This window comes from Nematolebias whitei, chromosome 9 (genome assembly GCF_014905685.2).
Source record: "Nematolebias whitei isolate Nwh7 chromosome 9, NemWhi1, whole genome shotgun sequence".
Classification (NCBI taxonomy): Eukaryota; Metazoa; Chordata; class Actinopteri; order Cyprinodontiformes; family Rivulidae; genus Nematolebias; species Nematolebias whitei.
The window spans coordinates 13,070,591-13,129,593 of NC_056506.1; the positions used below are offsets into that span (position 1 = coordinate 13,070,591).

General features: G+C 42.6%; 2 protein-coding genes across 2 annotated transcripts; both read right to left on the reverse strand.

Annotated features, from left to right (window-relative positions):
• Positions 1 to 24,193: 24,193 nt before the first annotated feature.
• Positions 24,194 to 32,960, reverse strand: LOC119414880 (ubiquinone biosynthesis protein COQ9, mitochondrial-like; the record flags this gene model as incomplete). The annotated part of the gene is made up of 3 exons (XM_037682000.1): positions 24,194 to 24,333; positions 32,168 to 32,270; positions 32,373 to 32,960. Coding segments are annotated over 3 exons (831 nt in total), but the record flags the coding sequence as incomplete, so codon positions are not given.
• A 7,976-nt stretch (positions 32,961 to 40,936) lies between these two features.
• mcm6 (minichromosome maintenance complex component 6) lies at positions 40,937 to 49,564 on the reverse strand. Its single transcript, XM_037681471.1, has 18 exons — positions 49,385 to 49,564; positions 49,150 to 49,296; positions 48,660 to 48,770; positions 48,485 to 48,572; positions 48,242 to 48,403; positions 48,003 to 48,168; positions 47,777 to 47,925; positions 47,552 to 47,702; positions 47,330 to 47,471; positions 45,973 to 46,114; positions 45,791 to 45,898; positions 45,523 to 45,678; positions 45,305 to 45,433; positions 44,446 to 44,610; positions 41,822 to 41,942; positions 41,549 to 41,734; positions 41,332 to 41,471; positions 40,937 to 41,258 (listed from the first exon to the last, which is right to left on the reverse strand). The coding sequence occupies exons 1-18, from the start codon at positions 49,480 to 49,482 to the stop codon at positions 41,148 to 41,150; spliced, it is 2,472 nt and encodes an 823-aa protein (XP_037537399.1). The 5' UTR covers positions 49,483 to 49,564; the 3' UTR covers positions 40,937 to 41,147.
• Positions 49,565 to 59,003: the final 9,439 nt, after the last annotated feature.

The window sequence follows — 59,003 nt, forward strand, 5'->3', positions numbered from 1 at the left end:
AAAAAAACGAAGTCCAGATGACATGATTCAACCTTTTTTGTTGTTATATACCTGGATGACTGAGAAAACAAACTTTGTGTTTTTGAAAATAAACTAATGTCACTCTACAGGCACATTTAGAGAGAGGACAGTTCACAGAGACACAGTGAGGACGTGTGAGACTGAAGGAGGTTCAACCAGTTGTTCATGGACCAGAACCAGATGAGAAGAACAGCAGAACTTCCACTGACCAGTGATCTGACCAGTGATCTGACCAGTGATCTGACCAGTGACCTGACCAGTGATCTGACCAGTGACCTGACCAGTGATCTGACCAGTGATCTGACCAGTGACCTGACCAGTGATCTGACCAGTGACCTGACCAGTGATCTGACCAGTGATCTGACCAGTGATCACACATGTTGTTCTAAATTAAACTTTGGTACGAACAGTGTTAAATAAGACATGTCATATTTTTTATTGAACAATAATCTTCATTCTAACAGTGCCGGTGTAATTTCAGAGACTGAGGAAGAAACAGAAATGAGGCGAGTGAGATGAGGGACAGATGAAAATGTGTCCTCAGAGGACGGGGACATGTCAGGATCTGATGATCCAGGATCAACAGGACCAGGAGGATGGATCAACAGGCAGTCAGGGAACAGAGATGAAAAACCTGAGGAACAAATACATAAGCAGGACAGAAGAAACTCACAGACAAGAAAATTAACTCAGTCCCGCGAAGAAAAATGTTAATGGAAAATAAATTGACATATTTTTACAAAAGATCAGATGAAGACAACTGGCATGAAGAAGAACTTCCAGCTCCATCTCAATGTACCTGTGATAGTTTAATAAGTGTTTTTGTTACTGTTCTACAGTTTATTGATGCTGATTTATTCTTGTAATAATTCTTATTTCTTGTTCTGTCTTGAAAGAGTCTCATCTCAACTTGACCCATGATTACCAAACACTAAACTAATAATATAAAACTAATGTAAATGAACAGTCCTGCAGTAAATACCAACTTTGTGAAGGTTATGGTGTTAAAGTAATTTTATTCAAACATCTTGATTCAGCTGTTATTGATTAATAGAAGACAGAAAATGAGATCTTGTACCTTTGTGATACTTTGAATGCAACATTCAGTTCATGAAGTCATTCTCCTCTGGTTTACCTGGAAAACATGAAAAAATTGACTCATCTCCACAATCACATTTTTCTTTAATGATAATGTCACAATTTATGCTGCAGTCTTTGACAAATGATCTATAACTTGAACTAAATTATGTCAATCTTGTTGTCATGTTATCATCATTCTTTATTAAATCAGGTCTCTCTTGTTCAGTAACTGGATTTACCATAAATTAAAAAAAAGACCACCTTTCAAAATTTAAGCAGTAATAGATATTTTAAAACGTTGAATTAGAAATAGACCCGTTTAAACCGTCATGTTGCAGAGCAGCTGCAGTTAAAACACAACTAGCAATTTAACATGTTTCATTAACTAAAACTGGTGACATGAAATATTAATGTTGATAAATTGTGGTACAGAACAGTCAGATAACGCTTCACAATGGCAAAAAAGTGTCGCATTTGCATCAACTTACCGGAAAAACACAGAATGAACTACGTTCACGCTGCTGTTTGGAACTTTTTGCCGCTGCATGACCCTCGTGACTTCCGCATTCCATTCTTTCTATGGGAGTGTCGCAACTCTCTCTTTATAAGGCTCTGGTTTTGGTTGTCAGCAGCAAACTGGTTGATCCACTGTAAGAAGGTGCTATTTATAAGACTGAGCTGAATACAGCACCTCAGACTGAGGAAGTCTTTCAGATGAAAGACAAAACGTTTCTACAATTTTTTTTATTTTTTTTTTTGAATGTCCAGAGGACCAGATTTAACTTTTTTAGGTTAGTTCTCTTTCTTCGTGACTGATTAATAGGAGAATACTCAAGCCACTAAAACTCCACTTCAGGTTTTCCTGGTTACCGCCAACTCTTGAGTCTCCTGCCTCGGTAGAAAACAGGTGGAGGAGATGGAGACTATGTTGCTCGCTTGCCAGTTTAGCGAGCTTAGTGCGGGCAATTGTTGACCGGGGGTGTTGATCATATTCATGTTAGGAGGATGCTTGAGAGAAGTGGAGTGCTACGTCTGCAGCATCTTAGCTTAGCAGTAACTGTGTCGCTGTAAGACGCTGCAGGTGTAAGAGACGCTGTGTGTTCAGGTGCATTAAAGTTTAAATGTTTTTAAAACCCCCACACCTTATTGTCCTCAAGCTTCATGAGAAACATCATTTAGATGAGTAGTGTTGAACACAAGTAAAAATGTCTAGTGGTGATGTTTATTTCTCTATAAACACAAATAGTGCTGATCGGATGCTCTGTATTAAGTGTATTAAAATTAAAATGTCTTTAAAACCCACAGCTGAATTTACACAAACTTGATGAGAAACATGATTTAAATATGTGGAATTAAAGGAAATCTAGGTGAAATGTTGCTTTTTTGTACACTAGTGTAGACTTTTTTTACATGCGCACACGTGCACGCACGCACACGTGCGCACACACGCACACACACACACCTATACACATCATTGTGTCCCCCCCACATTATGGATTCTTCTGACGCCCTTGCATTAGACAAGATGCATTTAATGTTCCATTGACATTGTACTGTTTAAACACTTTTTTTTTTTTTTGCCGAGGTTACTAGCTTGAGTTACTAGCTTGAGTTACTAGCTTGAGTTACTAGCTTGAGTTACTAGCTTGTTGCTAGCTTATTACCTTGTTTAATGGCAGAGTATTGTTTGAAAAATCCCCATTTTAAACTTGTCTTGCTAATAGCGTCACAGTTTTTTCTAAGTTTTAAACTCTTGAAAGATTGCTGCTAAGCCCCTTAAGCTTATCCTAGAAAAACAAGTTTATCAAAAGATGGTTTTTCAGGATCTCATCTGGGTCAGGTGTTTTAGACAGCACATGTATACCACTGAGTGTGATGGGCCTGATACTCCCCAAACAGCAGTGTGATTGTTTTATTTTATGGAAGATTACTGTGATGTGAAGCCTCTGGTCTTCAGAGAACATGTGATCCTTGTTATGGTTTAGAAAGAAAATGAGTTACACTGTCCTCTTTAATGCCAGCTCTTTGTGTGTTATTACACAAAGATCATTTATTACACAGTGAACTCATGGTCCATGTGAAGTGTAAGTGTAAGTGTAAAAAAAGTAATTTATCTGCTATAAAGGAGAGCGGCACATGTTCATGTTTCTGAGGGTTTGAAAATGTCCAAGCTGTTTGACAGCAGGCCTTCCAACTCATCTGACAGCATGGAAACGGTGTTTTGACAGAACAAAAAGGTGTGTTTCAGCAGATTTTCCCTCAAAACTAATTTTTTTACATATCAAATACAGCAAAGCCACATGCTGAAGTTAAAGCTGTTGACGCACTGACTGACTGCAACCAGCTAATTATCAGTACAAATTTAAAAATTCCATTTACTTCCCAGTGGAGAACATTATAAAGTGCAGAAAAACAGTTTTGTGATTACACCAGAGATTGAAATTCTAAACCTAATAATATTTACTGTCAAAATTAAAATTTAAAAGACAAAAACTGCTGTAGTATGGTATGGTTTATTTACATAATGACTTCAATTGCTGGATGTCCGGCCCCTGCACTTCTGGCTTTCAGTAACTGTGGCCCCTGAACAGTTTAGTTGAATAGCCTTGCTTCAGAGTGTGGAATACAGTTTTTTTCCATTTCCAAAACCTAAACTGAGTCTGCAAAAACATAAAAGATGGATAAAGCTCTGCAGCTGACCTCATCTTCATTCTTCTTCTTTTTCTTCTTCTTTCAGCTTTTCCCTCTTTAGGGGTCACCACAGCGAGTCCTCCTCCTCCATTTCACTCTGTCCTCTGCATCCTCTTTCCTCACTCCAACTACCTCCATGTCCTCTCTAACTGCATCCATATATCTCCTCTTTGTCTTTTTCCTGGCAGCTGCATTTCTAACATCCTTCTACCAATATATCCACTGTCCCTCCTCTGGACATGCCCAACCATTCTGGTCTCTCTAACTTTATCTCCCAGTTGTTCATCCTGTGCATCCATCCTTGTCACTCCTAAGGAGAACCTCAACATCTTCATTACTGCCACTTCCAGTTCTTACTCCTATCTTTATTATTATTATTATTACTAACATGCATATTTTTGGTCTGTGGGAGGAAACCGAAGTACCCGGCGAAAAACCCACGCAAGCACGAGAAGTATGCAAACTCCAGACAGAAAGACCCCAGGTCCAACCAGGGATTGAACCCAAGACCTTGCTGTGAGGCAAACAGTGCTAACCACTGAGCCATCGTGCTGCTATCTTGTAACCCACTATGTGTGTTCCTTCAAGTACAGTATTCGGTCTATAAATTAGCTGATATGGTAAAAGTAAATGACTAAAACTACTATTACCAATACTAACACCTAGGAAGAAATGTTGGGCTTGATCAGAGGACTCTGGATTCTTGGGAGCCTAAATGTGAAAAACAACAGAAGAAATTGCACACAGTTTATGGAAAATAAATAAAATTTACTGAATAGAATAAAATATTCAGTTTGCATATATGACAATAATAAGAAAATTGCACGCTTGTTGGAAAAAATACAAAATTAGAATAAAGTCCATCCATCCATATTCTTCCGCTTATCCGGGGTCGGGTCACGGGGGTAGCAGCCTAAGTAGGGAGGCCCAGACTTCCCTCTCCCCAGCCACTTGGGCCAGCTCTTCCGGGGGGAATCCCGAGGCATTCCCAGGCCAGCCGAGAAACATAGTCCCTCCAGCGTGTCCTGGGTCTTCCTCTGGGCCTCCTTCCCGTGGGACGTATCCTGAACACCTCACCAGGGAGGCGTCCAGGAGGCATCCTAAACAGATGCCCAAGCCACCTCAACTGGCTCCTCTCAACGTGGAGAAGCAGCGGCTCTACTCTGAGTCCCTCCCGGATGATCGAGCTTCTCACCCTGTCTCTAACGGAGAGCCCAGACACCCTGCGGAGAAAACTCATTTTGGCTGCTTGTATCCGAGATCTCATTCTTTTGGTCACAACCCAAAGCTCGTGACCATAGATGAGGGTAGGAACGTAGATTGATCGGTAAATTGAGAGCTTCGCCTTTTGACTCAGCTCTCTCTTCACCACGACAGACCTGTACAGCGCCCGCTTCACTGCAGACGCTGCACCTATCCGCCTATCGATCTCACACTCCATTTTTCCCTCATTCGTGAACAAGACCCCAAGATACTTGAACTCCTCCACTTGGGGTAGGACCTCCTCCCTAATCTGGAGAGGGCACTCTACCCTTTTCCGGCTCAAGACCATGGCCTCGGATTTGGAGGAACTGATCTTCATCCCGGCCGCGTCGCATTCGGCTGCAAACCGCTTGTTTCTTTTAAATGAATGCATAAATGAATTAAATTAAATTAAATGTTAAATGTCTTCAAAACACCTGCTAAGTTCATGGCATAAACCAACAGACATGTTCCTGTTTTTAGTATTTTACATCACTTTATAGTGTAGCTGTTTTTGTTTTTAATATAATTTTCAAATCATATGTTTTTTTTATGATTGTCTACTGTTGTACTGATAACTATTTCCTGGAGGGTAAACTATATCTTGACTGCAAGTATCAAGCTGTGAAATCCTTCGTTTTCTACAACTGATAGTGGTTGGTCATTAATTATGAAGTTTAGCAACTTCTCGGTAAACATTTGAGCGATGTCTTCTTCTTGTTCATTCTGAAGCAGGCAGCCTGATTTGGGGCAGCCGCGCTCAGTCTGTCCCTCCTGGGAGACGAGCAGACTGAGCTGGGCAGATTGGACGTGGCTGGCCGGGGTCAAGTCGCCTCTTTTGGGTTGAGCAAAGAACAGCGCCCCGCTGAAGCCACGGAGCTCGAATGTCCAACGTAAAACTAACTTTACCGCGGTTTAATGTGGCGCTATGGCTCTGCAGTCATTGCACATTGCTGTCTTGTTTTGTGGTGTTTCTAGTGTAAAACACTTCCACACAGCGGACATGTTTAGATGAAAAGTTGGTTAGCTGTTAGCTCTTCCTTGTTGACAGTCTTGTCAAACTGGTTGAAAACAACAAAATCCATACTCAATAATCCAGGTATATAATCCAACATTTTTCAGTCAGGTCATTTGGACAGTTTCTTTTTTTTTGTGCTGAAACGTTTCGCCTTAGGTCCGGAAGGCTTCATCAGTCAAGGAAACACACAACAAAACTGATTCTTCCCCAAAACAACGATCCTAATTATGATTACTGTATGTTAGAAAACCTAAAAAAAGTTTCTCTCAATACAGTTACATCAAAGGGTGCAGTTTGAAGGCGTTTCCTCCGGTGGTTTTACATACATGCACTTCTAAAATGTGGCTCAATGTAAACAAAGCACACTGCTGAAAACCACATGGAAGTGGGAGTCATGTGACCGACCTACATTAGTCTGTTCAGGTAAACAAAAATGGTGGAATAATACGAGCAAAGAATCTTGAAGACATTTACGTGGAAACAAAAGCGTGATTCTACAGCTAAACACAAACAAAAACAGGATGAGTAAGACAAGTTGATTTTTTTGACCATGGCCCACTAAAACATGACGTTTTGTACATATTTTTTATTGCACATCAATTCAAATTGTGCCAAGAATTCCCCGTCTCGTGGGATTTGCAGCAGAGTATTTTGTCAACTCCACTCTTGGAGGTTTCGTACAGATGAAAACAATTGGGACGTGTGCAGCATCCTCTCCTCTCCCCAGCAGATCCCTTCTCTTGTCATCTCCTAATCTGTTTCGTTGGAGCTTTCACGTCAGCTGAGCTCCTCCAAACTTTTCTCCTCATCTCTCTGTTGGCTCTGTCTAGCCTGACACGCCGTCAGTCAGATCCCTGTTCGCCACTCTGTATTTTTTCCATTCCTCCCGCTTATTCCCTGTCCCAATGTCCCTGTTGTTTTTAATAGATAAACAAGAGTGGAGCACCATTCATGGAGGAGATGGAGAGCCATCACACAAACACACATGACAAGCCCCTGTGTGCAGCACCAGGGTGTATTTTTCTGTTTTGTGCATGTAGAGTTAGCGTGGTGTGCCTGGGGGCATGGAGTTTTAAATTAGAAGTCCGAGAAGACTAAAACTGTAGAATAATAACAGAATACTTGAATATTTACTCCTTATCAGAGGCTGGATGGTAATGTTTCAGCTGTGACTGACCGGGTTATGCAGAGAGACAGAGTTTGGTGGTTGGGGAGGACAGAGAGGAAGAAAGCATATGAGCGCTACCCAGTGTTTATACACTGGAACTACATCAAACTAAAAACTGGTCAAAAACTTTTTTTTAACGATAAGTCTCCCACTTTCAGTGAATATGAGGTAAAAAGAAATTAACGTGTGGGATTCCTCGGTTTTCAGCCACAGTGTTTCCAGACAGCTTCCACTTTGAGACCTGAATTCAAAAAGCATCAGTGTCAGAGAAAAAAATTGTTGTTGTCAAGTAGATGAACAGCCAAAACACAACAGAAATATTTCTGTTTTATTTTGGTAAGTAATAGTGCCTGTGTCTTTACTTTCAGTCTGTTGGCTGCTCTGATCTTGGTGGAACAATGGAGCAGCATTACTAGCGGCTCATCCTTGTGATCCTGACTCCCAGGAGTCCCCATCTCGTTCCACCAACGAGCAAATGTAGGTCGGCTGTGTTGTGATTAAGGGAGCTGGCTGTTTGTTTGGATAAGAGGTCTTAGTCGATTCAAGCACTTGAAAATATCCGTGGAGAATGCAAGAGAAAAAGACACCTTTGTTCAACAGTTTTTAGAAATACAAAGTAGATTTCAGCCTTCCAAAACAACTAAAATGTGTGAATGTTTTATTATAAACTTCACATTTTTAAATCATCCGGGTATTTGTTCTTAAGACTATTTGCCATAGTTCGTTGACGTTTGTTCTGTGTGAAATAGGGCTGCAACAATGAATCAATAAAATCGATTATTAAAAATGTTGGCAACGAATTTCTCTTAACACTGACATAACACTAAGCTAGCGGCGCGAAATACAGACTCTCTAGCTAAAAAGCTAAAGGCGCCTCTTCCATCATGCTGAACGACCCCCGCCCCCGCTCAAAAACTGTTGGTACAAACTGCACTCAGACATGTCTCCGTCCCCCCATCAACAAAAATCATGGATGGGATGAGCACCCCACCATGGCAAGTTAACTAGGGGAAACACTGGTGTCTCTTCATGAATGGTCTCTGGGTTGTCCCCCAGAACTCTTGTCTCGCTCTGAATGGTCTCCAAACTGTCCCCCAGAACTGTTCTCTCCTGTGGTGACATGCCTAGGGCTGTCCATTTTTCCTTCTTCTGTGTATTAAGTCCCCAGATCTTTTTGATCCTGTCTGTTTTTTGTTATTTGATTTTTGTGTTTTTGTCTTTGTGTCCGTCATCCTTGTGTTTCTCTCCTGCCACCTATACAAGTTAGATATTTTTGTTTCTTGATTTCACCTTCCATCCTGGTTTTCCCCCTCCGCCCACCCAAGTCAGGTACATTTTTTGTGGGGACATCAGGGGCAGTCCTTTGCGCGGGGTGGGGGGGTGGGGGAATCTTGTCATAATCTGTTTGTTTTGTGTTTAGTTTTTCTGTATTTGTTTCTGTATTACTTGTGTTTTAGTTTCTCCTGTCTTCATGGGTCATTTCTCCCTCTGTCAGCCTCTTTGGTATTTTTCCCCAGTCTGCTGCCTTCTCCTATTCCCAATAATAATCACCCCAGGTGTTTGTCGTATTGTCTCGTTAGTGTCCCTTGAAATGCCTTTGACATTTTTTTTGTCCCTCGTTCATGGATTGTGTTTTTTCAGCCATCATGCTCTGTTTGTCCATGCTCCTTAGCGAATGGAAGTTGTACTTCCACAACAGCTTTTGCTTTTGTATTTACTTAAATAAAAAGTTATTCTTTATTTTACCCTCAAGTTCCCTGTGTCTGTCTGCACCTGGGTTTAATTCTCAACCCAGAGTGTGATGCGAAAATTGCATCCTTAAGTCATCAGAGTAGCTTTGTATGCCCATTCTTTTTTTCCTTGCAGGAGTATGCACAAAGTATTTAGAGATTGTTCCAAAGTTGGAGGGAGTGTTGGTTTATATGGAAGATCACTTGTTCCATTCAGCTGTATGACTATTCAAGATACATTAAGATAGTCAAACGGCAAAAAAAAAAACCCTCCTGGACTGAGATCTATGTTCCCTCTAAGCTGCGTGCCTGTGCAATCGCGCACTGCTCGCACATTCTCTACGCACAAGAAAATCTATGCTGCGCAGTTAGTGAAACTGTGCAAATGCCCAAGCAAAATATCTAGTTATCTCCCACTGTATAATAAACTGTCAGCCTGAGTGCAGCAGTCATACAATCTGTCTGTATGCAGTGCAGAAATGTGTGCAGACTGGGGGGAAGGAGCCCCCCTTCCCGGTTGAAACAGACCTGTGTCACATGAATTGTGTAGCGACAACGGAAGTTTAGAAGTAAAAAAATTAAACCAATGAAATCACAGCTGGACATTCATTCCAGCCAATCAGCGTCTTCTGGAGTTTCGTCGCTGACATCTGAAGAAGCTAAGTATCTACAAATAAAATTGACTTCTAGCGCTTTTCCAAGCTTTATACTGCATATTTCATCACATACCATGAAATAATATTTGACATTGTGGATTTATCACAGAAGTTTACGGTCATACGACGTCAAACAAATGTGGTAAGTAAGGTAATCCCACAACTTATATCAGTTTTTATCATACTAAGTGTTAGCAAACAGTAGTGCTCGGTGTATATCTGGATGGTCAAAGAAAAAGTTTACAAGACAATGGTGAGACCAGCTATGTTGTATGGTCTGGAGACAGAGACATGGACAAAAAGACAGAAGAAAGAACTGGAAGTGGCAGAAATGAAGATGTTGAGGTTCTCCTTAGGAGTGACAAGGATGTATAAGATTAGGAATAAGAACATCAGAGTTCAAAAAGCGTTCAATACAAAAACAACTGGACTTTATTTGTAACAGAAGACGTTTCGCTCCTCATCCGAGGAGCTTTCTCAATTCAAAGAGCAGAGAGTGAGAGATACAGGTTATAAGGCTGAGCCGCTAGTAACCTGTATCTCTCACTCTCTGCTCTTTGAATTGAGAAAGCTCCTCGGATGAGGAGCGAAACGTCTTCTGTTACAAATAAAGTCCAGTTGTTTTTGTATTGAACGCTTTTTGAATTCATCATGTCCTGGATGACTGAGAATCTTCACCAGCAAGAACATCAGAGGTACAGCACAGGTTGAACAACTGGGAGATAAAGTTAGAGAGGCCAGACTGAGATGGTTTGGACATGGCCAGAGGAGGGGCAGTGGGTATATTGGTAGAAGGATGTTAGAAATGCAGCTGCCAGGAAAAAGCCAAAGAGGAGATATATGGATGCAGTTAGAGAGGACATGGAGGTAGTTGGAGTGAGGACAGAGGATGCAGAGGACAGAGTGAGATGGAGGAAGATGGCTCACTGTGGAGACCCATGAAGAGGGAAAAGCCAAAAGAAGAAATTTAATAGGTTGTGTAATGTAAAATTTACTCTTAAATACTGTATTTCACTGTGAGTTCTGGCCCTGTGTTGTTCTGCGGCATGAAAACAACCACTGCAGTAACTATTTTAAGTTATTAGTAGTTTAGATTTTTTCTTGTCTTCTTTGCCTTAATGTTGGTCGATAAGGCATAAATGCCTCACTAAATGCTTCAGGTAACGCCGTGAGTGATCACTAGCTCCACCATTATAGCCATGTTGTTTGTTTGTCCGAAGTCAGCTCATCCTGGGTTACAATTACTCTTAGGTGAAGTAATCATACCATTCACGTAAAATATTTTATAATGTTATTGAAACAATTCCTGAATGTTGTTCATACTGTGTGAATGCTACACGTTTGTCTCTTGACCCTACAACTGGTTACAGAACGTTTGTTTTCTCACACACCTTTCATAGACCATGAGACTCTCACGCAGAGCTCTTGGGAAACCACTCCCACTGCAGCATTCATTATGGCACAGGTTTCTTCCCACCAGTGTCTCCACTCCACCCCTGCATCTGCAGTTTGGCACAAATCCGTCAAAGAGAGTGCCACACATTCAGCAGACAGACTCCTCCTTGTGCAATGTCTGCACAATCTCAGTCAATGTTCCCTCTAACTTTTTATGCGTCTGGGCAAACACACAAGCTCCCTGAGTGCATTGAGGACCACTGTGAGCAACATCAGATGTACATGCTGTGGTCACACACCAGTATCACACCTGTTCAAAACCTGGGATCATAGCAAGTTACATAATTAAAACTCCAGTAATGCACTAGTTCTACTGTAACCTTACCCACTTGACCGTGAGCCAACTGTCCGGCTTTGGATGGGGTATGCTGGGCCCTTAACTTCAGGTTACTACTGGTATGGATTCAGGGGACCTTGATGGCACAAAGCTACATCAGTAGCATGCTGCATCTACATGTGCATATATTATCCCTCCTGAGACAGCACTTTGGTAAAGTCTTGAAACTAGGCAACACTCATCCACACAGCATCTAGTTTTATGGTATTGAGGTCCTTCTGTCATAAGGATTCTGATAAGGAACAAACTTTGTCCCTTATTTTTAAGAGCCAGTAAAAATCCGTTTATAGATGATAAAATAAACAGGTGAAACTGTGATTTTGTATAATCACTGATAAACAATCTTGATTTTTCTGCAGGGAAACATGTTGAACACGGAAATATACTTTGATAAATTGAAGTGACTAAGTTTGTTGTTTAAGTTGCATTTTTCCATTGAAGAAAAAGTTGTCCAATTTAAAGTGACTGCATACTTCAAACAGAAATTCAACATACTTTATTGCACTTTCAGCAAAAAGTCCAGTGTGAATGTTTTGTCCAAGCTGCCTAAAAGAGATTAGCAAGAAGACAAAATATGCCAAACATTGGCTAAATGTTGCAAAAGGCTAGCTAAAATTAAAAAAACAATATTTTTTATCCTGATGCATGCTCAATAATCCAGGTAGAAAAATCTAAAAAAGTTCAATCTGGTCCTCTGGACATTCACTTGTATCCATTCATTCATTGTATTCATTGTATCACAGAGCAGACAGCGTCCCCACTAACTCAGGAGCCAGGCAGAATGAGAAATACCACACAAGACACGCTCTAGAGCACTGTGGATATCCTAACTGGGCCTTCCTGAAAGCAGAGAAGAAACCCAAACAGGACTCCAGTCAGCCAACAGGTGAAAAGGAGGAACCCAGACCAGTGGTCATTCCGTATGTTGAGGGAGTATCAGAGAAACTGAGACGTTTACTTTCTAAACACAACGTCCCAGTGGCTTTTAAACCACAAAATACATTACGGCAAAGACTGGTTCATCCCAAAGATCCAGTCCCCCGGCACAAACAGAGTAATGTTGTGTATGCTGTTCAGTGTCAGGAGGGCTGTGATCAGTCTTACATCGGGGAAACTAAACAGCCACTGGCCAAAAGGATGGCCCAGCACAGAAGATCAACATCATCAGGCCAGGACTCTGCGGTCTACACTCATATCCAGGCCAGTGGTCACTCTTTCATGGATGAAGATGTGCACATCCTGGATAGAGAGGAACGATGGTTTGAGAGAGGAGTAAAGGAGGCCATCTTTGTGAAAAGAAATCGTCCCATCATTAAACAGGGGTGGAGGCCTCCGGGTTCAACTGTCCCCCTCTTACAATGCTGTGATTGCTAGTATCACTCAGCCCCCTGTGAACAGTAAACAGCCATCAGTGTGCTAATGATCCATTGTTAGGCTGATGGTCCTTCTTGATCATGTGAGCAGCTAGTTTTGGTTGTCAGCAGCAAACTGGTTGATCCACTCTGAGAAGGTGCTATTTAAGAGACTGAGCTGAAAACAGCACCTCAGACTGAGGACGTCTTTCGGATGAAAGACGAAACGTATCTACATTTTTTTGTTTTTTGGTTTTTTTGAATGTCCAGAGGACTAGATTGAACTTTTTTAGAATAATTTTTATCTTTTGAAATTCTTTGAACATGGGCCTCTTGTCAAACACATAGTCTTACAACTAATTATCTAAATATCTATTGCAGTCAGAGTCCCTAAACTTAAATTTTTATAAATATGGCAACCCTAGTATTTCTCCACATCACAGAACAAAATGTGAGTTTTCAGATTCTGTCCATTTGTGAGGTTGAGAACATGAGCACATCTGCAGGCAGTAAAATTAATCTGACTGTGTGTGTACTATCTCACACAGTATAGTGTGTACTTGATAAACCAGAAGTTTATCAACTGAACTCATGTAGTTTTCTGAGTTTAGTCTGTTGTTAACCGTCTGATGTTGCCAGATTTATGATTTACTTAGATCAATGATGTGAAGCTTTTCATTCAAGGCTCAGTCTTAGGACCCACCCTCTTCACAATCTACATAGGTAATGTAGGCAGAGCATCCCTGATGCATCCTTACATTTATATGCTGATGATACAGATGTTTATTGTCGAGCAAAAACAGTTGCTAAGGATTTACCGCTTTTGCAATCCGCTTTTGACATCATGCAGTCCGATTTGTTCCATCTCAAATTTGTCCTAAACACCAACAAAACCAAAGAGATGTTTTTAAACAGGAATTCGATCCCAGCAGTTCTTCCTTTTGATTTTATTCTCGAATGGTGCTCCTATTGAGTTTGTAGATTCCTACAAATATTTGGGTATTTTGGTCGATTTGCATCTCTCTTTTAAGCTTTATGTGGAAAACTTGGTAAGGAAACTGAAAGTTAAACTGGGTTTCTTTTTCAGAATCCTGTCTAACTCTGAATGCTAGGAAATGCCTTGTAACTGTGACTTTCCTTCCCTCCATTGACTATGGTGACATTTCCATGAACGCTCCTACAAGCACACTGCAGATGTTGGATGCTGCCCATCATGGTGTTCTAAGATTCATAACTGGCTATAACTACCGTACCCACCATTGCACCCTGTATTCACTGGTTAACTGGACATCATTAACTTCATGCAGACTCTCACTGGTGCATTCTCATTTTTAAATCACTTCTTGGTCTTTTGCCTTCATATATCTTCTCATATGTTACTGCGTGAGTGCAGCTACAGCGTGCACTTTCAGGACAGTACTATATGCAGTGTCCCCTCAGTGCGGACCGAACTAGGCAAAAGGGCCTTCTCCTATTCCGCTCCCATTTCCTGGAATATCTTGCAACAAATCTGAGGCTCTCGACCTTGATCTCTCTAAGTAGCTTCAAAACATCTGCTAAGTTCATAGCAAAAACCAATGCAGACATGTTCCTGTTTTTAGTTTTCTACATCGCCCTACAATCTAGCTGTTTGTTTCATTTTTTAATACCATTTTTTTCCATTTGTTCTTCTCAATTTGTATGCATCCTTTATGATTGTCTGTTGTTTACTTTTGTTCTCACTGTTAAAATCAGTTTCCTCTTGTAAATGGTAAATGGACTGTATTTATATAGCACCTTTCTATCTGATCAAGATACTCAAAGCGCTTTACACTACAATCTGTGCCTCATTTACCCATTTATACAGCACTCTACTAGATCTCTACAAAGCTAAATGAACAAATCATTCTAAAGAGACTAATCAGTGCTTTAGATCACATTCATACACCAATGGGACACACATTGGAGGCAATGAAGGGTTCAGTGTCTTGCCCAGGGACACTTCAGCATGTGACTGCTTTTGGATTCGAACTCCCAACTCTTGCATTGGAGGACGACTGCTCTAACCACTCAGCCATAGCCACCCCAAAATGTAAATGAGTTCCCGAGGCTCAATGGGATTAACCTGTCTAAATAAAATAAAAAAGGTTGAACGAATGTGTAACAACCCCCCCCCACCCCACCCCCACCCCTTAAAAAGGGGCTGGACCAAAATCATCACAACAAATAAGCAAGTTAAACCAAGTTTATTGTCAGGAGCCGCTTTAGTGGAATTGGGTTGAAACTGGTTCTGGTGTCGAGTTCTGGGCGTCTGGGCTGGAACGAGTCTGTTGACAGGGAGAGAACGGTCAGTGGTCAAGCTGGTGACAGGGGCAAGTGTAACAGTCAAAGAGAAGTGACCACTGACCGTCTCATTGGTTGAAGGGGGGTCCAGAGACTGATGTCGTTCCATCAGGACTGAGCTGCTGCAGGAGAGGCTGGTTCCGGTGAGGGAAGGCAGCCGGCCACAGCGGAGAGCCAGTGTTTGGAATCCATGAGACGAAGAGGCTTGTCCAACAGCCGGGAGTCCAAAACCACGCAGCAGATGACCAATGGTAGCAATCCATGAGGCGCAGAGGGAAGTCCAGCAGGCAAGAGTCCAAAACCGCGAAGCAGATGGGTGACAGGACCAACAGGTAAGGAGAGAGGGCGTTGTCATACTGGCGGGGGTCATTACCGTTTTCAGTGAGGAGGGGGGTTGAGTAGGAAGCAAAGTGAGACGGGCGATGAGTCCGGAAGCCGGGAGAGCGAACCATAGAGGTGAGGATACAAACCAGAGAACGGGACAAGAGCAAGGAGGGCAGGTAAGAGACTAAACTGGGTAAACACCATGATAAACTATGAAATAGAGGTACAGGGGATCAAGAGCATGGGATTAACTACTGGCAGTAAACTGTTTGACTATCTGGCAATCACTCTTCTTCTTCTTATGTGAGGTTTAACAGCAGTTTACATCCCTCAAGGTGTATTATTGCCATCTAAAGGTACTATTTATAACTAGTCGTTATAAGTGCTCCGATAAATTTAGATTCTCTTACATAAACCCGTTGCCCTCAGGAAATACATAAAGTATTTGTGTCCATATTTACTGGATCCCCATTCCAATATGCTCTTCAAACAGATAGGACTTGTTACTTAATTTGTCATTTGGTCCAGTAGACGTTTCCTTTCAGCTGAATATTTAAAACAGTCCAAAATAATGTGCTTCACAGTTTCTGTACTTTGGCAAAAGTCACAATGTCCACTATTATGTTTCCCTATAATAAACAAGGTACTGTTCAGATTTGTATGACCTATTCTTAATATTGCTAATATAGATTCCTCCCTCATATTTCCTCCACAATACCTGGAACTGTAGACTGCATTCTGTATTGCATATAGTTGTCTTCCCCTTGTTTCATGTTCCCACTTCTGTTGCCATAACTAATTAATATGCTTCCATACAATACTTTTCCCTGCTGTTTTGCGTAATTGGATATTTATGTCTACATTGTCACTATTAATAGCATTTTTAGCAATCTAATCAGCCTTTTCATTTCCCTGGATCCCTCTATGTGCAGGTACCCACATAAACACAATAATTCTTCCTTCCTTAACCAGCTGAGAATGAGCAATCTTATTTCTGATTAATAAATCCAGTTTTGATTTTGAAGTTCCTGATCTAATGCATGACAAGGTAGACACAGAATCACTACAAATAATTACCTTGTATATAGAAGATAATTTAATCCATTCTAAAGCCAGATAAATGGCATACAGTTCAACTGAAAACACATTTAAAAATTCTGATGTGCGCTTACCAATTCCAATTTTATATTTTGGGACAACAACAGCACAACTAGTTCGACCTGATTCAGGATCTTTAGATCCATCTGTAAAAACCTGTATGTACTCAGGATAATTTCCATCCACATAACAGTTGAATAAACTGCACAGTTCTGCTTTCTTGTTCCCTTTCCTAATTTGCAGCAATTCTGTGTCCACTTGAGGTTCTTTCATTAGCCAAAAAGGAACAGTTGACCAGATGACATTAGGACTAAACACAACCTCAGAAACACCAAATGATCTTGCAGATTCTTCTCCTACCCATCCAAAGCTTAATGTTTGTTTCCTATGCCTTTCCCATGACTCATTTAGTACAGATTTAGTTGGATGACTATCAAGGTGTCCTTTAAGATGAATCCAATAATTAACCAGTAACTGTTTCCTTCGCAGACACAAAGGCATCTCCCCTGAATCAACTAAAATTGCACACACTGGTGAAGTTTTGACAGCTCCAATACATAATCCAAGTGCTTTAGCCTGGATGACCTCTAGACGCTTTAGAGACGATTCAGCTGCGGATCCGTAAACTATACATCCATAGTCTAGTCTGGACTTTATCAAGGATGTATAAATGTGTTTCAATGATAAGAAATCTGCTCCCCAAGTTACTCCCACCAGACACCTCATAACATTTAAAACCTTCTTACACTTATCAATAATCCAATCAATATGATGATTCCAAGTCAAATGAGAGTCAAAATAAACACCTAAGAAACGAAAAACATCAACTATCTAAATTTCGTAGATACAATTTCAAGTTAAATTCACCTCTATTCCTTTTCCTAGTAAATAGCATTGCTTTGGTCTTATCAACTGAAAACCTAAATTCCCAATTTTTACTCCATAATTCAACTTGATTAATTCCTTCTTGAAGCTTGGGTGTAATGAACTCCAAATTTTGTCCTCTTTTTCATAGTGCCCCATCATCAGCAAATAAAGATCTCCCTATATCTGGGGTTACAGACATATACACATGATTAATCATTATTGTGAATAAAACAGGACTAATAACACTCCCTTGTGGAGTTCCGTTTTCTACTTCAAATTTACTGGATACTGATGTATATACTTTAACCTGAATAGATCTCCTAGTCAGAAAGTCCATTATCCAATTAAACATTCTACCTTTAATACCCAAGGAGCTTAATCAGCAGCCCATCTTTCCACAACATGTCGTACCATACCATACCACTTTATTTATAAAGCACTTAAAACAGCTACAAAGCCAACCAAAGTGCTGTACAGACAAAACAACAGGTAACACACAAAGCAAAATACAAAATGAGGTAGATCAGAATATAGACAAAAAACGATGCAGATAATGACGACAAACCAATGTGGAGCATACAGGATCAAAACACAGATCATCTTGTGTTGAAAGCTACTGAATAGTAGTGAGTTTTTAAACGGGACTTGAAAACTGAGAGGGAGGGGGCCTGTCTGACAAGCAGAGGTAACTTGTTCCAGAGTCTTGGTCCTGCTACAGAGAAGGCCCTGTCACCTCTGCGCTTAAGACACTGTTCAGTGATTTGTAGACATACATGAGTATTTTGAACTGGATTCGAAAGTGAACCGGTAACCAGTGCAGTGAGGCCAAAACTGGTGTAATGTGCTCTCTTTTGCCTGTACTGGTTAAAAATCGGGCTGCTGCATTCTGGACCAGTTGTAGTTGTGCAATGGAGGTCTGACTGATACCAAACAGGAGCGAATTGCAGTAATCAAGCCTAGATGTAATGAATGCATGTATTACTGTCTCCAGGTTATTTTTGGACAATATGGGCTTCAGTTTAGACAGCCGCCTCAGTTGGAAGAAGCATGATTTAACAATCATGTTTACATGATTGTTAAGCTTCAGGGAAGGGTCCATTATCACGCCCAGATTAGTGATTCTTTGTTTTTCTGACAGGGTTAGAGCGGAAAGGTCGATGCAGTGGTTTGTGATCGTGTCGTTGAGAGGGAACAACATGACTTCAGACTTCTTTTCATTGAAACTTAAGAAGTTTAAAGCCATCCAGTCCCTGATGTCAGCCAGGCAGTTGAGCAGCGGTTGAATAGAGCATGTACCATTGTGTCTTAGGGGGAAGTAAATTTGACAGTCATCGGCATAGAAGTGGAAGGGCATGTTGTGTTTCCGGAAAATAGCACCAAGTGGCAGCAGGTATAAAGAGAATAGGAGGGGACCCAGGATGGACCTCTGCGGAAACCCCCATTTAAACTCTGCCTCTGCGGAACTAAAATCCTTGATGGAGACACAAAAGGATCTGTCAGTGAGGTAAGATCTGAACCAACTGAGGGCTGATCCTGTGACGCCCACCCACTGCTCCAACCTAGATATGAATATCTCATGGTCGATGGTGTCAAAGGCGGCTGTGAGGTCCAACAGGACAAGCAGTACAGAGTCACCGGTATCTGTGAATCTGAAGATGTCATTAAAGACCTTCAGCAGGGCAGTTTCAGTGCTGTGGAGAGGTTTAAAGCCAGATTGGAAAAGCTCTAAGATGGCGTGATCCTCCAGGAAGCACTTCAACTGGGACTCGACTATTTTCTCCAGTACTTTAGAAACAAATGGGAGTTTGGAGACAGGTCGGTAGTTGGAAACGACTGAGGGGTCAAGGTTTGGTTTTTTCAGGAGAGGCTGGACGGCAGCATGTTTAAAGGATTTTGGCACCACGCCAGTGGATAAACTACTGTTTACTATATCAAGAATGGACGGACCTAGAGTTGGAAACACCTCCTTTAGTAGTCAAGGGGTACCACATCAAAGGGGGAGCCAGAAGGTTTCAAGCTGCACATGACCTGCTCTAGAGAAGATAGAGTGATGGGTTCAAAATGGTCAAAAGGAGCTACAGATTGAGGTGGGATGGATGGGTCATGAGTTGGAGGGGCAATGAGAGCCCTGGTGGTCACAATTTTTTCCAAAAAGAAATGTAAGAAGTTGTCGCACAGCTCAGTCGAGGCTTCCAGAGGTGATGGTTCAGTGAGGTGGAGAACAGAGTTTAGGGTGGAAGAGAGGACACGTGGGTTGTTAGAGTTTGAGGTAATTATATCAGAGAAGAATTTTGATTTAGCAGCTTTTACTGTTTTCTGATAACGGCGCCAACTCTCTTTAAGTATTTGAAAAGAGACCTGCAGCCTGTCTTTCCTCCACTTTCGTTCCGCCCTCCTACATTGCTGCCTAACGGCCTTGGTGACGTCAATCAGCCAAGGTTCTGCTCTGAGTTTTGATTTTTTGGTTTTAACAGGTGCAACAAGATCCAGAGTCTTTAAGCAGACAGAGTTGAACTGGGATGTCAGCTCCTCAGTGGTGGTGAGAAACACTGGGGCCTGAATGATCATTTCAGAGTTATAAACATCTGTGAAACATGTGGCAGTGAAGTGGTTAATGGTCCGAGTCCTACGTGCAGGAATGCACGACTTAGGAGTTAGATGGGGGAGGGTGAACTCAAACCGGACTGGCATGTGGTCTGAAAAAACATTATCACCAATAACAAGATTATTAACAGTCATATCACGTGTTAAAAAAAGGTCCAGTGTATGTCCACACTCTTGGGTGGGACCGTTTACATGCTGAGTTAAATTAAATGAGTCCAATAGATCTAAAAAGTCCTTAACCAAGGGCTTCTCAGGACAGCACACGTGCAAATTAAAGTCCCCAATAATGAAAAGATGCCCATATTTTGGTGTGATTTCAGCCAAGAAGTCAGAAAACTCATTTATGAAATCCTTAGATCGAGGTGGGCGGTAGACAAGTGCAAATAACGTCGCAGGTGAATGTCCGAGTTCAAAGACGTTCAGCTCAAAGCTGGCGTGGGAAACTGGGATGGGCAGTTGTTTACAGTCAAAAGTTGATTTGAATATTGTTAATAATCCACCACCGCGCTGGCCTGATGGCCGCGGTGCGTTAAAACACAGACAGTTCGGTGGCAGTAATTCCGTCAAGGCGCTGGACACCCGGAGACATCCAAGTCTCTGTGATGCACAGAAAGTCCAAATTGTGCTCTTGAAAGTAACCCCTGAGGATAAAAGTTTTGTTGGTAACAGATCTAGCGTTGACCAAACACATCCGGATACTGTCCAAAGTGGAGCCAGCAGCGGTGGAGTTAGCACGCGCTAATGGCCGCAGGTTTTCAATAACAGCCCCTCCAGGTCGGTCCGAGCTGCGCAATGGCTGACAACTCCCGTTGGTTACCTGGTCCAGGCACACAGGAGAGGAAGATGCAGTGCGCAGAGCTTTCAGCTTCACCAGCTGACCAGCATGTTTTCCCAGGCATCTGAAGCGAGATCTCCGGTCAGGCAGGTGAGGAGCGCAGCGAAGGTAAGCTGGCACGTCCGCCAGCAGGGGGGGAGGAGAGGGGGGGGGGTCCAGAGGTACGCTCATATTTTTCCAAATAAGCAACTTCAGTGGCAGAAAAACAAAGATTCAAAAGTTGTTGTCTGTCATACACCAGCAGAGAGTTGATGTCACAGATGTGAAATGCAACAAACAAAAATAATCCGAACACCATCAGCAGAGGTGGATTGCAAGCCATGTACACGGGCGCCATCTTACTGGAAGTCGTTTTCATTATGACTTTTAAATGACACCAGTAAGTTGAAATTATTTGTAATCTTCTAAGCTGAAGTGACATTTCTCCCATTTCCACCAGTAAAGCTGATGTTGGAGTTGTTCTGATGGCACCTGTACATAATCTCAAGGCTTGATGCTGAATATTATCTAATTTTTTGAGTAGTGTAACTGATGCTGACCCATATGCTATACTGCCATAATCAAATAAGGACCTAATTAAACCTGTGTATATTGATTTCAGTGCTTTCCTCTCAGCTCCCCACTCACTCTCCACCAAACACCTCATTACATTTAACACTCTCTTACATTTATCTATTATGTTTTGAATATGCACTTTCCAAGTAAGTTTGTCATCTAACCATATACCCAAAAATTTAAATTGCTTTACCCTTTCCAAATCATGATTATATATTTTCAATTTTACATTTTCTGATACTTTTTTCCTTGTAAAAAATAAAGTCTTCATTTTATCTATAGAAATTTTGAATCCCCATTTAAAGGACCAGTCTTCTATTTTATTAATTGCTTCTTGTGTCTTTTTTACAATAAAATTTAAATTTTTTCCCCTCTTCCAGATTGCTCCATCATCAGCAAATAAAGAAAACCCTATTCCATTCTCCAAATTTTCAAACATATCATTAATCATAATAGAAAAAACCAATGGGCTCACTATACTTCATTGGGGAGTTCCATTTTCAACCAAAAATTTTTCTGAAAATGTTTTTCCTATTCTCACTTGTATTGATCGATCTTGTAAAAAATATTTTATCCAATAAAACATTGAACCATTTATTCCCATCTTTTTTAGTTTTATTAATAAACCTTCCTTCCACATCATATCGTAAGCTTTCTCTATATCAAAAAAGACAGCCACCACACTCTCCGTATTAACTTGCCCTTTCCTGATTTCATGTTCTAAACATAAAACAGGATCCATAGTGTTTCTACCTTTTCTAAATCCACTTTGGAATTTTGATAAATATCCCCTCTTCTCAACAAAGTAAGTCAATCGTTCATTTATCATTCTCTCCATTAATTTACATAAATGTGAAGTTAGAGCTACAGGTCTATAACTGGCTGGGTTTGATCGTTCTTTACCTGGTTTGAGGATTGGAACTATGATTGCTTCTTTCCATGCTTTAGGTAAAAAGCCTAATTCCCAGATCTTATTATATAATTCCAGTAAAACCTTTTTAGATGAATTACTAAACTGATTAATCATAATGTAAGAGATATTGTCATTTCCTGGAGATGAGTTTTTTGATTTCCTAAGGGCATTATTCAGTTCAGAAAAAGAAAAGGGAGCATTTAATAAGTCAGTAGATCTTATATTTTCTTTTAATAAATGAATATTTTCATTGATTGTACAATTTCTCCTCTGGTTCTCTTCTGTACTTAAATTACTACTACTGTGGATTTGAACAAAATGTTTGACCAAAATGTTTGACCAAAATGTTTGCCTTCTCTTCCTCTGTTACAGCAGTAACATCTCCATTTTTTGGAACAGGATATCCATATTCTCTTCTAATCCCATTCATTCATTTTATCATTCCCCAAACTTTTGAAATGTTTGTTTCCTACCTACCCAACTACAAAAGCTTCCCCAATAAACCTTTTTTGCATTTTTTACAGTTCTTTTAACAAGAGCTTGCAACCTTTTATATTCAGTAAAATTCTGAAAGTTATGATTTCTTTTTAACAATCTAAAAGCTTTATTTTGAGATTTTATTGCTACATCACATTCCTTTGTCCACCACGGTACAATTTTCTTCTTAGATTTTCCTCTCTTTCTTTGGATTGCTTCACGTGCAGCACCTAAAATGGCTTCACAAATAGAAAGATTTAAATTGTCAATATCTAAATCAATATTAACTATTTGCATTTCTTTATCACTTATTATTTTATATTTTTCCCAATCAGCACTTCCAAAGATCCATCTTTCTACACCTTCATTATCAAATGTTTCCATTTCCAAACCGATTTCAATGAATATAGGATAATGATCACTTCCTATAGTTGATTCTTTTAATACTTGCCAATTACTGATCCCAGCAAAACTCTCTGAAATTAAAGTTAAATCTAATGCTGATTCAGATACATTTCTAATATTGATTCTTGTCCCCTCCCCATAATTAAGGCAAACTAAATTCTTTAGATCCATTATTTCTTCCACCACCTCTCTATTAGCATCATTACTACTACCCCACAAAGTACTGTAAGCATTAAAGTCTCCACAATAGATTACTTTTCCTTCAATATTTTTAAACATTTCCTCCATTTTATCTAAATAAAGTTTTTTACAGGGATTATAAAAATTTAATATTTTAATACTTTCTTTATTAATCCAAATTTCTACAGATACCCATTCCAATGTTATTCCTTTTTCTAAATATCTATACTGTATTCCTTGTTTTACAAATATTATACATCCTCCTCCACTCTCTTGCTCCCTGTCTCTTCTAATACTGTCGAACCCTTTTATCACAAAATCTAACTATGGTTTAAGCCATGTTTCTTGAACACAAATTATGTCTGGTTTTCTTTTCAAATTATTTAAATATCCTTTAAATTCTTGACCATTAGCTAATAAACTCCTTGCATTCCATTGAAGAATAATCATTATATTCTTCCTTCACCCAGTTTTCCATCTGTTTCCAGCTTTTTATTGATCGATTCCCAAGATAAATCCTTCACACACAGAAATTTCTATGCACCTTTCACTATGATTTTGATTTTTTTCAGTTTTTTGCTTCACTTGATCAGTGCAGTTAATAACATAAGCCATGAACAGAATTAATTTATCCATTGTAATTTCCATTCCTGTCATTGCTCTTTGACTGGATTCAGGTTTTGGACTAGGAGGAACTTTAGGATTTACCTGTAGGCCTACTGCTCTTTTTTCTTGCACCTTTTTTGTTGCTTCTGCATAAGTAATGTTTTTAACAGTTTTTATGTGCTGTATTTCTGCTGTCTTCTTCCTTACTTCACATCCCCCATATGCTGCACTATGCTGACCTCCACCGTTACAATATTTCAACTGTACATCTTTCCCACATTCATCATACCTATGATCTCCACCACACTTTGCACATCTTTGCTTCCCTTTGCACACTGCTGCAATGTGACCGTATCTTTGGCATTTGTAACAGCGCAGAGGAGGAGGGATATAAGGCCTGACAGGAAAACACATGAAACCAATTTTTATTTTATCAGGAAGAGCTTCGCCTTTAAACTCTAAAAGTATAGAGAGACTCTCAATCCTTTTCCCATCTACAGTTTTTAACAACCTTTTCAAATTGCATATTTCTACATCATGAATATTTCTTTTAAGTTTTTCCAGATCTTCCTCAAGTGGAATACCAGTGATAACACCACGTGAAACCTTGTTTTCTCCAATAATTTTCTTTTCACTAACAACCTTTTTGCAAATGTTATCAATCTGCATAGCTTTATTTTTTTGTTCTTCAGATTTACATTTGATCAACAGATTCCCATCACGCAGCACTTTCGCAAACTCCACCTCACCTAGTTTCTTTTTTATATCTTTAGATATTGCTATAGAGCTTAGATTCATGTTCTCATCTTCTTTCTTGAATTTAAGTATGACCTTAAATTCCTCATTTATCACTTTCCTTCTAACCAGTCTGTTTTCATCCTCTGAACTACACTCTTCAAGGCTTCTCTTATTACTATGGCTGCCAAGCTCTCTGTCATCTCTCACAGCTTTGCCCTTACCTTTTCCTCCTCCTCTACCTACCGGAGTCCAGTCATCAAAATCCATATCCTCGTTGTAATCTACCTGAGTAGTCATCCCGATCCAGTCGCATTCCAGTTTATGCCAACCACCAAATTCAAAAAGAAAAATGGTATATATGGAAACAAAAATCTCAAACTTTCAAAAATTTCCCGCCGTTAGCTAGCGTCCTCTCACTTTCTCTCCAACCAACCAACCCGCCCCTCTCTTTCTTCTTCCTGGCAATCACTCTGTGTGAGTCTGACTTATAAAGGGTGCAGAGACAGGTGCAGCTAATTGAAATGTAATCAGAGCTGTAGGTGCTGCAGTGAAGACAAACCGGTTTGATCAGTGAAGACAACCTTAAACCCACATGCAGCCAAGACAACCTAAAACACACACATGCAGACAGAAGAGAAGAAAAGGATCCAAAGACACCAAGCAGTGCACAGAGTGATGGAAAATCTAACCTAACGGGCATGAATCGTGACGGAATGAATTCTCAGAACCTCACCATATGGTATGAGATATGTTTTTTTTTTGTTTACTTCCTACACCCTTGTGTTCTCTTTTCCTAATCTAGTCTGTATGTTGTATGTAACTGGTCTCTCTTGTAAATGAGTCCTCGAGGTTCAATGGGAACTAACTATTATAAGTAAAGGTTGCATGAATTTTGCAGGAAGAAGAGCTCCTCAAACCAAACCTGCCATCATATTTTCTTTGAAACTTACACTTTGTCAGCTCCTTCATCAGACCAACAGATGTATCAGTTATATTTGCTGAAAACATCATTTCAAAAAGCAGAACGCTGCACATTTTCTTCTCATAGAAAGTTGTTGTCAGCTTTTACTTTGGGCGGTTTTTGATGTTTTTCCTTACCTGTAGTTCGCAAAGTGTTACAGGATGGAAAAAGAATTAATTTACTTAGACTCAGCAGTATTTCCTGAGCACAAAGTAAAAAAATTGTTACAGCTAAAAAAAAAAAAAAGAAAAACGAGGGTTGTGGTTTCTGTCTGTCCCAGGGCTGAATGGATCAACCTGTTATATTTCTCTTCTTGTTTGCATATCCGTCCACTTGTCTGACATCAATCAGGAGTCTTTTCCTTCTCACACAAAAGCGTACTCTAATCCCTTAAACACAAAAGAGCTGGTCCCCCCTGCACCCCTAGGCCAAGTAGCACATAATGCCCATAATGCAGCATGTCTGTAACTTCAGGGATCCCCTGCGGCTAAACTTGTCCAGCTTGTAGAGAGCAGAACCTGAGAAATGATTCATGTTTATGGTTCATGGTTCTTTATTAACTCTGAATGCTAGGAAACGCCTTGTTTCTGTGACTTTCCTTCCCTCCATTGATTACGGTGACATTATTTACATGAACGCTCCTACAAGAACCCTGCAGATGTTGGATGTTGTCTATCATGGTGCACTAAGATTCATAACGGGCTGTGATTATCGTACCCACCACTGCACCCTGTATTCACTGGTTAACTGGACATCATTAACTTCACGCAGACTCTATCACTGGTACATTTTCATTTTTAAATAACTTCTTGGTCTGCTGCCTTCATACATCTCCTCCTTCATATCTCTGCGTGAGTGCAGCTACAGCGTGCGCTCTCAGGACATTATTACCTGCAGTGTTCCCTCAGTTAGGACTGAACTAGGCAAAAGGGCCTTCTCCTATTCCGCTCCTGTTTCCTGGAATATCTTACAAAAAGATCTGAAGCTCTTGACCTTGACCTCTCTAAGTGGCTTTAAGGGTGCATTCACACCAGCCCTGTTTAGTCCGCTTTAATCGAACTTTAGCTCGTTCTCCTAGAAAGTCCGGTTCGTTTAGGGAGGTGTGAACGCGCCATCGAACTCTGTCATGGAACAAAAAGGCGAACTCTGGCCCAGGCTAAAACCTAGGTCTCGGTCCGGTAGAAGCGAACTCCAGCGCGGTTCGGGTGCAGTGTGAATGTAAACAGACCGGGCCCCGCTCCGCAGGGTAAACAAACACGCATTTCTTTGACCTTGTAGATGAACATATTCTGTGATATATTCATAAATTAAACGGATTCATTCATTTTTCTGGACTGAATAATAACGTGCATTGAATTTAATAAAATGTATCGTGAGACGTTAATTTTCTTTGACCCATCAAATGAATGCGGCCATTTATTAACAGAATCACGTTTAACATCACACATTTACATTAATTTGGCAAAATGAAAAATAACAACATGGCTTAATTAATTAGCTTTACAGTCAGGAAACCATACGGCGATGGTTTTCGTTGCTTCAAGCTTCACAACAGACATTTCTGAAAATATCTGGAATGATTTCTAGCAGGATATAAGAATTTTAAAGATGGAAAATGAGGTTTATCTTGAGAGAGATGGCTGAGGGAATTTGTCTGTTATAACCAGAACAGCACGCTCCTTCTGGACCCAGTTTAACCAAACGGTACACTTTGCGGTTGAAGATCGACTTTTTACCTTTCTGAAGATATTTCAGTTCCGGCGTAAAGTTCCACTTCAAGCCACTTTTCAGCGTCTCCGTAAGAATAGTAGGGAACCGATCGGAGTGGTGAGATCATCCAGAACAGACTTCATAGTTCTTCTGAACTTCTCTCGCCCAGCTTATTTGCTATTTCTCCAGCATTCTGAATTCCAGCATTCTGAACTCTGCTGCTCTCGGAACTAACTCACAGCATTCTCTCAGCGTTCTTCTCAGCGTTCTTCTCAGAACTACTGGACTCCTCAGAACTCCTGAACTTCTGAGTTTCAGAACTACAGTGAACTAGGAAGTGTTGCACCTTTTAAAAGAGGTCACTTCCGGTTCATTTGAGACCTTTCTGATTGGTCGGTTGACCAAACATAGGTGTGTTTTTGTGATGTAAGAGGTTATTAAAAAGTCAAGGAAAAAGATTAAGTGTTTAAGAACAGACAGAAGATTGTTATGAAGAACTCAGACTTCATGGAGTCAACTCTCTCATATCTTTCTGTAAAAGTTAAACATGACATTTCTTTTTCAGTAAACTTGCAGTTGACCAAAACTTGACCTTTGACCAACTTACACAACTTGCTCATTGAAGACAGAAAATCAGACAATGCATCATTAACCTGATTTCTACTTTGAATGAGGATTAAAGTCATTATTACTGTTTCACAGTTGATTTAAAAATGAGTAGTTCACTTCAACATTTAAAAATGGTTTGAACTAAACACACTTTGATTATCAAACATTTGTAAAATAGTAATGATAATAAAAAAGAGAATGTTCTTTCAATTGATCAGTGCAGGACACTTAGAAAGTCTCTGGATGAACTTAATCTTGTGTTTCTGGACTCAAATCAACGAAAAACAGTTCTTGTTCCAGGCAGGCTCTGAGGCCAGATTTTGACCTGAGGCTTAGTTCACTACAGTCCCCCCTTTGGAAATCATCGCCTGTCCATGGGGATGAATTCCAACATGAACTTACGCCTTCGAATGTCCCTGGTCTTGATGTAATCCAGCAAGGAAAACAAAAGTCAAAGGATGTAATCCGCAATGTTTTTGGTAATTCCAATGTAGCAATGCTTTTAACCCCTTGGAAATAGAGTCTGTAATCCATAGGAAAAAGTCATATAATCCACAACGATTAATCCACAACGATTGGAAGTGTTGATTGATCAGCATACAGAGGGGTTCCCTTGGATTGAACTGAAGATGCGGCCACTGGATGAAGAGTGGAGACCAACGTCAGGATTGCAGGTCTCCTCCAGCGAAGGTCGTCGCTGGGTGGGTGTCCAGTCGATGCCATTTTGGTTCAAATGTGTCATGCAATTATGTGGTTTAAGGTGGGCTTATGAAGGGGATTTTACATAAGGCCTTAAACTATATGCACCTGGTGTGTAAGCTATTATGATTGGGAACAGCTACAACTACCAGTTAAGGGATGGAACATGCTGAAAAGGGTAACTATAGGGGTCTATACCTATAGAAGAGTATTCCAAACTAGTTTTCCATTCCTAACTTGGTTTAAGTTAGATTTACATGGTAAAATATAGTTTGGTTCAATTGTCTGTTGTCTTTTAGACGAACGACTTGAGATTGGGTGTTTGGTTTCCCCATAAATGTTTTTGGAAGTCTATGGCGAGACTCATCAAACAGAATTAGCTATCCCCCCGAATAGAATTGTTCGAGTAGGTTCGGCTTAAGCGTTGTGAGATCAATGTAGATTATGGTACTTAAGGTAGCATTAATCTACATTGACTCCGCAAAGATTACATTTTAACAAATGAACTGCATGTTGGCATGGTTAAAGGCCTCTTAGTCTCTAACTTAACTACACACAAAATTCATTCTTGCTTGGGGTGTTCAGAAACAATACCAAAAACCAATTAAACGATGTCTCAACATCGACAAAAACAGTGACTAAGCAACCAGTTAAACAATGTTTCAACATAGACAAAAGCAGTGATTAAGCAACTAGAAAACGACGTTTCGGTGCGCCACTCACTCTGGATGTCAGATTTGCTCACGTTATCGCGTCTGGTAGCATTATCCTAACTGGCGTCACCCCCCTTCGGTCATGGGAGACCGCGAACACGGGTGAGGACGTCGCTCCATGAGCTAAAGTTAGGCTGTCCTTGAGTAGTTTTAACTGTTTGCGCAGCTGAAAGAGGACTTTAAGGTCTGGATTGGAATCCAGTTCACCTTTCGATGGAGTGTATTTGTCTGGGTCAGTCAGATACAGTATCATCGAGTTAATTGCAGGATCATCCAACTTCTGAAGTTGGATGATGTCTGGGTCAGTTGAAAATGACTTTTCATATTTTAAAAGAACTTGGCGAAGTTTGTCTCTTTCTTCATCAGATGTCAGAGCGTCGGCTTGGGCGACCACCTGTTCAATCTGTGATGAGACTGTTAAGGGTTCTTGCTCTTTGGGGAGCTCCAACGAATCCTTTTCTGAGTCGTCAGACCTGTCTATGGGTAAGACACCATAAGTTTGAGGCCCTTGGTCGACATCATCGGTTGAGAAAAGAGCTATGGCCTGTGTTGGTTTTGTTAACCATACTGGCCCAGTTTCTTGACTTGGTACCAGGTTATCTGGGAGTCCTCCCAGAAATGGAATGCCTAGTTCAAAATCATGAAAATCAGGTTCTGAGTGTTCAGCTTGCGATGACTCATCATCGTTTGTGTGTGAGTTTACCCCCCTTCGTCCGATGAGGGGTTGTTGGAGGCCACAACAATAATGTCTTGGTGTGTTTCACCGACATCTGTAATGTTGTCACTCGCGCCTTCAGATTTAGTAGCGATCACATCACTACATAGTGCTCCAGGTTGGATTCCCATTTCAGCGTGTTTCAAAGTTTCTAAAAACCTTAGTAGTATCTCTGTCTCTTCCGAGCTCAGAGGTGTAGGGCCTTGTTCCTGGGACCTTTGTGATTTTATCGCCTCGGTTCGTTTCGTCCGAGGTGGGGGAGGGTTAGGTACGTCTTTTGGGGGTTCCTCTTCGGACTTTCCCTGATAATATGGGTCCTCTTGGATCCCATATCTTTGCGTCCTACGCATACCCCATTTACGATAATCACGTTCATCCTCTGAAAGAGAAGCATTTCTGTCCCAGCGTGCACCTTCATTACGCGGTTTGTTAGTTTGAAAATACTGCCTTTTCTCGCCTGTTTTAGGAGGAGGAGGCGATGCACGCCGTCCTTCCATTTCTAGGGAGTGGGGTTTAACCTTTATACCAGGAAACACTTCTATGGGCGTCTTAGCATGAGAACATGCCTCAAACACATTCACAGCACACTGTTTAATCTCATTTATGGATTTTCTCTGAAATTTGCCATAATTTGTACTGACATGCGTATGTCAGTGTGGAGATTTTTGCTGAAAACATATTTAAAACTTTCTTCTTCCTCCATTCCGGTTTCATTTCTGTAACCAAAATAAGCTTGGAAGATTCTTTTGTAATAAATCTTTGGAAGTTCATTCTTGCCCTGCTTGACCTTGTCAGCGGCTGGGAAACCAGCAGGTCCCGTGCAGGGGTCGTACTCTCTGATCAAAGCTTCACACAGAAGGTTGTAATCCTTTCTCGTTGCATCAGGTAGACGCTCGATGAAGGTGAACACCTCTCTGTCCGAAGTGAGCCTTATCAGACTGATTTTATCCTCAACCGTAGCATTAGGATAACCATTCAGCCTGAATTCAATGTCTTTGAGGTACGCTTTTGTTCCAGCTGAACCCATTGGTCCCGGTACAAAGCGTTGTACATATTTTGAGAGTTTTAGCAGAACATCTATTGAAAGAGGAAGTTTCCATGCTCTCTGTTGCCTGTTCGGTAGAGGAAACCTGTTCAGGCCTGTCTCTACCACTTCAGGTATGGATGGAGGGGTGTTTGATGTGAGGAGATTTGGGTCTGAAGCCCAGTGTGTCTCCACATTCAGTCCATCCCTCTCACCATATTTCCTTTCTGCACTTTTCATTTCATGCCAACATGATAATTCAATTGTTACACGAATACAGTCCATTTATGAAGCGTACGAGGCCACCAGTATGTAGAACAAACGTACGGGCCGCCAGTATGTAGATGAACATATTCTGTGATATATTCATAAATTAAACGGATTCATTCATTTTTCTGGACTGAATAATAAGGTGCATTGAATTTAATTAAATGTAACGTGAGGCGTTAATTTTCTTTGACCCATCAAATGAATGCGGTCATTTATTTACAGAATCAAAGTTTAACATCACACATTTACATTAATTTGGCAAAATGATTTCAACAACAACATGGCTTAATTAGCGGTTTACAATTAGAAAACCATACGGCGATGGTTTCCCTTGCTTCCAGCTGTACAACAGACATTTCTAAAAATATCTGGAATGATTTCTAGCAGATAGAAGAGTTTAAAGATGGAAATTGAAGTTTAAGTTGAGAGAAAGGATGGATGAGGGAAATGTGTGTGTGTCGGCATCAGAACGGCACTCTCCGGTGAACTCCCAGCTTCTTCCTCGGTAGACTTAGGTGGTATAAATCAACTCTTTACCTGGAGGAGATGTCTCCACTGGTACGAAGTTCCATTTAACGCACCCTTTCAGCGTCTCCGTAGGAACAGCTGTGAATCGTCCGAAGTAGCGCCGGTATTCCGTCCGACACAGGTTCACCTCTCAGTGGACTCACATGAGTGGAGTCCGTCAGAAGTTCCACTCAGATGTGGAAGATTGCATAATTCCCACAAGACTCGGAAGAGCTCTGGATCATGCCTGGACTTCTGTTCTCCCAGCACTGAACTCGACTGCACTCGACTGGAGCTGCCAACGACTGAAGCCGAAGCCTGAAGCGACTACTAGCTCTGTAGTGTTAAAAATGCCAGTCAGTGCAGCCCGCTTGGTGTACCAGTTCATCTGGGCAGTAGCAGGCCGGATATTGTTGGGGTGTTGATGAAAAGGGGACAAGAAGCTGTGAGCAGAAGAAAATGGGGACCGTGGATGATAGGATCCACTCACGTCTGTGGACCGGTCTCCGGCGTAGTACCAGATGTTGTCCACCATGGTGGACAGATGCTTCAGACTGTCAGGGATGTTGTGAGGAAGGAGCAAGATGCTCATCGCCTGTGGCCATGTTTCAATGTAGGGGATGTACATCCGCAGTCGGGTCTCTATTGCATCTTTTAGAAACTCTGCAGTCTGCTTTGGTTCAACCTGGCCCTGCTGGACCTGATTGTGTTGTTCAGCCAGAATCTCTGTCAGATTGGCGTTGCACTGGGCGATGAAATGTAGGACCAAATCTCCCATTCCATTGGAGAACATACCAGTGGAAGCCGAGGACAAACCCAGAGACTCTGCACCGGCTGCAATAGCTTCCATAGACCAGCCGTGCTGTGGGACAAACTCCAGAGCAGCAGTCAAGAGTTGAGCATGCAGCTGCTCCTCTGTCTCATACCCCTCGTCCTGCCCCTGGTCACCAATGTTTGTCCCCTCTGCTGTTGGATCAGAATCATGCTGGAAATCTGCCTGTGTGTTCTGATCGGCTGAGTAAGCCTGGTAATGCTCATGGTTGGATGAGGAGGCCGATGATGAAAAAGAAGTGGATTTCAATTGATCAGTGCAGGACAGTTAGAAAGTCTCTGGATGAACTTAATCTTGTGTTTCTGGACTCAAATAAATGAAATACAGTTCTTGTTCCAGGCAGGCTCTCAAGGCCAGATTTTGACCTGAGGCTTAGTTCACTACAACCTTATATGGAGCCGTCAGCTACCTTGTGTGAAAAACAATATTCTCCATGGTCTTCTGTCATCTTCTGCTCATGCTAAGTCTATTTTTGAAAAATGACAAAATATAACTCTTAAAACTGCTAAAACTTGATGCCACTTCGTTTTTATTTTTATTTACAGAAGAAGAAGAAGACGTGTCTTCAGAGGTTTTTGTGTCGTTTCATTCAGTAGTTCTTGGTGCAGCGCCCCCACAGGCGAGCGGGGGAACAGGTTAGTTCAACAGGTTGACTCGACTTCACAGTGCAGTGTGAATGCAAACGCACCAGCTCAAATGTAAACAAAAGGTCATGAATATTGGTCCTGAACCGAAACGAGTCTACAGGACTATCTGGTGTGAAAACGACCTAAGAATCTGTTGGACTCCTGGCAGGGACCAATGCAGACATGTTCCTGTTTTTAGTTTTCTACATTTGCCTTAGAATCTAGCTGTTTTTAATGTTGCTTTTCTTTTTTTTAGCCATCCTATTTGTAAAGAAAAAAAAATCTGTATGACTTTTTGTGACAGTTTGTTGTTGTCGCTGTTGTCCATTGTTGTCATCATTCTTTGTTGAAATCAGGTCTCTCTTGTAGATGAGTCCTCAAGGCTCAATGGGATTTACCTGTCTAAATAAAGGTTGAATGAAAAAACTTCACTTAATAAAATTGCTCCACTGTAAAAAGAAAGTAATCAATCAGAGGAAACTGGCTCCTTGGTTCAATTCTGAGTTACGTACTTTAGAGCAGGCATCTAGAAACCAGGAGAGAAAATGGCGCTCTACTAATGTTGAAGAATTTTATTTAACTTGGACAGATAGTCTGCTAACATATAAAAAAGCTCTACGTAAAGCTAGAACTTTATATTACTCATCTTTAATAGATGAGAATAAAAATAACCCTATATTTCTGTTTAGAACTATTGCTAGACTAAAGTCCCGTTTCTGTTGTACCATGTATCCCTACAACTATAATAGTGATGACGTCATGAGATTCTTTATGAATAAAATTATTTCAATTAGAGAGAAAATTCAAACAATCATTCCTTCTGCTGTCTCTGGTCCCCTGTCAAATGAGGCAACTTTAAAAATTTCACTGGAGCCTGATTTGTGTTTGGACAGTTTTTGTCCTGTTGAGCTCTCTGAATTGTCAAAAATAATAACTTCATCAAAACCATCCACATGCCTGCTAGATCCCATCCCAACCAGACTGTTTAAATTGGTATTTCCCCTAATTAATGTCCACATTTTGGATCTACTTAATTTGTCTTTAACGAATGGTTATGTACCACAGAGCTTTAAGGTTGCTGTAATTAAACCTTTACTTAAGAAGTCTGATCTTGATTCAGAAATTCTGGCCAACTATAGACCTATATCTAATCTAACTTTCATCTAAAAAATTCTAGAGAAAATAGTTGCAGGTCAGTTGCATGAACATCTACAAAGAAATAATCTGTTTGAAGAGTTTCAGTCAGGGTTTAGAGCTTATCATAGTACAGAAACAGCACTAGTAAAAGTAACTAATGATATTCTCATGGCCTCAGACAATGGACTTGTGTCGTCCTGTTAGAACTCAGTGCTGTATTTGAAACGGTGGATCACAATATTTTACTACAGAGGCTTGAATATTATATTGGAATTACAGGGACAGCTCTAAAATGGTTTAAATCATATCTATCGGATAGATTCCAGTTTGTAAATGTAAATAATAAATCTTCTTCATACAACAAAGTTAGTCATGGAGTTCCTCAGGGCTCAGTGCTCGGGCCATTACTCTTTACTTTATATATGCTTCCATTAGGTAAAGTTATTAAACAGCATGGGATAAATTTTCATTGTTATGCTGATGACACAATTATATTTGTCCATTAAACCCAATGAATCCAATCAGCTACTTAGACTACAAGCATGTCTTAAAGACATAAAAACCTGGATGACCATTAATTTTCTCCTGTTGAACACAGACAAAACTGAGGTTTTGGTTTTTGGACCTGAGCACTTTAGGAATTAATTTTTCAGTCTTTCTCCCTCCTTAGATGGCATTAATCTCTCCTCCAGCTCTAATGTTAAAAATCTTGGTGTTATTTTTGATCAGGACATGTCTTTTATCCCCCACATTAAAACGTTACTAGAACTACTTTCTTCCACCTGCGAAATATCACTAAAATTAGAAACATCTTATCTAAAAATGATGCAGAAAAACTGATCCTTGCATTTGTCACGTCTCGACTGGACTATTGCAATGGTTTATTATCTGGATGTCCAAATATGTCTTTAAAACGGGGCGGCTGTGGTTGAGTGGTTAGAGCAGTCGTCCTCCAATGCGAGAGTTGGGGGTTCGAATCCACCAGCAGTCACATGTCGAAGTGTCCCTGGGCAAGACACTGAACCCCTCATAGCCTCTGATGTATGTCCCATCAGTGTATAAATGTGATCTAAAAGCACTGATTAGTCTCTTTAGAATGATTTGTTCAATTAGCTTTGTAGAGATCTAGTAGAGTGCTGTATGAATGGGTAAATGAGGCACAGATTGTTGTGTAAAGTGATTTGAGTATCTTGAAATAAGATAGAAAGGTGCTATATAAGTACAGTCCATTTACCATTTAAAACGTCTTCAGTTGATCCAAAATGCTGCTACCAGAGTCTTGAGTCATCTGCAAACATCATCATCCATGGGGATTCTTGCCTGACTTCATCTGTTAGTCGGTCCATCACCAGAGTGTAGAGGGATTTGTGGTTGGATATCTATATAATTTATTATTTAAGAGTTAAGCTCATAAGGTATGCATTTATTATGCAAATAACCTCTTTATGCGGGCACCACCTCTTTTCAGAGGAAAAAAATCATCAGTCTCTAAAACCCTCAAATTAAATGTAACTGAAACGTGAACTATTTCCCCATGTTTAGACATGTTTAGAAGTTGAAATGGCTTGATGTAGAGGGAGCGTTGAAGTGTAATGTAGAAGTGGTGTAGAAGATGAAGAAGAAGTGTCTGTCTGTGTGTTACAGATTGACTTAGGACCCCCAGGACTTTTCCTGGACAGAGAGGAACGATGGTTTGAGAGAGGAGTAAAGGAGGCCATCTTTGTGAAAAGAAATCGTCCATCATTAAACAGGGGTGGAGGCCTCCGGGTTCAACTGTCCCCCTCTTACAATGCTGTGATTGCTAGTATCACTCAGCCCCCTGTGAATAGTAAGCAGCCATCAGTGTGCTAATGATCCACTGTTAGGCTGATGGTCCTTCTTGAGCATGTGAGCAGCTGGTTTTGGTTGTCAGCAGCAAACTGGTTGATCGACTCTGAGAAGGTGCAATTTAGGAGACTGAGCTGAATACAGCACCTCAGACTGAGGAAGTCTCTCGGATGAGAGACGAAACGTTTCTATATTTTTTTGCTTTGTTTTGGGTTTTTTTTGAATGTCCAGAGGACCAGATTGAACTTTTTTGGATTTTTCTACCTGGATTATTGAGCATGCATCAGGATACTCCTTACATCTTTCCGTCACACTCTCCTCACTTGATAGAATATTATCATTCCTATCTTTAATAAGCCTAACCTGCTGCACATCCTTTCCAGCCTGATCCCTCTGTCTTGCCAATTGGTACAAGTCCTCCTCGCCCTCTTTAGTGTCCAGTCTCTCATACAACTCATCGTACGCCCTCTGCTTTGCCTTAGCTACTTCCCTCTTTGCAGTATGTCCCATTTCCTTATATTCCTGTCTCCTCTCTTCAGTCCTCTCACTGTCATATTTCTTCCAGTCTAATCTCTTTCTTTGAACAGTGTCCTGCACTTCACTATTCCACCACCAGGTTTCCTTATCATCCATTCTCTGTCCAGATGACACACCAAGTACCTTCCTACCTGTCTCTCTAATTACTGTTGCTGTAGTAGTCCAGTCATTTGGAAGCTCTTTCTTATCACCCAGAGCCTTTAAAAACTCTTCTCTGAATTTCTCACAACATTCTTCCATCTTCAGCTTCCACCATTGGTCTTCTTCTCTGATTTTACTCTTTTTTTCTTCTTCACAACAACAGTCATTCTACACACAACCATCTGATGCTGTCTGGCCATGCTCTCCCCTGCCACAACCTTACAGTCTCCAATTTCCCTCAGGTTTCCTCTTCTACACAGAATGTAGTCGACCTGCATACTCCTTCCTCCACTCTTATAGGTCACTCTATGTTCCTCCCTATTTTGGAAATATGTATTTTCTATAGCCATTTCCATTCTCTTGTCAAAATCCACAATCATCTGGCCTTCCTGGTTTCTTTCCTTGACACCAAACCTACCCATCACTTCATCATCCCCTCTGTTTCCTTCATCAACATGTCCATTCAGGTCTGCTCCGATCACCACTCTCTCCTCCCTGGGAATACTCTCTATCACTTCATCCAGATCTTTCCAAAATGTATCTTTCTCCTCCTCATCACATCCAACCTGTGGAGCATAACCACTGACAATGTTTAGCATCAGACCTTCTGCATCTACCTTCAGGCACATCACCCTATCTGACACTCTTTTCACTTCTACTACATTCTTTGCCAACTCCTCCTTCAGGACCACCCCTACTCCATTTCTTTTTCTATCCACACCATGGTAAAACAGTTTGAACCCTGCTCCAAATGCTGCGAGCCTTGCTGCCATTCCATTTGGTCTCTTGGACACATAAAATATCTACCTTCCTTCTCTGCATCATGCCAGCCAGCTCTCTACCTTTGCCTGTTATTGTCCCCACATTTAGAGTTGCAACCCTCAGTCCTACGTTCTTCACTTTCCTCTTCTCCCTCTGTCTCCTGACACGTTTCCCTCCTCTTGGTCTTCGACTAATAGTAGCACAATTTCCGCCGGCACCCTGTTTGTCAACAGCACTGGTGGCGGTTGTTGTTAACCCGGACCTCGACCGATCCGGTATGGTTTCGCTTTGATGAACTCGCATTATGGTTTGGGCAAAAGTGTTTTACATCGGATGCCATTCCTGACACAACCCTCACCATTTACCCGAGCTTGGGACCGGCACAAGAGATACACTGGCTTGTGCTCCCTAGTGGCTGGTTTACACCTAGTCTGTATGGTTTACCTAAAATCCACAAACAAGGTGTACCTTTAAGATCAATTGTTAGCATGATTAACTCTATCACGTAAAATGTTTCCAAATATCTGGCGTCTGTACTAATCCCTTTTGTTGGCAGCTCAGAACACCACATACAGAACACCATGGACTTTGTGGATAAGGTGAGGGATGTCTTCATGGAGACTGATGAAACAATGGTCTCTTTTGATGTCACATCACTCTTTATGTGCATTCCTGTTGATGATGCAGTAGAGGTGGTCCGTTTAAGATTAAAATCAGACACCACTCTGAGCAGCAGGACCACGCTTTCCACAGAACAACTGTGTCAACTCTTGAAACTGTGCCTGCAGTCAACCTACTTCACATATGGGGAGCAATATTATAGGCAGAAACATGGGTGTGCTATGGGGTCTCCAGTGTCTCCTATTGTTGCCAACCTGTACATGGAGGCGGTAGAAAAGAGAGCCTTGATGTCCTTTTCAGGGACACCACAAAGTCATTGGTTCAGGTATGTTGATGACACCTGGGTTAAAATTAAATCTCAGGAAGTCCAACATTTTACTGACCACATCAACTCTGTGGATAAATACATCAAGTTCACACGAGAAGATGTAAAAAATGGCAGGTTGGCTTTCTTGGACTGTGAGGTCTCAGTCTCTGACAGAGGACATTTGCACAGGGCACAGATTGTAGTGTAATGCGCTTTGAGTATCTTGAAATAAGATAGAAAGGCACTATATAAATACAGTCCATTTGGAGAAGGCATTTGACCGTGTTCCTCGGGGTACACTGTGGTGGGTGCTCGTGAGTATGGGATCGGGGGCCCGTTGCTACGGGCTGTTCGGTCCCTATACAAGTGATGCGAGAGTTTGGTTTACATTGTCAGCAGTAAGTCGGACCCATTCAGGGTGGGAGTTGGACTCCACCAGGGCTGCCCATTGTCACCGATTCTGTTCATAACTTTTATGGACAGAATTTCTTGGTGCAGCCAGCTGGCGTAAGGTTTCCGGTTCGGTGGCCTCAGGATTCCATCTCTGCTCTTTGCAGTTGATGTGGTCCTGTTGGCATCAGCGTGCCATGATCTTCAGCTCTCACTGGAGCAGTTCACAGCCGAGTGTGAAGTGGCTGGGATGAGAATCAGCACCTCCAAATCTGAGGCCATGGTCCTCAACCGGAAATGGGTGGATTGCTCTCTTCAAGTCCAGGGTGAGGTTCTGCCTCAGGTGGAGGAGTTAAAGTATCTCAGGGTTTTGTTCAGGAATGAGGGAAGAATGGAGCGTGAGATTGACAGACAGATTGGTGCAGCATCTGCAGTATTGTGGACTCTGTACCAGTCCGTTGTGGTGAAGAGAGAGCTGAGCTGTAAGGCAAAGCTCTCTGTTTACCGGTCAGTCTACGTTCTTACCCTCACCTATGGTCACGAGTTCTGGGTAGTGATTGAAAGAGTGAGATTGTGGATACAGGCGGTTGAAATGAGTTTCTTCTGCAGGGTAGCTGGACTCTCCCTTAGAGATAGGGTGAGAAGTTCAGTTATCTGGAAAAGACTCAGAGTAGAACCACTGCTTCTCCACATTGAGAGGAGCCAGTTGAGGTGTTTCAGGCATGTCTGACTGGGAGGAAACCCTAGGGAAGACCCAGGACACGCTGAAGAGACTATGTCTCTCGGTTGGCCTGAGAACTTCTTGGGAGTCCTCCCAGAAGAGCTGGAAGAGGTGGCTGTGGAGAGAGATGTCTGGGCCTCCCTGCTCAAGCTGCTGCCCCCAAGACCTGACTTTGGAATAAGCGGAAGATAATGGATGAATGAATTCATTTCAAAATTATGTATGAAATTTATCCTTGTAAAGACTTTCTACAAAAGAAATTTAATAAATACCAAATCCTGTGCATTCTGTAATTCAGATATTGAGACAGCAGAACACTTTTTTTTATTGCAACTTAATGCTTTTTGGAAATACTTTCAGAATTAGAGCTTATCAAAGTTCTATTCCACCTTTTAATTTTACTATAATAAAATTTGGTCTGTTAACAGGGGATGAAGTTTTAAATAATTTTATGTAAGCGCTTAAACCCTGCAACCTTCCAAAAGCCCAACCTTTATACCAGTATATTAATATGGTAAATGGACTGTACTTGTATAGCACCTTTCTATCTGATCAAGATACTCAAAGCTCTTTACACTACACTCTTGTGTCCTCATTTACCCATTCATACAGCACTCTACTAGATCTCTACAGTCATTCGAAAGAGACTAATCAGAGCTTTATCACATTCATACACTGATGGGACACACATCGGAGGCAGTGAGGGGTTCAGTGTCTTGCCCAGGGACACTTCGGCATGTGACTGATGGTGGATTTGAACCCCCCCAACTCCTGCATTGGAGGATGACTGCTCTAACCACTCAGCAACAGCTGACCTTTAATATTACCGAGCTTATTTTAAGATTTGAAAGTCCTCTGCCATTTGTAACATTTTCTGTTTTGCTGTTTCCTCAAATTGTTCGCTTATTTTATTTTTATTCATAATTTCTGCTTAGTTTTATGTCAAATGTGAACTTGTTTTTTTGTGGTTGTATGCCTCGTTATATTGCGCTGTTTTTTTCCCCTCAAATTTTCAATAGACAAAAAGAAAAAAAAAAGAAATGCAGTTATGAAAACACACAAAACATGTTTGGATAGACTTTATTGACTGAACCAACATTTCTCATTCACTTCATAACATATTACACAATAAAACAACAGTTTTTAAGCCTTGTGTGTATTTATTATACAGTTTGAGAAAGAAATGAACACTTGCTCAGTTCAGACAAGTTCAACCGACTAAAAAGTCCAAAACTATTGTAAGAAACAGCAGCATATTTACAACGCCTTACTTTTTCTCTTTGTACACGTCAGATCGATTCAGATAGTAAGGCCACAAGCATCTTCAACACTGGTACGTACGAGCATCTATGGTGTTTTCAAATTTAGTCCTCCAAAATGTAGTTTGGGTTGACGACAAGAACAACGCCTTCCTCTGCGCTCTCGGACTCCGAGCCCTTCAGGCCTGCCTGGGACAGCTCGATGAGGATGTGATCCTACAAGAGGCAGACAGTTAACAACCCGCGGCGTTGAAACGGCTGAATTTAAAGTTTACTGAGGTTGACTCACAAAGTGCACCAGCCGGTGGATAACCTTCTCTATCAGAGCCTTCTTATTGATCAGCTCTTCTTCAGAGTCGATCTCTGCTTCGATCTCCTTCAGGTACCAGTTAACCACTGAGGTTTTCTTCAGCTCCTCCTCTTCCTCAGCTGCAGAATAAAAGCAGTTAGAGAACGTACAACTGTGTGTAGTAAAAATAAAACCAGGAGGAGGAGACGTCTCTCACCGTCCTCCACTCGGCGCAGATGTAGGACCAGCAGGTTGGAGATGCGTTTGTATTCGGCGAAGGACAGGCGGAGGGACGGTTTGGGCTGGGTGCCGGGCTCAGCGTGACCATTTACGTCGTCTATATGACCATTAATACCATCAGCATGACCGTTGACGCCATTGACTCCATTGGGGACGTTCACGCCTACAAAATAAAAGTTTCAGAAAACCTCTCAGCCTGCAGAGTTTGCATGTAAACCAACATGTACACGTATGCAAGTCGTGAGCGTACCATCGTCCTGCTGCTCCTCCTCCAGCTCGTCCTCCTGCTCCAGGTTGACATCAGGCGTCTCCACTCTGATGATGGACTTGTTGAGGAGACGGAAGGCTTCCTTCACGTGTTTGGGCTGCACCTGGAGACATGAAGAGGAAACATGAGTGTTTGCACAATACATGCATTTAGTCAGCCATATTTATCTTTAATGACAATTAACTCTGCTCATGTCAGTGTAAGAACTGTCATCGTGAACTACCACGATGTGCACCTACAGCTTCGCAAATTTTGGTGTTAGCACAATTCAAGATGGCCGTCACAGCAAACATGAAAAAGGCGACAACTCATCCAGTTAAAATCCGGTGAGTCGAGAATCCTCACCAACACAAACTACACATTTCTTAACGTTAGAGCCAACCTTCTTAGTCTGTTAGCAAAATATCTCATGAATTCTCAGGTGTTTTCTATTGAAACTGTCAGACTGACATCACTGAACATGAATCTAAACTGAATACATTTAGGAGTCAATCCAATTCAAGATGGCCACCGAAGCTAATGGAACTAGAGGTTGAACGAGTATATAATTTTTAAACTCGACATTAACATAATAAAACCCGAGTAGAACTCGAGTATTTGATGACGTCATAGATCTCAAGATCCAAAAATAAATAAATAAATAAAACCGCAAAAAAAGGTATTTACTTACAAAAAAAAGACCAACAAAACATTGGGAGCGTATATTATGCTCTTACCATTTATCATACTGCAAATAAGTCACAGGAAAAACTAAACTATTAGTTATTATTATTAAACTGCAAACGTGAAGAAACACGCAGCACGTCAAAAATGAAACAACGTGTGTGTGTGTGTGTGTGTGGGGGGGGGGGGTGTCGACCACCGCCAGCTGTGGTGCGCATTAAGTTTAGTTTTAGAGATTAATATGTTTATAGATTTTTTTTTATGGGTTTAGAGATTAATAATTTTTACTTTTTGTTTGTGAAACAAGAGTAAACTGGTTCTGGTTCGGTGGATTTGACCCCGTGTTACACCACACCTGCAACAGTGCAACACCGCCCCCTACGGTCATACGGTGGTCACATAATGTGACGTCACTACGGATACTCGATGTTAAAATTTTAACCTCGATAGATGTTCTAGCAATCGATGTGTAGATTACTCGAGTACTCTGTTAATGCCCTAAATGGAACTAAGTAAACACAAAAATTATGTTAAGTCAGTAGCTTGAAGGATCCTGAGCTAACATTTGCTGCAGTTGTAGCCGAGAGTCAAACATGTTGCAGATCTTATGACGTCAAGGTTTGAAGGAAATGGCTCTAAATTATTTTTTTTTTATTCTAAAACAATTTTAAGTCTAAAACTTTGCTATAAAAGGCAACGTGCATTCAGTTATATGAGATTTTTTATTTTTTCAAGTTTTTCATACAGCTGTCTTTGTTCTGGCAAGTGCAGCTAATTTTTTAGGGTTTTCGGTTGTTTGTTAGGCAGCACGGTGGTGCAGTTGGTAGAGCTGCCGCCTGTCAGCGAGCAGGTCGCACCGGTTCAAATCCCGGTCGGGGTCTTTCTGGGTGGAGTTTGCATGTTCTCTCCGTGCTGAGTGGCTTTTCTCTGGGTACTCCAGTTTCCTCCCACAAACCAAAATCATGCATGTTAGGATGATTGGTAACTCTAAATTGTCCCTAGGTGAGAGAGAGAATGGTTGATTGCCTCTATGTGTCCATGTGATGGACTAGAGACCTGTCCAGGGTGTCCACCCACCTCTCACACAGTGACTGCTGGACATGGGCACCAGTGACGTACGTACCTATCTACGTATGCATGAATGTATGGATGTACGTATGAATGCACGTATGAATGCACGTATGAATGCATGTATGTATGTATGTATGTATGTATGTTAGGGCATTAACAGAGTACTCGAGTAATCTACACATCGATTGCTAGGACATCTATCGAGGTTAAAAATGTTACATCGAATATCCGTAGTGACGTCATATTATGTGACCACATATGGCCGTAGGGGGCGGTGTTGCACTGTTGCAGGTCAGAGTTTGGTGCAACACCGGGTCAAATCCAACGAACCAGAACCAGTTTACTCTTGTTTCACAAACAAAAAGCAAAAATTATTAATCTCTAAACCTATATAAAAAAAATCTATAAACATATTAATCTCTAAAACTAAACTTAATGCGCAACACAGCTGGCGGTGGTGCGGGGTGGTCGACCCCCCCCCCACACACAATTTGTTTAATTTTTGACGTGCTGCATGTTTCTTCATGTTTGCAGTTTAATAATAAAAACTAATAGTTTAGTTTTTCCTGTGACTTATTTGCAGTATGATAAATGGTAGGAGCATTATATACACTCCCAATGTTCTGTTGGTCTTTTTTTGTAAATAATTACCTTTTTTGCGGTTTTATTTATTTTTGTATCTTGAGATCTATGACGTCATAAAATACTCGAGTTCTACTCGGGTTTTATTATGTTAATGTCGAGTTTAAAAATTACATACTCATTCAACCCCTAATGTATGCATGTATGTATGGATATTCATTTTGTTTTGCAGCAGCTGAATCAGCCCGTCTCTACACGTTTGATTGAACGGGACGTTCTCGTCGTCGCACCTCGTCGCAGCAGTGCATGCGGGCCATGGCCTCTGAAAGGCGGATCATGCTCTCCAGCTGTCGCACCGTGATCCTCCAGGCAGATTTGGAGACGCTGCCGGAGCCGTCGCGCTGCCGGAGACGCTTGTACTGCTCCACGATGAACTCCTCGGACTCACAGGAGATCTGCAAACAAACACGAGGACAGAACGTCAACACTCTGAGGAAGAGCGTGCAAGAAGAGAAGCATGAAACACATTTCTACAACTGTTGGTTTGGTAGTCAGTCCAATTCAAGATGGATGCCACAGTCAACTCCCCCCCCCCGCTCCCCTTTTTCTTCCTTCTTTCAGCTGCTCCCTTCTTCAGGGGTCTCCACAGTGAACTGACTCGCACGAGACTGAGCTACCACAGCCTCTGTGTGGAGCAGAGAGCTGCTGTCTAGGGTGCTCAGTGAGAGCAGATGGTGGGGGTTGAGGGCCTTGCTCAAGGGCCCAGAGTGGGGCCAAAGAGGGTGGAGGCAGGTAGCCACAGCCAACTCCCCATAGAAAATATAAAATGGAGCTGACAGTCAACCCCAGCACACGTGACACCTTAAGATCATGTGCGTGGCACATCATACTTTCAAGGTTGGACTAAAACAGATAGTTTTGTTCTGCACTAACTGGAAACACCAACTAAAACCATGAAGAGTACTGTATACGACACAATATACGCCCGTCATAAACAACGAGCAAAGACCTTGTTTTAACTTTGACCTTGATTTGTGACTTTGGAGCTGGGCTGAAGAAATGTGTACTGCACACGTCGTCTGGTCTGCTTCTCAGCAGACGTTTAAAAACTAAAGGAATGATAAAGTCAGTGTGTGTGGGAGCACAAACCTTTGGTTTGAACTGCCTGGCAAAGAGCAGGTATCTGCGGATCTCGTCCAGAGAGTACAGTCTGTCCACAGATTCCTCCACTCGGGAGTGCAGGTCCACAATTCGCCTGGCGATGGCGTAATCTGTAACCTGCACATGCAGAACACATCAGGTTTGTGGTTCTCACATCGTTATCAGGACACAAGAAAAATACAGAGTAAAGAACGTGGCTGCGGTACCTCGTTACATTCATCCACCAGGATGAAGAAGAGGTCGAAGCGGCTCATGATGGGCGCCGACAGGTTCACGTTCTGCTTCAGGCTCTTGCTGCGGTCGTAGCGCCCACTGACCGGGTTGGCAGCAGCCAGGATGGAGGTGCGGGCGTTCAGCGTAGCCTGAGCAGACAGAAACAGTTTGATTCACAAAGACAGACAAAGAAAGACAAATAAATAACGGGTTCCTTTTGTAAGGAGGCAGTTCAAGGCCGGTCAAGTCTGTGAGCGGTACCTTCACTCCAGCCTTGGTGATGCTGATGGTCTGCTGCTCCATGGCTTCGTGAATGGCCACCTGGTCCTTGAGGTCCATCTTATCAAACTCATCGATGCAGCACACTCCCTGAAAGGGAAGAAGATTTTCAGGAAGAGAAACAACGAAGAAAAGTCAAGACGGCCTCAGCTCCTGATTCTCACGTTGTCTGCGAGCATCAGAGCTCCAGCCTCGATGACAAACTCGTGCGACTCCTCGTCTCGGACCACGGCCGCTGTCAGACCTGCAGCGCTGCTGGCCTTCCCACTGGTGTACACGGCACGGGGACTGAACTCCTCAACATGTCTGTGAACAAAGATCCAAAGATAAGTTTTAATTATGTTTACAGCAGAATGGACAAACTATTCACACTAGGACTAAGTCCCCCATTGCAACTGGATCCTAGACTTATTAACAAACAGACCACAGTTAGTGAGGATCCACAACTTCTCCTCCTCCACCTTAACCGTCAACACCGGCTCCCCTCAGGGCTGTGTGCTGAGCCCTCTCCTGTTCACTCTGCTCACGTATGATTGTGCACCCACTCATCCAGGCTGTCACATTGTAAAGTTTGCAGATGATACAGCGGTGGTGGGATGCATCACAAACAATGATGAGTCCAGCTACAGGCAGGAGGTGGAACACCTGGAGAGCTGGTGCAAAGAGAATAACCTTCACATCAATGTGAAGAAGACAAAGGAGATGGTCGTGGACTTCAGACGAAACAACCCCACCCCTGAACATCTGCTGTGGAAGTGGTCTCCAGCTACAAGTACTTGGGTGTGCACCTCAATGACAACCTCAGCTGGAGCAACAACACCACCAGCCTGATCAAGAAAGCTCATCAGAGACTCTACTTCCTCAGGCGGCTGAGAGGAGCTGGACTGGGAAACTCAGTCCTCACCTCCTTCTACAGGTGTGCAGTGGAGATCATCTTGTGCTCCAACACCAACGTGGAGACATGGAGGCTGCACAGCTGCAGAAAGAAAAGCTTTGCAGAGAGTGGTGAAGGCTGCACAAAAGATGTTGGAGTCAGTCTTCCCACCATCACATACATCTACACCTCCAGATGCAGGAAGAGGGCCACCTGCATCATGAAGGACCACACCCACCCAGCACACACACTTTTTGCCCCGCTCTCCTCAGGCAGGAGGTTGAGGAGCATTAAGTGTAGAACCACTTGACTGAGGAACAGCTTCTACCCTGAGGCCGTTAGACTCATGAATCTCTAATCAGGAAATGACATGCGACACTTTATCCATGCAGCTGATCTCTTGCCTTTAAGCTGCTTTATTCATCCCCATCTGCTCACAACAGACTCATGGTCAGGCTGCTGTTTAATACATCACATTATATTTTTATTGTTTAGTGCATATCTTAGATCCTTGTATCCTGTTTCTTTTTACACTTTATATTTTTGTTATTTTGGATGTAACTGGGACCTTGAGTACATAATTTCGTTCCACCTCATGTACCACATGTGATGTGAACGACAATAAAAACCTTGAATCTGTTACTTACTTCAAGAACTGGCTCTTGGCTGTACTCGGATCTCCTACAATGCAGACGTTCACGTCTCCTCTCAGGGACGTTCCTTCCATGGTCGTCTTGGGAACGCCTCCAAACAGCATGAGCAGGACGCCTCGCTTCACCTCGTCGTTACCTGCACCATCAACAATCAGCGCGTTAACAGACACCACCAGAGAGCTGGAGGAGGGGCGCAGCAGAGGTCCGATCACTGACCGTGGATGGTGGGGAAGAGGCTGGTGCACAGGTTGTGGTACAGGTTCTTGTCCTGGCTCATCTCGAACACTTTCTCCCACTCCTTCTCTGTCATCTGGCTCTTGATGCTTTCAGCGGTTTGCTCCTCATCCCGCAGCTCCTTCCCACCAAACTACAACAAAAACAGGACAAAGTTGGCGTTTGTCTGCAGGAACTATAAGAACAGAGCTGTGGTGAGGTTCTGACCCGTGGGTTGGTCGGGGCCACGTTGCAGGCCAGGAAAGCCAGTCTGTAGGACAGCTCTCGGACTCCCAGAGCCTTCAGTCCTCTTAAACCCTCCGACTCGAAGCCTTTAGAACCTCCAGCTACACGAGTGCTGGTCTCTGCCCGCAAGCCTGAGGAGACAGCACCCATACAGAGTGAGGAGAGTAAAGAGCACAAAGAGGGGCTTCGTGTCCTGACAGAGCCGTACCAGGAGTACTGAGCTGAGACACGTCTGGCACAACGATGAGAGTCCCGGTGAAGTCGCAGCGGTCCCCGGCCTGAGCCGTCTCCACAGCTTCTGCCCTCAGGATGATCTCGAGGGAACGTGGGATGGAACCTCGAGGCAGCTCCGCCTGCGTCTCCTGGATTCGCACCTAAGGGAAAGAGAACCGAACCAAATCAGAACCTGCAAGGCACTCCCAACGTCACAAGCCTCCTTTGTCTTACCTTCTGGAAGTCAATGAATTTGGACTTGTGGGTGTCAAGGTGGAAGCGGGAGCGGTTGTTGCAGACAGGGTTCCTGCAGATGGTTGGTGGGGAGTACTTGAACTGTTGAGGGACGTCTTTGATCAGCGCCTGGCAGTCCATGCACAGGAAGGTACCGCTCACCTGCAAACACCGAACACAGAGTTACTAGACCTGAGGGTTCTCACTCTTGAAGGGGTCTGCTGATGGTCCAGTTGATCTTACCAGCTCAGGGTGGACTGGGTGCGTCCTCACCACTTGACCGCTGATCTTCACCAGGGTGCCGATACGCATGGAGGACAGCTCACGGATCCTGGGATACAAACGAGACAGCAGTCATGTTTGATGTTCTCCTACAGCTCCAACAAACCAGCCAACTTGGGGTCATTCTGCGTCTTACTTGTGTCTGGTGGGCAGATCCTCGATGGCGACGTAGAACTCTTTGTTCAGAGGAACGTTCCCATGATCCCGAGCGAAGTTGCGCACAGCTCGGCAGAGGTAAGGATACACTCTGAAAACAAAAGTTTCCCCTCAAATTAATTTTGTATTTAACATTTATTTAAACAGGCCATAGACCCAGCTGGGCTCGCAGTGTCAGTTGTAGCAGAGGTGACACTTTTAGAACAATTAATTCTACACAGATAGAAACTTTAACCCCAAATGTTTTAGCAAAGAACAACAAAACAGATTTGACACTTTAGAGAGTCATTCACAATGACATTCAGTAAAGTAAAATAAATTGTGTATTTCAGATGTATAAGTAATAAACTCTGCCCCCTGCTGGTGTCCCAACCTTTGTCCCCCCCTAAAAACAACTCTAGATCTGCTCCTGATGAAATAGTTTTAACACAAACCTAGGGGGTGAATGTGTTTGGTAGGGGCGAGCTCACCTGTAGTACTCCTCCTGGATGGTGGTGGCCAGCTCCTGGTTGAAGCCCTCCAGGTCTGTGAAGCTCACCAGCAGGGTGTTCCTCTCAGGCCGGATCAGCTCCTCGGCCTCCCGGACGTACTTCACCTCTCCATCTCCGCTCTGAAACCTGACCACAACTTTTAACACACAAATTACACACCGACACGGCGCGGGCTCCGTCTAGTTCCTGGTAAAGAAGCGACATTCCGACTTACTCCTCCAAGAAAGCTTGAAACAACTTCTGACATTTTTCTGCCAGCTCGTCCTTCACCATCGTCCCGGCATGCTCCGCGGCTGCTGCGGCGACATCCATGCTGCGGCTCGGTAGAGGTAGGAAACACTCAGAAACTGGAGCAGAGAACACCGTCCACACCACCGCACGCTCAACTCCACACAACAGAGACGATTCGCGCGAAAACTGCACACACGTGACGTTTGGCGCGCCTCTCTCGACCAATCCGTGCGGGCCTGCGTGTGGCTTCCGGTTTGTAGCCAATCAGAGGAGAGAAACGCGTCCTGACGCAAAGCTCGTGCATATTTTCCCGCGAAATGTATCGGCTCCCCCTTGAAACGGACAAATTATTTTATAACGATTTTACATCGTAACATTAATTATCCGTAATCATTTCATCCAACTAATACACAATTCAGCAACACTATATTATATTTTGTTGTATTTTTAAAGAAGCAAAGTTTTTATTTGTCATATACATAGTCAAAAAATATTTCCTATTATTTAAGGGCCAAAATAACTGTAAGTTTGCCCAAACACAGTAGGTTTCCTTGATTTCTATTTTTCCATCATTGAAGGTCTCTCAAAAATCTTGAAGTTGGAGTCTCTTCAAAATAAACTAAACTGTGGAAAAGACTAAAATCAACGACCTCACTTCCGGTATTTCATTGCGACAACGAAGCCTCGCCCTTGAACGTCATCAGTCACGTGACCACGATGCACTGTTTCAAATCAGCCTGCTTCAAGCAAGTAAATGACTCATTTATCTCTGTTACTACATTTTTGGTTTTGAACCAGTTTGACATGACTGTCAACGAGGAAGAGGGCCGGCACAAGAGGAGGGGGCGTGCCAAAGACACCATCTTAGCACCAACATAACTGGTTTGTTCCACTTGGGTGTAAGCTGTTTGGGGGAAGAATCAGTTTTGTGTTGTGTGTTTCCTTGACTGATGAAGCCTTCCGGATGGAAGGTGAAACGTTTCAGAAAAAGAAACTGTCCAGATGACCTGACTGAAAAATGTTGGATTGCATACCTGGATTATTGAGCATGGACATTTTTGGTTCTGTTATTACACTTTCATTTTTCTTTGCTCTCAGACTGCAGGTTTACCAGTGGTTCCTAGAGTTTCTAAAAGTAGAATCACTGGCAGAGTTTCAGTTCTCAGACTCCTCTCTCGAGGAACCAACTTCCAATTTCTGTTCATGAGGCAGTCAGCTTTTAAGACTAGGCTTAAGATCTTCCTCTTGGTCCTCTTGATTGAATGAATGATAAATCCTACTCACTCTGCTGTTCATGTTTGCATTTGTAATTATTTCTGTCATTGACATGTGTTTTTCTTTGTCTTTATCCACCTGGACCATAAACTACACCTAGATCATATAAACTACACCTGGATCATAGAAATTACACCTGGACTATAGAAACTACACCTGGAAAGTGGAAACCATACCTGGACCATAAAAACCATGCTTGGGCCATAGGAACTATATCAGGGTAATAGAAACACACCTGTAACTTAGAAATGACACCTGAACCATAGAAACAACACATGGACCATAAAAATACACCTAGACTATAGAAACAGCACCTAGAATGTAAATACCACATCGGGATTGTTTTACATTAGTGTATAGCGTACCGTTTGGTTCGTTTTATATCTTAGATCCTTATATAATTTTTTATACTTTATATTTTTCCTATTTTTGGGTGTAACTGGGACTATGTGTACATAATTATGTTCCAGCTCATATACCACATGTGACGCGAATGACAATAAATGTGACTTGAACTTGATCTTGGATTTTAGAAACTACACCTGGACCTTAGAACGCACCTGTAATTTAGAGACCACACCTGTAATTTAGAGACCACACCTGGACCATAGAAACAACACCTGGACCATGGAAACTAGACTTGGAACATAGAAACTACACTTGGAACATAGAAACTACACTTGGAACATAGAAACTACACTTGGAACATAGACACCTGGCCTATAGAAACTACACCTGGAACATAGAAACTACACCTGGACTGCAGAAACTGCACCTGGACCATGAAAACTACACCTGGACCATGAAAACTACACCTGGACCATGGAAACTACACCTGGACTATAGAAACTACACCTGGACTATAGAAACTACACCTGGACTGCAGAAACTACACCTGGACCATGGAAACTACATTTGTACACCTGAACCATATAAACAACACCTGGTCCATAGAATCTACATCTAGACCAGATATTTTAGGTTATACACTTTATATAAATATACATGATATCTTATATATGCTATTATATACAGTATGCTGTATATTGTTATTTCCTTTTTTCATGTTGAGGCAGACACCTATCTGGTTCTGGTTCTGATGGAGGTTTCTTCCTGTTAAAGGGAGTTTTTCCTTCCCACTGTTGCCTGTGTGCTGCTCATAGTGGGAGGTTTGCAGCAAAGTGAAGATTCAACACAATCTGCTGGCTTCCTTAGATAACTTTCACTAATTTATATTTTAATGTTTGTGAATGTTTTTACACGGTGCCCTGAGACCACATTTGCTGTGAATTGATACTATTTAAATAAACTGAACTGAATTAACAGATGTTTTGGGTTGATAAAACTTCAGGAATAAACCTCGAATTTAAAGTTATGTTGACGATGTCTAATCAAGTTGTTCATTTCAGTTCGTAAATCAACCGCTGGGGGGCAGTAATTACACTGATTTGACTTGTTTGGTCAGTAATTTATTTATTTTTAAACAAACGTTATTTACAAATAAACAATGTACAACCACAAACAGTAATAGTAATATGCTCGAGGTGAGGGAGTAGCAAATACAAAATAAAAGGTTCTTCACATAAGGCTTTAAGTTTCAGCTTTAGAGAGCAAAGTTTTAAAGAGTCCAAAAGCAGCTCAGCAGCTTGAAAACTGAGGTTGGGCTTGTGTTTAGCATATTTTGCTAGCATGTATGTGGAATTTAGCCAACAGAATAAGAAAGTTAATGACATATTTTATCCCAGATGTTCTAATTTTAGAAAGAAAAAAAAAACATGTTTAACATTCAATGTGACCAAGTATATCACATCTTCTGTTAAAGAAGATGTTATGTCACACCAAAATGTTTTACTACAAGTGCAGTCCCAGAAAAGGTTGGTCAATGTTGCATCTTCAAGATGACAAAAGGAACAAAGACGGTCAATATTTGGAAAATATTTAGCCAGTACTGAGGATAACCTATAATGCAACTTTAAGACTGATTCCCAGCCAGTTTTCACACCTGATGGGAACAGAGGGGCCTTGTCTGTGAATTAGTGTAACAAAGACTTTAGAAACCCCTACTGTTAAGGTGTTTAGGTGTGAACTGCCAATCTACATGTGTGTGTGTGTCTTATCTCACTCAGCCTTATAACTTGAACCTCTCACTCACTGCTGTTTGAATTGAGAAAGCTCCTCGGATGAGGAGCAAAACGTCTTCTGTTACAAATAAAGTCCAGTTGTTTTTGTATTGAACGCTTTTTGAATTCATCATGTCCTGGATGGGGCAGCACGGTGGCGCAACTGGTAGAGCTGCTGCCTCTCAGCGAACAGGTCCCTGGTTCAAACCCCGGTCCAGGGGCCTTTCTGGGTGGAGTTTGCATGTTCTCTCCGTGCATGCGTGGGTTTTCTCCGGGCACTCCGGTTTCCTCCCACAGACCAAAAACATGCATGTTAGGCTGATTGGTAACTCTAAATTGTCCCTAGGTGTGAGTGAGAGAGTGAATGGTTGTTTGTCTCGTTTGTCTCTATGTGGCCCTGTGATGGACTTGCGACCCGTCCAGGGTGTACCCCGCCCCTCGCACAGTGATTGCTGGACATGGGCACCAGCGACCCCCGTGACCCAAAATGGAATAAACGGGTAAAGATAACGGACGGACGGATGTCCTGGATGACTGAGAATCTTCACCAGCATACAGGATAACATCTCACTTCCACCGCAAATCTTACTATGTTCGGGGGTGGGCTTGTTTCGTCTGAAGTTCATGACCATCTCCTTCATCTTATTCGCATTGATGTGAAGGTTGTTCTTCCTTGCACCAGCTCTCCAGGTGTTCCACCTCCTGCCTGTAGCTGGACTCATCATTGTTTGTGATGCATCCCACCACCACTGTATCATCTGCAAACTTTACAATGTGACAGCCTGTACGGGTAGCTGCACAATCATACGTGAGCAGAGTGAACAGGAGGGGGCTCAACACAGCCCTGATTAATTCTATCAGGGGATATACGAACATATAACACAATGACTTTATGATCAGCGAGGGGTGCTTGAACAATTTCAGCTTCACAATTTGAATGCTGTAAGGAGTCAGATATTAGCCATAAGTCGATTCTTGAGTGTTGCAAGCCAGGTTTGTTTTTCCATGTAAAGTTTGTTGTGTTTGGAGTATTTACCCTCCAGATATCTATTAAGCCTCTCTCATTCATAAAGTCTACAATCTGAGAATTAATTTTGTCTGCCTAGGTATGTACAGTATATATACTGTCACAACAGACTGAACCCAGTGTAGTACGAAAACCAGGAATAAGCCAAACTCAGAGTAGCAAAGGTAACAGTGTTTATTATATTTACAGTGAAATAGTACACTTGTGGTTCCTGGAGCGTCTGGAAGAGAGAACGGTATCAGAAGAGATTCTGGTAGAAAGGATGCGTTGCTGCAGATAACTTTGTTTGTTTTCTCTTACAGGTGTAGATGTAGAAGCAAGACTCAGGAGGTATCACCCAGACTCCAGAGTAGAGGGAAAGGACAGACCGAGGGACAGATGAGTCCAACAGGCTGTGGCAGGCGAGGCAGGACTGGCAAGCGAGAGGCAACGAGGCAGAGCTGGCAGGCAAACAGGATCCACGAGTTCACAGAAAACTGTAGGCACAAAATCATAAGGTAAGTAGTGATCTCAGATTCACACTCTTTCAGGCTGAAGGCATAAATACCAAATGAGGCACAATGCTCCAGCACTGGTTCACACTGGACTGCAGCCTTAAGTAGTGTTGCTCCTCATCAGGTGGATAGCCGTCAGCTGGTGTCAATTGGCGGCCATCATGGAGAAGGCTGCAGGCAGTGGAAACCTTACAGTACCCCCCCCCTCAAGAATCGCCTCCAGGCGACCTGTGGCGCTTCTCCGGGTGGGCGCGGAAAAAATTGGTGATGAGGCTGGGATCCAGGATAAAGGAACGAGGAATCCAGGACCTCTCCTCAGGACCATAACCCTCCCAATCGACCAGATATTGGAATCCCCGGCCTCGGCGACGAACGTCCAGGATGGTCCTGACAGTGAAGGCCGGGTGATTGTCAATCAGTCGGGCGGGCGGAGGGAGGTCGGAAGGTGGGCACAAGGGGCTCTCGGAGACCGGCTTAACTTGGGAGACGTGAAACGTGGGGTGTATCCTCATAGAAGTAGGGAGTTGAAGACGTACTGCAGACTGACCAATGAGCCTTGTGATAGGGAAGGGACCGATGAATCGGGGGGCCATCTTCCTCGGGGTGTCCTTAATATTAATGTCCCTTGTGGAAAGCCAGACTCTCTGACCCACCTGATAGGACGGGGCTGCAGAGCGATGACGGTCAGCAAACCTCTTCTGCTGGGTTGCGGTGCGAGAAAGAGCCGCTTTGGTTTGACGCCAGACTCGTCGGCAACGGCGGAAGTGATGCAAGACAGACGGGACTGATACCTCGATCTCCTGGCTGGGAAATAAGGGAGGAATATATCCAAGTGAGGCCTCAAACGGAGACATACCTATGGCAGATGATTTGTGAGCGTTGTGGGCGTATTCGACCCAAACCAGGTGTAGGCTCCAGGCCGAGGGGTTACGTTCGGCGACGCACCGGAGAGCGGTCTCGAGCTCCTGGTTGCAACGCTCAGCCTGGCCATTAGATTGGGGATGGTAGCCTGACGTGAGACTGGAAGTCGCCCCCAACGTTGTACAGAAACTCTTCCAGACCTGAGAGATAAATTGGGGACCCCGATCCGAAACTATATCGGAGGGAATACCATGAAGACGGAAGACATGTTGTATAAGGAGTTGAGCCGTCTCAAAAGCAGAGGGAAGCTTAGGAAGGGAGACAAAATGAGCTGCTTTAGAAAAACGGTCGATGACTGTAAGGATGGTGGTATTACCTTCCGAGGGAGGCAGTCCAGTGACAAAGTCTACAGCAATATGCGACCAGGGACGGCTGGGTGTGGGTAAGGGTTGAAGGAGTCCGGCAGGAGGCTGATTACCAGTCTTATTTCTGGCGCAGGTCGGGCAGGCTGAAACAAATGACTTGACATCTCGGTTGAGAGTGGGCCACCAAAAACGAGTCTTAACGAGAGAGCGCATACGAGAGGTACCAGGGTGACAGGAAAGTTTGTGAGAATGAAGCCAGTCCAAAACCTTACTCCTCATGTTGGAGGGGACGAAAAGTCTACCGCAGGGACCTGTGCCGGGGTCAGGCTCCTCCTCTTGTGCGTCCAAGACCTCCCTTTCAATGTCCCAGGTGAGAGCTCCCACGACACAGACTGGTGGGATAATGTTCTCCTCGGTCTCCGGAGCATCTGAGGGAGAGAACTGACGAGAAAGGGCATCTGGCTTGGCATTCTTAGAGCCAGGCCTAAAGGTCAGAATGAAATGAAAACGATTGAAAAAGAGAGACCATCGTGCCTGTCTGGGGGTTAACCTCCTTGCATCTCTCAGGTAGGTAAGGTTCTTATGATCTGTCCATATCAAAAAAGGGATTGTAGTACCCTCTAACCAATGGCGCCATTCCTCCAGAGCCAGTTTTACTGCCAATAACTCGCGGTTGCCAACGTCATAATTTCTCTCAGCCTGAGACAGCCGTCGTGAGAAAAAGGCACAAGGATGGATCTTGTTGTCACTGGGAGAACGTTGCGAAAGAACTGCGCCCACCCCAGTGTCTGAGGCATCTACCTCAAGAATGAACTGGAGCTTAGGGTCAGGATGACAAAGGACTGGTGTAGCGGAAAAAAGTTTCTTAAGTTTGCTAAAAGCGGCATCTGCCTCAGGGGTCCATTTGAAAATTCGGTTGATGGAGGTTAATTGAGAGAGAGGAGCGGCGATGCGGCTGTAGTCTCTAATGAATCGCCTATAGAAATTAGCAAAACCTAGAAAACGTTGTAGCTGTTTTCTATTCACTGGAATCGGCCACTCCTCCACCGCCCTGGTCTTCTCGGGGTCTGTTCTGTAACTACCACCCTCGAAGATGAATCCCAAAAAGGATACTGAAGAGACATGAAACTCACACTTCTCCCCCTTCACAAATAGCTGATTCTCATAAAGTCTCTGAAGAACCCTGCGTACATGTTTAATGTGTTCTGTCTCGTCTCGGGAATAAATGAGAATGTCATCTAAATAGACAAAGACAAAGTCACCAAGAAAATCTCGCAGGACATCGTTGACCAATGCCTGGAAAACAGCAGGTGCATTAGTTAAGCCAAACGGCATTACTAAATATTCAAAATGTCCGAGTGGTGTTCTGAAAGCGGTCTTCCACTCGTCCCCCTCTCTAATTCGCACCAAATGGTACGCGTTCCTGATATCCAATTTAGAGAAAATGGTAGCAGAGTGAAGCTGTTCATATATAGAATCAATTAAAGGTAAGGGATACTTATTCTTTACAGTTATACTGTTAAGAGCCCTGTAATCAATACACGGACGTAAGGTCTTATCCTTCTTAGCCACGAAAAAAAATCCAGCTCCAACAGGAGAAGTAGAAGGACGAATGATACCAGACTCAAGTGATGCTTCAATGTACTCCCTCATCGACTCCCTCTCGGGTCCCGACAGGTTGTACAACCGACTGGCAGGTAATGGGGCACCAGGAAGGAGGTCGATTGCACAATCGTAGGGACGGTGAGGGGGTAAAGAGAGGGCACGTTGCTTACTGAACACAGGGGCTAAGTCCAGATAAACAGAGGGGATTGCAGAAATATCTATTTCCTCAAGCGGTACAGTCTCGACAGGTTGACTAGAGACAGCTGAACGCAGACATAGTTTCAAACATTTGTCACTCCATCTCTCAATTCTCTCTAACCTCCAATTAATCGTAGGATTGTGTTCCCTTAGCCAAGGATAACCAAGAATTAGTTGGGGAGTAGGAGACTCGAATACAAAAAAATCTATAATCTCATGGTGATTGCCAGAAATGATTAAATGAAGACCTGAAGTCTTGAGACTGATCTGGGCTAAAGTCTCCCCAGTCACCCCAGCAATAGATACAGGGGAAATCTCTTGAGTAGGAAGAGATAATTCTTGGACAAGATCTAAACTAATTAAATTCTGTTCCGCACCAGAGTCCACTAAGGCTGGGACAGGAAGACGGTTCTGGTGGATCTGAATGAGCGTAGGCAACACAAGTCGACCGGAGGAGGAGAGAGCAGAAGTACCCACCAATATCTCTCTCTTTATTGGCGGGCGTTTTCGTTTCCCCGAAACGGGCAATCAGCTATATAATGTCCAGACCTCGCACAGTAAATGCATGAATTATTATCCCTGCGTCTCTGTTTCTCTTCAGGTGACAAATGAGCTTGGCCGATTTGCATGGGTTCAGGTTCTGGAGGTGTAAATAAACGTTCAGTAGAGACCTTCTGATGAGGAGGTGAAACGGAAACTCTGCTTCTCTGGGATTTGTAGTTGACAAACGAGTCCTTGTAGGCGCGGGGCTCACCTGATGACGTAGCGAACCCGGAAGTGGAGTGACGGTGGGAGTTGTAGTCCTTCTCTCTTCTCCGCTCCCGGAAACGCTCGTCAATAGCCACTGCTAGATCGATTAGCTCATCGAAATCTCCAGGTTCATCTCTAACAGCGATCTGATCCTTGATGAAATCGGAGAGAGAATTTAAGAAGGTACCTTGAAGCGAGAGGTCGTTCCATCCAGTCTGTGCCGCGAGGATTCGGAACTCCAAGGCATACTCTGCGACAGGTCGACTCCCCTGACGAAGTCCCAGAAGTCGCTTTACGGCGTTGGGTTGTTGTAGTGGTCGGTCGAAGATTCTCTTGAATTCTTTTAACAACGTATCAAAAGAGAGAAGATCGACATCATGAAATTGCAGGTAGGAGTTTGCCCAACGAAGTGCATTCCCTTTTAATTGACTTGTGAAATATGTGATCTTAGCTGCGTCATTTGAGTAAAGTTGAGGAGCGCCCTTGAATGCTAGTTTACACTGCAGAAGGAATCCGCCACACGAATTGGGGTCTCCAGAGAATAGTTCGGAAGGCTTTGTAATTACCTGCAGGTTGGAGGCACCGGTCTCAGGCGTAAAGCTGGGGGTAATCTCCACGGAGGAAGGAGCAGGAACTGTAGATGGGGAAGGTGAAAATCTTTGATTTAGAGAGAAAACCATACCTCCTAACTCCCTTAGATTCTCCTGCATGGCTTCTTGTTGGGCCAGGACTCGTTGAAGCATTTCCTCGAGTTTAGTTATACGTTCCATCTGAGATAGGGAGGGAGTTTGCTCACCCCTGGTTTCGTTCTGGGTCTGTCTTGGCTGGAGCATTATCTGTCACAACAGACTGAACCCAGTGTAGTACGAAAACCAGGAATAAGCCAAACTCAGAGTAGCAAAGGTAA

Bases quoted from the DNA above. Each gene is read 5' to 3' on its own strand.
- mcm6 (XM_037681471.1), bottom strand. From the start codon at position 49,482: ATGGATGTCGCCGCAGCAGCCGCGGAGCATGCCGGGACGATGGTGAAG. The intron at 48,573-48,659 runs GTAAGACGCAGA...TTTGTATCCCAG, and splicing joins GATCTGCCCACCAGACACAA to GATCCGTGAGCTGTCCTCCA. The intron at 46,115-47,329 runs GTAAGTAACAGA...CTTTGTTCACAG, and splicing joins GCCAAGAGCCAGTTCTTGAA to ACATGTTGAGGAGTTCAGTC.